The sequence below is a fragment of the Lepisma saccharinum genome, chromosome 6 (assembly GCF_977018435.1).
Source record: "Lepisma saccharinum chromosome 6, izLepSacc3.1, whole genome shotgun sequence".
In the NCBI taxonomy this organism is placed as follows: domain Eukaryota; kingdom Metazoa; phylum Arthropoda; class Insecta; order Zygentoma; family Lepismatidae; genus Lepisma; species Lepisma saccharinum.
Window position 1 is genome coordinate 64074224 of NC_139234.1, and position 72089 is coordinate 64146312.

The 72089-nt window shown below is 38.2% G+C and overlaps 1 protein-coding gene across 1 annotated transcript; it reads left to right on the top strand.

The window, feature by feature from the left end:
- Positions 1-1803: 1803 nt before the first annotated feature.
- On the top strand, positions 1804-36909 carry LOC145988824 (carbohydrate sulfotransferase 4-like). The gene is made up of 2 exons (XM_083124035.1): positions 1804-2033; positions 34877-36909. Exons 1-2 carry the CDS (start codon positions 1901-1903, stop codon positions 36070-36072), a joined length of 1329 nt encoding a protein of 442 aa, XP_082980161.1. The 5' UTR covers positions 1804-1900; the 3' UTR covers positions 36073-36909.
- The last annotated feature ends 35180 nt before the right edge of the window (positions 36910-72089 follow it).

Sequence of the window (72089 nt, forward strand, 5' to 3'; positions counted from 1 at the left end):
CACGGAGGTCGGCACAAACAGGAGGGGAAAACAGAAAAGCAAATGGTCAAGAAGAGAGGTAAGCACGATGAAGAAATACAGTGACACCCTTGACCTCCCCTTGTGAGGCCTGCATATTTATACAAACCACATTCAAGTGGATCCTACAACTTTTCAGCAGGGTCCTGTTCAACTTGCTGCTTGGCAACATATTAACCCTGTCGTCAATTTGTAGACTCGGGATAGCTGACTCGAAATTTCCATCTATCTTTGCGAGCATTAACGGCACTTCCACAATATAATTGAACCGTGAATGATAAACGTCAGCTTTCCTTATCTCCCAAGAGTTGACCTTGTGGAGCAAAGTAGCAGTCTAGCTTTGCTCTTTGGTTACTGAGGCCAGTACGTACTACAACAAAAATAGGTCGGGTGAAACCCATCCATGTGAATGCGTTTATAATAAGGAAGGAGTGGAGGTACGCTGACAAACTCGTACTCTCGAGGGGTCCGACATTTGTGACTGAGGTTGTTCATAAGTCACGTCATCCACTGTCTATTTATATTGCCTTGCCCATTTTATCCGTCCGTATTATTTCATGTATGTAGTTAGACTGCCACGCGGGAGTTCCGGGTTCGATTCCAAGGGCGAGTGATTTCAGTTAGGAATTCTTCCAGAAGGATCCCGCGTGTGGATATGCTCTGGGGTTCACACACTCTCTGATAAATAAGTACCTGAGGTCAACCCTTCGGAGTTAGCAGGTCGGAGTGAGATGATGATCACATCACCTCCACAAATGGCCGAGTTTGCGAATGTGTGGGGCTTTACTTTTTACGTATGCATTCACACTTCACGACATGTTGCAACGTACAGTATTGTAACGAATAACGAAACTAACTGTACTTCTTATTATTATTTGCTAAAAAATGCAATCAAACCGTATCCGAAGCGCCGCCTGGAAACTACATTCTTCTCATTCACATTTCGGCACGTAACCAGGGAAATGGTTCGGTGGTGTGTAGCCCCCCCTGAAGTTCTACAAATATCTGATTTAAATAGTGTACAGAGGTAATTAATTTTACTCCTTAGCAGGATTAAACATGTACAATAAGTTGTAATATACTGAGAGAATTATCTTCTGGGTTTCTACCCGCAACTTTTTCGCCTTCAGATGGAAGCTGCTGATAAGGGATGAGCCTCCTACGTCCTACGAAATAAAACTCTGGCTAAGAACGTATTCACATTATTTTTAAAACAGGCACTTTGGAATATGTGAATATGTGTGTGTGAGGGAGGGGGCAGGAGAGAGAGAGATGGTGAGAGAGTCTATGTGTGTACATGTTGTAAATATATATGTAAATTTGAAAATGTTATCTCTTATTTAACTTGTCTCTGTTAAGAGTGAATGAATAAATAAATTGAGTCACACATACAGTGACGCGCCCAGGATTTTCGTAAGGACGGAATCTGACTTTAAAGGGGGTCGGTTTATGCCTTTCTTTTTTATGTAGTTGTCAGTCCCATATTTTGACATCCTTTCACGCAATTGATGTTCGTTTTTAGAATTGCTGGACCAAAGGAGAAATACGGCCCGACCACCTCCCCCCTTCTGTACGCCACTACACCCACAAAAGCGACAAATATTTGCCCATTATGCCAAGTGAAGTAAGGTGTCTTCACAATACTTATTCCAAAACACATCATGGCCCGACTGTCTCCCGGATGCCACATCCGTTAACCAATCTTCTGTTATCATCACAGGACACGGGGTGAAGGCTGCTTGTTTACAGCAGAAATCTAGTTTCAGCCTACCACCGCGAGAGTGCGATACGTGCTGTTGCAGTGTACGAAAGAAAGCCGGCTTGGACAGTTGGTACCGGTGCTGATGTGTGAGAATACGATTCTTAAATGTAGCAGCGAAATATGCATTCGTTCACGGCTGCTGTGAGGAATGTCAACTGGCTCAAAAAGGTTCTGACTGGTTTCTTGCTAACTTCAGTTCTCTATGGACTCTATGTTGCATCCTGGGTATCGAGGGATACGGAATTGTCCAAAGGTACGTTCTTATCAATATACGTACTTAGAAGACTTATTATCTCCATAGAAATAACAAAAAATAAAATAAAGATTAGGCTGTATTCTTGAGCAGTGGAACTAGAAGAGACATACATTGTATCTCTCAATTTTTTGGCACGAGGGTTGAGTACCCACCTAAATACTTTGATCAGGATTGTATCTCTCAAATAATAAGATGCTACCGTTCAAAAGCTCTTGTTTTTAATAGCTAAACGCAAAAAGTATATTTTGTTTACATTACTTCCCCATCAAAAATAATGTAAAGCACCGTGAAATTCTTATGCTACATTGTGCTACTAACCACCTCACCAGATCTCTGCTCTTGAAAAGCTTCAAAAGGAAATGAAAACCGTTCAAAGTAAGTGCGAAACGATGGAGTGGTGCATAGAACTTTTGCAAATGTCTTTAAAACCTGTTAATTGATTGATTTGTTTTTGCTTTATTTTACTTTGCTTTTCTGCCACTTTTGGTTAATCGCGAAGATGATGAGTGATGATATGAAATTGCTGAACGGACACTTAAAAAGAACACCTATGACCAGGCTAGGATTCGAACCCAGGGTCCTTGGCGTCGTAGCGCGATGTGCAAATCACGTCGCCCCGGAGGTTGGCATAGAGAAAACTATCTTGAAATTAGCCATTAAGTTTTTAAAATTTCCAAACTTCTTTGTGAATATTGTTTTCTTTATTTGCAGTACAAGTTTATGAAAATTTTATTTTAAAATTGAGAGCTACATGACTTGTTCTAAAATGGAATATCCCATGCGTGTGTGTGTGTGTCTGTGTGCGTAGGTTGAACTTCGTACTCCTCCCCTAAATCAAAAATGTTCCCGCGCCACTGGTCTTGGAGACTATGTACTTTCGTCTTCCTTTACATAATTCAATAAATATAGGGTTTGATTCGTTATTGAGACAAGGCAGTTGAAATACACTGTTCTAGAGCATTCACATGAATAATTGTGTGGTTCGGTTTCGCTGTTGTCTAGATATTCGCAATAGCTCTGTACCTTGTAATCAAAGAGTCCGGGTTCGATACAAGGAGGAGGCACATAGTAGTTTGGATTCCACTTTAAACTGTAGGTCCAGTTCCGATTAGCCTTTCTGTGCATAAAATGGACTTAGAAACAAGCTTAAAAAAACAAAGTAAGCCTATTTCCATCACAGACATGTTAACAAGAGCGAAAGCAAGACACCCGAAAATGCAAGTGGATGTTCTAGAAGAAATTTTAAGGGATGTAATTTTCCAGAATTTGGAATATCATGGCGTTTTCTCGAAATAAGAGGAATTGTCGAAAACGGCTTGGCGGGCGAGTTCAGGGGAGCCTTAGTTTTGTTGTTATTATGTACAGAAAGTAATACAATAATTCAGTTGCGCATTTGCACTTGACGCAATTTTGTCAAGGGTGAATAATCTTGAGGAACCGGTATGAGCGCGTGTTGGATGTTCTTGTTGATAAGAATGGCTACTGTCATTACATTAAAATTGATAGGTCGCAAAGTGCAGTGCACTGCGTTAATAAAAAATACAAAAGAAAAAATATAGCTGTGTACGAGGAGTGATCAAAAAGTAATAAAGCAAACTTTTTACCCCAGATCCTAGAACATTACAGGATCTCCGCATTTGAATGCATTTTAAGTTTGAAATATTAGTGTTGAAGAAGCAAACCCATAAAATAATTTGCACTCTAATAATGGTTGAGTGGACGAAAAAGCAAATGACTTAACGGTTAACAGTAGTATCGGAATACGCCAAGGCCTGCCCTCGGGCGATTAATATTCGCAATTTAATTTGCACGTACTTAGAACTAATTTGCAGGGGTTTTAATTAATTCGCATGTACTTAGAATTTATTTGCAAGTACTTAGAATACTTTACATTTATGTATTTGTTTGTTTATAACTTTTTATGAATATATAATTATTTATTTTATGAAAAATATGTATATAGAAGGTAATTAGAGGTACTAAACGCTATGCATATGGTTTTATATTCATTACTGCAAAGTATGTAATGTATAAATCGATAATAATTAATGTTTATAGTATTGAAAATAAGAGTTTATGGTTTATGAACCGCTATGAACGGTGGTAATGGGTGTAGGTACAGGTCCAATTACAATTGGGGACGGTCCCGGTACTCGAACCCGCGATATGTAACGGTAATAAATATAGTGCACTATGTAATAATGTTATATGGCATGTAATATATTGAGCGGAGACGAACTATGTATAACGTGTGAGCTGAGTCTGATGCCAGACAGACAAGGGTGAACTCCGCGCAGGTAGAGGAGAAAGGAATTTGGGGAGTGTGCGTTCAAGGTCAAATGACGTCAGAACGTCAGAACAAAGGAAGAACCTGATTCACCAATGAGAGAACGCGTCGGTAGATTTTCAGAACCGGTTTTTCCAAGGTTAACCAGTACGCAATAACAGGGGGAAAGCTATGCAATACTGTAGGGCAGGGGAGGGATTCAACCAGACAACAAAGGATGTCTGGAATGCGCAGCAAGGGTCAAATCTCTGAAGCTATGCGTCGCTTGTAGAACTGGTTTCCGCCGCCAATTAATATTCCGCTCAGGGTTGCCCCAAGGCACAGGCCGCTTTAGCGCAGGGTTCTTTTATCAGTACTATGAAGACGGGAGAGCTATCAGGGACGGGGCCTATAGTTTTCACCATTTGCTTTTATCACGAGGTAACGAACCTAGGACCCTTTGATTATTGATTTAGGTAGTAAATGTATGTTACTGTGTGCTATTTAACTTAATTTTGAGTTTATTTTTTACCAAACTTTGACTTTATGTCAAACATTTTCACAGCTTATCCTTATTTTTACAAAATAACACTATTTATACTATTCAGGCAACATTTTGTATTAAATCTTGGACTTACAAAGACAATTTTTCAACTTTTAACTTATTATTTTACAACTTGATATTAATTTTTTACAAAAATAACACTATTTGTACTATTCAGGAAAGACTTTTAGTTACATTTTCGACACACTAAGTGTGTGTTCTCAACTTCTATCTGTTTATTAGGCTTATTATTACTCAAATAACACAATTTCAGCTGTTCAGGCAACATTTTTTATTAAATTTTGGACTCACAAAAAGACATTTTCTAAACTTTTAACTTATTATTTTACAACTTTATGTTAATTTTTACCAAAATAACACTATTTATACTATTCAGGCAACATTTTTTATTAAATTTTGGACTAACAAAGATATTTTTACAACTTTTTAACTTATTATTTTACAATTTTATACCTATTTTTAACCTAAATAACACTATTTTTACTATTCAGGAAAGATTTTTAGTTATATTTTCGACACACAAAGTGTGTGTTCTCAACTTTTATCTGTTTATTTCACAAGTTTAGGCTTATTTTTACCAAAATAACACAATTCAATCTGTTCAGGAAAGACTTTTAGTTACATTTTCGACACACTAAGTGTGTGTTCTCAACTTCTATCTGTTTATTAGGCTTATTATTACTCAAATAACACAATTTCAGCTGTTCAGGCAACATTATTTATTAAATTTTGGACTCACAAAAAGATATTTTCTAAACTTTTAACTTATTATTTTACAACTTTATGTTAATTTTTTACCAAAATAACACTATTTATACTATTCAGGCAACATTTTTTATTAAATTTTGGACTCACAAAGATATTTTTTCAACTTTTAACTAATTATTTTACAACTTTATGTTAATTTTTACCAAAATAACACTATTTATACTATTCAGGCAACATTTTTTATTAAATTTTGGACTCACAAAGATATTTTTACAACTTTTTAACTTATTATTTTAAAATTTTATACCTATTTTTACCTAAATAAGACTATTTATACTATTCAGGAAAGAGTTTTAGGTATATTTTCGACACACAAAGTGTGTGTTCTCAACTTTTATCTGTTTATTCCACAAGTTTATTCTAATATTTACTCAAATAACACGATTTGAACGTGTTTTTTATTACATTTTGGACACACACACACACACACTTACACACACACAGACACGCACACACACACACACACACACAGAGAGAGAGAGAGAGAGAGAGAGAGAGAGAGAGAGAGAGAGAGATTTTTTTCCAAGTTTACAGGATTATTCTCCACGTTTACTCAAATAACACAATTCAAATGTGTTTTGAATTAAATTTTGTACACACGAAGTGTGTTTCGTCAAGTTTTACCCTTTATTTTTCAATTTTATGCTTATTTTACCAAAGTAAAACCTCTTAGTCTATTCAAGAAAGAGTTGTCAATTATATTTTGGATGCAAAAGTATGTTTTGGCAAGTTCTACCCTTTTATTTTACAAGTTTAGGCTTATTATTACTCAAATAACAACGAAAGTTTGTTTGTTTTAGAGTTTGCTGAGTATTTTGTTACTGTTGTACTAGGTAAAAGTTTTCTAAATATACCAGATAGGGCTCTGTATATTTTTGTTTTTGCTATTTTGGAGATGATGCGATGAGATCAGCACCACTCTTCATCTGCTTTTTTATTTTATGTACCCTAATATTATTTTGAGGCTTAGTGAATTCTAGAGCCTATTTATGCAGGAGAGAGGGCTTGAAAATTTTGATCTCAGATAACCCACAACTATTTGTCAGAGTATTTTAAAGGATATTTTATACTTATTATGGGCCACTAGAATATCTAAGCTTGCTTAATTTTAATGCCTGTAACGCTGTTATTGTATTTCTAGCTAAGGCTTACTGGATAAAGTACACGAAATGTTTAACATTTCGACTATTTGCCAAATTTTTTGTGTAACGAAAATTATTGTGTGTCTATAAAGACTGAAATCCTTTTACCGAGGGGTCCACAACTGGACGCTTACCAACATTTTTTCTTTTCTTTTTTAAATATAACCATTTATCAATATATTGACAATTCACAGGACGAGACGAAGTTCACACACGACTGACTATATGAACCATAGGTCCACTTGCTAAACTTTTTTCTATGCTAGAAGAATAATTTAGCCTTATAGCCTTTTTCAAGGTATTTTTGAAGTATTACTGGTGTTTGGGTGCATCAACACTTGGGTTATTTCCATTTGGTTTATTATACGAGGCTACAATCACTAGCTGAACACTGAAATCCTCAGATTGAAACTTAAAGCTTAGGCTGTAACTAGGGACTTAGTATGTATATCGACAATTTATAGGACAACACGAACCTTACAAAGGATTGTAGGTGACGTAGAACCAGACGCCAGAGCTTTGTTAATCTGCAAGAAGCACTTACAGCTAATATTACGAGGAAATGAGGTTGATTTTTACTGTTTCACAAGAATGCTATCTTTTATACACCCAATATTTGCTTTTTCAAGTAACTACATGTGCCAGAAGCACTTACAGGCCAACTCTAACTAGACTTCGACTTATTTTATATCAGGTGCTAAATTTATAAAGAACTATGATTGTGTATATTTCTGAGGAAGTACGCAAAAGCAGATTACCCGATTAAAGTATCTGAAAAACAGATTTTTCTACGTAAGTATATTTTAATGACTGGATTATTTAACAGATCAAACAGGAAGACTGCAAAATTCGTTAAATGTAGTTCTATCGTATAGGTGGTTTCAGAGATATGAAAAGAACAAATATAAGATTTCGCTTTTTTTGCTTCTGAGGCTAATCGCGACGCTAAGGGTAAATGGGGAGGAAACGTAACGGAGGAGAAACAGTCCCAAAAGTTATGGGCTGCATGTAAGTTAATACCACAGAGATATTACAGTAGGTGTAGGTTCTACCACCAGAACATTTCTATCATAATTATACTGGTTATGCTGTACTGTTAGCTAAAGATGCTGATATTTGAGAAACTTAAAAGCTTATTTGCAAAATTTTAGATAAATAATAATCTGTTAGACTGTAAACATATTTTATATCCATTCTGCAAAAGATCCGATGACAAAATTTAAAAATTGTTATCGCCCAGACAGAGACTCGAACCCTGGACAGATAGGTTAAAAGCCTAACGCTATACCAACTAAGCTATCTGGTCACAAGGTATTCTTTTCTTGAAAAGTTAGTTATGTTAAGAAATATATTGAAACACTTGTCTGGTTCGACAGAGAAGAAGACAACATTTCCAAATTTTTACAGACTGGGTGTATTTTTCCACTATAGAGGCCTTCACTAATTCGAAACGCTAAAGTTCAGCTAGCTTCCAAAATTGAGGTAAAGATTGTGTTTGGCGAGATTAACAAGTTACAATTATATCCAGCTAAAACTCTCAGATTTACTGTACTAGCCAAGTTTTAGTAACATTTTCTTCACTTTAGTACAAATACCAAAGAAATAGGTATATTTTATTTATAATTTGACAAAATGTACTAGTATTTAATTCACAAAGTTAGGTAAAAAGCAGTATTTAAAAAAATATTGTTACTGCCTTCAAACTTTATGTTATTTAGCCACTAACAACTGGTTTACACTGTTTGGCATCCTTTAAATAGGAAAAGAAGGAATTATTTGTTTAGTTTTTTTACTACTTTATATTTATTTAAGAAAACAATTCTACAGTTTAACTTAATTTTAACAAATTGTTACTAATTTATATATCAAAGTTATGTTATTTAGAGTTTATGAAGGCGTATAAAGTTAATATTTGTACTTATCAGTTCAACTAACAATTATATTTTACACACAAAAGATAATGTTTACAGTTAAATTACTTGAATCAGAGAATAATATTTTACAGTAATTGATTCATTCAGCACTAGTCAGTGCTTTTATGCATCAGAAAGTTTTCTTAATTTTCTATTACGCATGCTATTTTGGGCTATTCTTAAAATGTATTTCTAGGGCAAACTAGTTTAATTTTCTGCTTATAATGCAAAGTTGACAGTTTTCGCACAATGCATTGTACATTTGTTATATTCTCTACTTACAATCCAAATATTATGCTTATTTAATGTATAACTAACTAACTCTCTAGCCTTCTTAAACCCGAATGTTCATGGCTGCAGCAACTCATGCCTTTCATCTGTCCCTGTCCTGAGCAAGATCTATATACTTCTTTCCTTCCCTACCAATTTCCTTTAGGTACATCTCTACATTATCCCTCCATCTTTGTTTTGGTCTTCCTATTGGTCTTTTACCATCAGGTTTCCCAACAAGAATCCTGTATACTCTTCTTTCCTCTCCCATTCGTACCACATGATCTACACACCTAAGTCTTTTTGATTTAATCATTCTAATACTATCTGGACATGAATACAAATTATGTACTTCTAAATTATGTAACCTTCTCCACTCATCTGTCTCCTCATCTGTTTTAGGCCCAAGTATTTTCCTAAGGATTTTATTTTCAAATATTCTCAATTTATGTTCCTTTTTCAATGTAAGGGACCAAGTTTATTTACTGTATTTAACTTTTATTTTTTTGTAATTAACAAAAATTAAAAGCTTATACTGTAGTTATTATATCTTTTTCTATCAGCTTATTTTGAAATTAATATTATTAGATATAGTCTTTGATTTATAACTATATTGCTTTTTTTATCAATTTATATAAGAGTACACACAGACAAACACATCTGTTCACACTTTTATGTACATAGATATGCCTTTTTTCAATATTTTAGTATGAAGATTGCACTTTAGCTATTTAAGCAAGTGTAGGAAAGGTAGGATTTCTGAGAATTTCTTGCAGGATTTTGTTGTCCAAGCATAGATGAGAACTGAGCTGGGAGACTGTTTTGAACCTTTTCATGAGAGTTTGCATGTGAACTGTATGCAAATTGAGCACTATTGACTGTGCATGCTTCTAAGTTTTGATGTCATTTTACATCAAATCTGTGAGACTGAAGAGAGTTTACCCTTTTCAAGTAGTTTTAACTGATTGTATTTGTATATGTTTTGGGGAGTTAGTAGTTTTATGTTATGAGGCAGTTTATTGTAGAATATTTTTACCTGATGGTATGATATATTGAGTGTCTGCTGTTTTACTTGTAATTATTTTTCTTTTTGTGTTGTGTATTTGACTATATTTTGTCCAAGTTCGTAGTATTTAGAATAATTGTTATTGACTTGTAGATGTAGGGAGTTATAATCCTTTGCAAGATGCCCTATACTTTAGTCTGAACATTATTCTTAGTGTTCACTTTTGAAGCCTTAGTATTCTGGTAGTATTATTAATGTAGAGGTAAATTAGGCTAAAATGTAGGCATTTTTCTGATAATTTATACTCACTTAGTTGTTTCAGCAGGTAGAAGTTGCATGATGGTTTACTGCTGATGATGTTAATTTGCTCTTCTTATGTACTACGTATGATGTAACTTACTTGAGTAATTGGAATTTTCTACTGAAAAAAGGATTGCTTGTCTATTTTATTCCTATGTTGTTAAGTTTGTCCATAAGCAAGCCATGTTTTTACTCTATTCTATGCCTTGGAAGAATCTAGATATATTGTGTTTGCAGTTTTATGTTTCTCTAAGGTTTCAGCTATGTAGTTTTTTAAACTGTGCTATGGGTGTGACTATTGTTTTCTCTTTCTGGATGCCATGTTGGTTTCTGTGTATTCCTCTTGCTGCTTGAATTTGACTTAGGTTGTTTGCTTTTTTTCTTAGATCTTTATTTGTTTAATTGTTCAGTATTTTTTATTTTTTTGAATTTTAATTACTTTAATTTTACATTAACTAACACATTTTTCTTTAACAACAAAAGAATTTACTCTAGTATAAAAACTTCTACTAACAAAAATGTACTATTATAACTTTTAATTTTAGAAAATTGTATTTTTAAAACTTTAACTTTGAAAAATTGATTTTTAATTACTTTAATTTTACATTAACTAACAAATTTTACATTAACAACAAAATAATTTGCCCTAGTATAAAAACTTCTACTAACAAAAATATACTATTATAACTTTTAATTTTAGAAAATTGTATTTTTAAAACTTTTACTTTGAAAAATTGAATTTTAACACACTTTGACTTTAACAATGTACTTTGATTTTTTTATGTAAAAGAATATTAAAAAATAAAAAAATACTGAACAATTAAACAAATAAAGATCTAAGAAAAAAAGCAAACAGCAGACACTCAATATATCATACCATCAGGTAAAAATATTCTACAATAAACTGCCTCATAACATAAAACTACTAACTCCCCAAAACATATACAAATACAATCAGTTAAAACTACTTGAAAAGGGTAAACTCTCTTCAGTCTCACAGATTTGATGTAAAATGACATCAAAACTTAGAAGCATGCACAGTCAATAGTGCTCAATTTGCATACAGTTCACATGCAAACTCTCATGAAAAGGTTCAAAACAGTCTCCCAGCTCAGTTCTCATCTATACTTGGACAACAAAATCCTGCAGGAAATTCTCAGAAATCCTACCTTTCCTACACTTGCTTAAATAGCTAAAGTGCAATCTTCATACTAAAATATTGAAAAAAGGCATATCTATGTACATAAAAGTGTGAACAGATGTGTTTGTCAGTAGTGTATATTGGCCAGTTCTACGCAATACTTAGTAGGTATGCCTTTTTTTTATCAATCGAATATAAGTTTTTGACATATTTTGACAATTTTTTGTCGATGTTTTAGCGTTTAGCGATGTTTTAGTACAAATTTTCACTATACTCATTTTTTTTCCACTCATACTTGGTAGGTATATTATGATCTTACGTGATACAACTTAACCTATCCTTTTTTTTTACGATTATTTAATTTTTTTTACGATCCTAAGTGATATAACTTAACCTATCATTTTTTTTATTTATGCACTGTTTGAACGTCATTATTTGAGGATCATATTTTGTAGGTATTTTTTTTTTATCAATCGAATATAAGTTTTTGACATATTTTGACAATTTTTTGTCGATGTTTTAGCGTTTAGCGATGTTTTAGTACAAATTTTCACTGCACTCATTTTTTCCACTCATACTTGGTAGGTATATCACGATCTTACGTGATACAACTTAACCTATCTTTTTTTTTACGATTTTTTTAAATTTTTTTTACGATCCTAAGTAATATATAACTTAACCTATCATTTTTTTATTTACGCACCGAACTAACCTACAAGGGACTCTGTTTGTTTTAATATTTTAGTATTATAAGGTTTTCACAAATTTTATATAACCTAAAATGTGTTGGATGTTGATTTTTAGTATGTGGCAATTTTTTATGAATTTTAAAACTGTTCCGTCACCCTCTCGTTCTTCACGTCGTGGACGAAGGACTTCTCTGCAATCAGGATGACGCTGCATAGAGTATCGGCAGGCAGCGCGTCGTGGAACTCGCAGACGACCTTGATGTTGGTGCGATCGTTGACCACCACCTGCCTTCTCTTAGATGTGTTGATGACGGTCATGGGTCTCCGTGCTTTGAATTCGCTGGGCGTGTAATACATGTCCACGCTTCCCTCGGTCACGCGTTTGTAAGCCGTGTAAGCTTCGTAAAGTTTGAGGTAATCGTTTTTGGTCATGTCGAGGTTGTAATTCTCGCGCGGGAACACTTCGTTCCTACCGTTCTTCAGATAAACGTTCTTGATCTTGCAGTCGTCGAATCCGCAAACAGATTTTTCCTAAGTCTTACCGTTTCCAAGATAACCCCACTTCCGGTCGCCATTTTGGATTTCCGAACATAGGTTCTATTCACATTTTACTTATATATAGGCGTACGTAATGAATTCGCAAACAAATTTTTCCTAAGTCTTACCGTTTCCAAGATAACCCCACTTCCGGTCGCCATTTTGGATTTCCGAGCATAGGTTCTATTCACATTTTACTCACGTATAGGCGTACGTAATGAATCTGCAAACAAATTTTTCGCAAGTCTTACCGTTTCCAAAATAACCTCACTTCCGGTCGCCATTTTCGATTTCCGAACATAGGTTCTATTCACATTTTACTCACGTATAGGCGTACGTAATGAATCCGCAAACAGATTTTTCGCAAGTCTTACCGTTTCCAAGATAACCCCACTTCCGGTCGCCATTTTGGATTTCCAAGCAGAGGTTCTATTCATACTTTTTCTCACGTATAGGCGTACATGATGAATCCGCAAACAGATTTTTCCTAAGTCTTACCGTTTCCAAGATAACCCCACTTCCGGTCGCCATTTTCGATTTCCGAACATAGGTTCTATTCATACTTTTTCTTACGTATAGGTGTACATGATGAATCCGCAAACAGATTTTTCCTAAGTCTTACTGTTTCCAAGATAACCTCACTTCCGGTCGCCATTTTCGATTTCCGCAAACAGATTTTTCCTAAGTCATGAATTGGAGGGTTCTATGAGAACCTATATTAATTCTCGTAAGAGAACAGAACTGTGGTCACTACAACAAATAGTCTTCTTCAACCCCTATCCAACAAACCAAAAAAAATCATCATCCTAACTAGAACCATGTAACTATCTGCCATCTGTTAGAGGTTTTGTGAACTAAGTGGTGCTTTGTTTGTGTGTAAAAAAAAAAAATTCAATGCTTTTTGCACTTGGTTATCATCACCTAACATGTTATTAATTGTTTTTTAAAATTAATTACAACTGAAAACTAATAATTAATATTATCTAAAGTTACTAATTAATATTATACAAGTAATTGATATATTTTTTTTGTTCTTGTTGCTTGTGTTGGGTAATTATAGTTGTTGCAAAATATAGCTCTCGCGTATGACAGTTTCTGAGTTTTGTTGGGTATATATAGACGAATCGAAATTTTACTTGTTATGTTAAATTGTATGTTAGGGTACATGGTAGGAGAAATCATTGTATATTAGAGCGCTCTTTTAATGATTTGCCTATAACTGCATACAGGCAGCCGTAAATTTAGCATAAAATATCCTGATCCTGTTTCTTCTAGCATGTGCGACGTTTGTTGTGGTGGGATCATTGGGGGAAATGTGATTCTCCCAATATGTCATCTGACTTACTAGCATATGCGATACGAAGAACAGGTGTGTATGTGGCTTACTAGGATTAGGCTCATGGTAATGAGGTCCTAGTAGCTGAAACGTTGTCGGGGTATTTTGCATTTTTTTTTCAAATATGAACACGTTAAAACTGAACTGTCTCGGATTTTTGAGTTTTGTATTCGCCCTGAGAAAATTCTATATAAAATCACATACCTGAAAATTATATTCACAGTAGATTCATTTTTTTTGAGTTTTGTAATTACCCCAAGAAATTCTATATAAAATAACATACCTGAAAATTGTATTTACAGTAGATTGAATTCTTGAGTTTTTGTATTCGCACACAAGAAATTCTATATAAATAACATACCTGAAAATCTATTTACAGTAGATTGAATTTTTGAGTTTTGTAATCACTCCAAGAAATTCTATATAAAATAACATACCTGAAAATTGTATCGCTATATACTAGACTTTTTGATTTCTGTGATTTTCGAAAAAAGCAATGGCATCCACCACCAGTTTCAATCGTAAAAATGATAAAACTGAATGTGTCACTTGTGGGAAGCTAATCTCAAGGAACAATTTATCGGTACACAGGGCAAGATGTAACGAAACAGGTTCGAGAATTAATCGTTCGTTACCTTCTAAGCCTTGTGCTCGATGCGGCAAAATGATCAGCATTGCAAATTTAAGTAAACACCTCAAAATTTGCAAACTATCGACCGAACAAGGAACATCGAAAAGGAAAATCGATAATTCAGAAACGGAAGCTTCCACTTCCAAGCAAATTAAATTATCTAATGAACGCAAACCAATTAGATCTGCATTTAACGACCAACTCCAGGATTTTTCAATTAAGTCAGAACCAGGTCGTGACATCCTTAGTTTCTTGGATGAAACGAAAACATCTGTACTAAATATTTTAAAAGATAAACTTGAAAACAACTCTATAAAAGTATACGTTGTTCTGTTTTCTGAATACGAGAAAGTTGATGGCACAACGAGTATTTTTTATCATCGTACAAAAAACCAGACTCTTTATTTGGCGGACGTCGAAAATTTGGACAACTTCTATTATAAAGTTTCCAACGAGCTGGTTAAGAAACATGACGATTTCGAGGCTAAAGGGTCGGGATGGTCTCTATGTGGAAGTCCACACACGTTAACTGTTTACGTGAACCAATTCTCGCCTCTTCGCGCTTCCAGCTACGTTCCTCTTCCACCGAACATTCAACACAAGAGGGCTGTGTTAAATATACAGAACAGCGATAAAAAGTGTTTCCTTTGGTGTATATTGGCTGCACTGCATCCTGTTCATTGGTCAAATCATCCAGAACAGGTTTCTAATTACAAACAATACGAGACCGACTTTCAAAGTGTAATGTCTGACATTGAATACCCGGTGACATTGTCGGATATAACAAAGTTCGAAAATCGTGCAGGAAAACGCATCGCTATTAATGTATATTCCTTCACGTCAGATAAATATCTCGTGCATCCCGTCAGGATAAGCGATATCGACGATGACGATGCTTGTGTAATAAATCTCCTTCTCATTTCCAACGAGGATGTCTATCATTACACGCTAATTCGTTCAATGTCTCGATTACTAGGAAGCCAAACAACCAAGCATGAACATTGCATCGAAGTTTGTCCGAGATGTCTAACCATGTTCGACGATCGAAAACAACTCGATTATCAAAATTACACCGGACGTCAAATTGCTATCGATAAACTTGTCGAACATAAAATTTATTGCGGCAACAACAGACCGGCTAGAATGTTGATGCCCGAAACCAACGAAGTCGAAGAATTCAAAATGCACAAGGCATTGTTGGAACATCCCGCAATCATCGTCGCAGATTTCGAGTCTTTCCTGAAACCACTCTCCTACTGCGAACCGGATCCTGAAATTTCCTCCACAACGCCGTACCAGCTTCATCAACCTAATAGTTTCGGCTATGTTGTTGTGCGACGTGATAAAATAAATGAAGCATATATATACCGCGGGCCAAATGTAATCGAACACTTCCTGGAAAAAATGGTGGAGGAGGTTGAGGTAATTGGTAGCGTACTGCTTACATCAAAACCGATGGCACCTTTAACTGAAAATGAACTTCAAAATTACAATTCCACTGAGGTGTGTCCGGTATGTGATCAAAGTTTCACTGATGAGAACAAAAAAATATTCCACCACGATCATTTCAGCGGAAACTACATAGGTGGAATTTGCAACACGTGCAATCTTAAAATCCAGAAACCTAAATTCATCCCCATATTTTTTCACAACGGAAGCGGATATGATTTTCACCACCTGGTGAGACATCTTGGCTACGATCCGAAACGTATAGGTGTCTTGGCCGAGAATGAAGAACGCTACATTAGTCTCAGCAAGCAAGTGTCGATTCCGGGAACGAAAAATACAATCGAGATGCGCTTCCTGGATTCGTATAGATTTCTCTCTGCAAGTCTGGATGCTTTAGCGAACAAACTCACCGACGATCAATTTAAAATAACTAGAGCTAGTTTTCCCAACGTAGACATAGAACTCGTTAGACGTAAAGGGGTTTATCCTTACGAATATGTTAGTGATGGTTCTAAATTTAACGACGACGCTCTTCCACTTCCAAGAGAATTTTACAGCAGACTCAGAGAGAAAGGAATCACGGACGAAGAATACCAACACGCGCAACTCATGTGGGAGAAATTAGAATGTAGGACACTCGGAGACTACCACGACGCATACTTAAAATTAGACGTGACGATACTCGCGGATGTTTTTCAAGCGTTCAGGAAAACGGCAACGAATATTTACAAATTAGATCCGGCGTATTTCTACAGTCTACCGGGATTAGCGTGGTCGGCAATGTTATTCCAGACAAAGGTCAAGCTGGAACTGATATCGGACGTTGACATGTTGCTATTTATCGAAAGAGGGATACGAGGTGGAATGGTGCAATGCGTACAGAGACATGCAAAAGCTAATAACGTACACATGAAAGAAGATTACGATTCAAATCGAGCATCGAATTACATCTTCTACGCCGACGTTAATAATCTCTACGGACATGCCATGGTTCAAAAACTTCCTTACGGGGGATTCGAATGATTAGATCCCACTTCGATAGATATTATTCATTTCGACGATAGCGAGTGTGGTTTCTTCGCAGAGGTAGATCTCCAATTCTCCGACCACCTGCACGACACGTTTTCGGATTTGCCTCCGACTCCCGAAATCAAATGTCCACCCGACTCGGTTCAAGACAAGCTTTTGTTAACATTGGACCCTAAACAGAGATACGTCGTCCACTACAAGAATCTCCGGTTTTTGATTGGGAAGGGTGTTCAGATAGTAAATGTTAGAAGAATACTAAAGTTTAAACATTCCACGTGGTTAAGACCTTACATAGAAACTAACACACAACATAGAACAGCTGCCACTTCCGATTTAGACAAGGACTTCTTTAAATTAATGAACAATACGGTGTACGGAAAGACCATGGAGAATGTTAGAAAGCACGTAGACGTGAAATTAATTTCCGATGAGAATAAATGTCGGAAGTGGATAGCCGATCCTAGATTCAAGTCGAGAAAAATTTACAACGAGAATTTGGCACTTTTCAATCTAGATATAAAATTGATGAAATTCAGAAAACCAATTTACGTTGGCGCAACGGTTCTCGACTTGTCGAAACTTTACATGTTCGAATTTCATTATGACGTCATGAAACTCTTCTACAATGATAAAATATCACTTTTGTACACGGACACAGACAGCTTCATTTACAGCATACAAACACCTAACCTCTACGAAGACATAAAAAATCCTTCCATGCTTGAGTATTTCGATACTTCTGCGTATCCTCAACCCAACAGATTTGGAATTCCATCCCTCAACAAAAAAGTCCTAGGTAAACTGAAAGATGAATGTAACGGTGATATTATTGTCGAGTTCGCGGGTTTGCGTTCGAAGATGTATGCCATGAGAACAGAGAGTAGCGTCACGAAGAAAGCAAAAGGTGTGGGCAAGAATACGGTGGAGAACAAACTCACCTTCCACGATTACATCGATTGCCTTTACTCACAATCGACGATACTAAGTATAGAACAAAGAATCCAAAGTGTAGACCACGTGATTACAACAAACAAAGTTAGGAAAGTAGCATTAGATCCGCATGACGATAAAAGATGTATTTTGTCTTGTGGAATCCACACGTTGCCTTGGGGACACTATCGTTTAGAAATTAGTAAAAATTGTAGGCAATGCAAATGAAAGAAAAAAATAAACTTAAATAACTATAACTAAAATAAAAAAAACTTTAACTGTCTCAAATTATCACATACACAATAAATAACTAGCAAGAACAATAAATCTCTTTGGTTTCCGAAAGCAAACAATGGAGACTGTACACCGCACGGCAGATCATGAATTTCTACCTTCCATGTTATCTAAACTCAACGGTCTGTTGATCAATCAATTTTCGGAACGCTGCTCTTCTTGCTGGAACAGTGACGATTTCGGATTCGCGACGATCGACATGACGAGGAAACCCAACGACGGAAAATACAGAAAAAAAATCAACGACTTTCTAAACGTTGCAACGTTGTGAGAATAAATAACCAGCATGCCTATGAATTTGTTCGGTTTCAAAAAACAGATCATTATGGAAACCATACCAGATCATGAAGTCTTACCTTCCGTGTTACCTAAACTCAACGGTCTGTTGATCATTCACCTCAACAGCATTTGGACGAAACTGAATGACGATGTGGGCAAGATGTTTTATGTTTTTAATAACAATTTACATTTCTACGAAATTCCGATCGACGGGAAACTTCAAATCACCGTGAATCCGGAAAACGCAGGCGAAATCAAAATTTCTACCGGCAAGAACATTTTTCGAATCAAGCACGACAAGATGCTTTCTAACATTACGTACGATGTGTCTGCAGGAGATTATCTTTACATGGAACTCCTCGGAGATTACGACAAACTTATTCCTCTCTTTGTAGAATTACGAATCGTTTATCCTATTATAAATAACCGTTAACCAAAAATGCCTAACGACATTTTCGGCAACACCAAGCGTGTAGACCACGCAGAAGAGATTCTCATGTTGGACATTCGAGTTAAGAAGTTGAGGACCGATTTGATTGCTTTGCAGGAGACCTTAAACAAAAGTTTAGAGTCGGAAATCGCTACGCTCCAAACGCAATGTCTCGACCCCATTCTGAAAATCGATTCCGAACTGAAGACGCTGATAAAAAATTATGTCGACGTACCTTCTTACGACAACGTTCAAAATATACAGTTGAGCGTGGATTCGCTTCAAAATGATTTGGCCAAATTACAGCAATTTCAATCGAAAAATGAAGATTTGGAAAAATTGAAACTCGAAATCGAAGAACGAACTTCCGCAATAGAAAAGAATTTCTCTGAACTTCAAACCGTTGTGAACGATATAGACGCAGAACGCTTACATGTCGTCGTTTCCAAATTACAAGAAGAATTCACCAGCACGTTGGAAGAAATTAAATCCAAGTTGCAGACTTTGGAAGATACAATGACGAACCTACCATCGTCGGACGAACTGCAGGTCATCGGTAAAAGCGTCGCGAACATAAAAATTCAATTGGAGACCTATCAAGATTTCGAACACATTCAAACCACCATCGCTACGCTTCAGGCGTCCTTGGAATTGATCAACGAAGAAATTAAAAATATTCACGCTGAAGCAAGAGCGTTGACGAGCATTCAAGACACGTTGAGCACGGTTCAGCCGAAGATCGAATATTTAGAAAATTTGAACGTCGAAACGAATCTCGCTCATTTTCATCACGTACTCGACAACATACAGGGTGACTTGGAATCGTTACGGACGAGCGTGCCTTCGAGCGAAGATTTGGAAAAATTGAAAACGGCGGTGACGGCACTATCCGTTTCGAACGACGTCAAAAGTTCATTGAGCGATCTCGAGAGTAGGGTGGCCAATCTCCCCACCTCCAAAGAATTGCACGCTTTGAAAAGAAACATATCTCGAATGCTGAAACGACTAGAAACGGAAACGGCGAACGTGGAACAGATTCGAGACGAAATTAGTTCGCTGGTGTCGACGCTGCCCACTTCGCAGAGCGTCGCCGACCTTCACACGCAGTTTACAGAGATGCGAAGGATCGTGAACGATCTTACCGAGAAGAGCTCGAAATTGAATCAAGTCGAGAACCTTCAGAACATTGTCGTCAACATCAGAGATCAAGTTGGAGTGCTGGAATCCACGCAGGAATCGACGCTGGCCTCTTTCGGTGCCAAGTTGCAAGAACTCAACGAAAACTACAAGCAGTTGAACGTGGAAGTGAAAATCAAACCGTCGTTTTCTGCCGTAACGGATGCCATAATCGAGCATTTGCTGCCCATCGAAAATAAACTCGGACAAGTTCACAGTAATCTGCTCGGCGTCGACACTAAATTCGCTAAACTGCATTCTCTGCAAGCCATCGAAATCAACAGCGTACCCAATCAACAGAGAATCTCCACGTTCGTCGAAGGTAACAAACTGTACATGTTGCATCCTTATCATCCGTACTACAAGTTTCTCCTCGATGGCACGATTCAGATAAACGAATTTTCGTACTGGTCTCACGGTAGAAAAGCTAGCGTTCCCACCATGACTTTGATATCGAATCGTGGTGTCCAGAAAGCAGGAAACATTCCTCTGGCACGTTGGAACGAAACGCGCAACATATATGAAATACACGAAGACGAAGATCTTACCGTTTTCGACGTGAGTGCCGGCGATAAGCTGATCATTCAAAACACGAGCGAAGTGCCACCCTCTTTGAATCCCATCACGCTTGTGCTTCTCTTGAAACGTAATCTCTAAAAAAAAAATGTCTAGGCAAGCCATCGTCGAAGAATTGCATAAACCTGCACGCCGCAACTACGAACGTTTGGCTGTGGTAACCAAGGGCATCGATGACCTCTGGCAAAGTGACCTCGTCGAGATGAGTAGCGGCAAGTTAAAAAACATATATAAATTGAACAAGGGCAACAAGTACCTTCTCACCGTCATAGACACGTTTTCGAAATTCGCATGGGCTCTACCTTTGAAAGCCAAAACGGGAACATGCGTCACGGAAGCATTCAAATTAATTTTTCGCGAAAGCGGTGGCAGACGACCACGGTTTCTGCAAACGGACAACGGTAAAGAATTTTATAACGCTGTATTCCAAAAATTTATTCAAAAACATGACGTTCGACATTATTCGACCTTCAGTCACATCAAAGCCAGCATCGTGGAAAGATTCAATCGAACCTTGAAAACACACATGTGGAAACGATTCACGCTTCGGGGAAATTACAAATGGGTCGACATCCTGCCGGAACTCGTCGACACCTATAATGATACAGTACACAGAACGATAGGCATGAAGCCAGTTGACGTTACCAAGTCTGACGAGCAGCGTTTAATTTCTACAGTTTACTGTCCAAAGTACACACCCACGACAAAAAAAGCTAAATACAAAATTGGAGACCAGGTGAGGATCAGCAAATTCAAACGCACCTTCGAGAAGGGATTCACAAAAAATTGGAGCACGGAACTCTTTACGGTGGTTCGAGTTTTACCCGGAAACCGACACACGTATATAATAAAAGATAGTAGCGGCGAGATTTTGAAAGGAAGATTTTACGAAGAGGAACTCTCTAAAACGAAACACCCCGACACGTACCTCATCGAGAAAGTATTGCGTAGGAAAGGTGACAAACTGTTTGTCAAATGGCTGGGACTTCCGGAAAAGAGTTGGATCGACGCGGACGAAGTGATCTTGTGAGTACGTGGAATGTGGTGAAGCGTCTACCGGATCCGGAAAGTCAAACGAAGAAAAAGAACGGCAAGTTGCTTCCCGACAGCATCCTCTGTCTGATCGTAGGTCCTTCGGGGTGTGGGAAAACAACACTGCTCGTGGACAATTTTCTCCTCGCACCGAATTGGTTAGATTGGAAGAACAGGCACCTGTACGTGTTCTCGAAAAGTTTGGAGCAATCCAAATACCAGCAACTGATGAAACTGTACGATGGTCTGGACATTGCAACGTTCGCCTCGGAAATAAAACCACTCGACGATTGTCGTGAAAATTCAGTTGTTGTGTTCGACGACGCCATCCTGGAAAATCAAAATGAAATTCGCAACTTTTTCACGCAAGGTCGTCACAAAGGAATGGATTGCTTCTACCTAGCTCAAACGTTTTCCAAAATTCCAAAACAGTTAGTACGCGACAACGCTAATTTCATATGTTTGTTTCGTCAAGATCACACCAACCTCAAGCACGCGTACGATGACTACGTAGGCGGAGACATGAACTACAATCAATTTTCGGAACGCTGCTGCTCTACTTGCTGGAACGGTGACGATTTCGGATTCGCGACGATCGACATGACGAGGAAACCCAACGATGGAAAATACAGAAACAAAATCAACGACTTTCTAAACGTTGCAACGTTGAGAGAAACGACGTGTATAAATAACGTCATGACGAAACGAAAAATCGAAGACGAAAATCTCAAGTTGCGAAAATACCTCGCGAAACGCTTCAAAGGTTGGAAATCCGAGAATCGCGGATTCTACGAAGAGAAGAAACGTCAGGATCAACCCGTGATCGATGCCATCAGCGGTCTAGGTAAAGAAATTAAAAGTGTCACGGAACAAAATAAAAATTTGATCAACGAACTCGTACCGCTCGCAGCTAAAAGTTACGCCGTACCCACGCCCATTTCGAGCATTCCTTCGACACCGTTCGAACTGAAGGATGCACCGGCACGACGTCGAGCCATAGGCAGCACGTCTTCGGATAAAATCGAGTTGGGACCTTTGGCACGAGACTACCTGAGTACGGGGAAATTCGACAAGGATGAAGTGTTCGGATTGTATCCCAGCATGGAAACCAGCGAAGGCGGCGGTGTGGTGTGGAAGATTGGGAAATCGAAGGTGACCTTCGAAGGCAATGACATTAAAGTCAATTTAGGCGAGAAGGATAGTTGGACCAGGTATCCGGGTACGGTGGGACTGTGGGAACTCGTTGCCAAAAAGCAGCCGAAAGATTACACCGACGAAGATTACCAAAGTTACAAGGAAATTCTGATCATGACGGATGCCTTGTACCAGAACAACGACGCCTCGCAGAATAGGGTGAAATCGAGCAGCTGCGAGAAGTACAGGAATCTCATCAAACCGATTTGGAACCAGGTCAAAACAGGCAGCGGCGTCAAACGCTACAACACGTTACCCAAAGAATTCGTTTGGGTGGACGACGTTAGGAAACTCGTGGACCGATTGTTGGTGATAGCCGGCGAAGAGAATGCAGGCAATCGTAATTTCTACAACGAGAAGGTTGGCATCGTGGACATGATCAGCACGAAACTTTCCAACTTCATCGTGAACGACGACAAGGGCATAGGTTACCTGATCAAAATCATCAACACGCTGCCTCCGAAATTTTGGAACGTGGCCGAAGGAAAGGGACTCGTGAACGACATCATCAACAAGTACCTTTCGAGATGCATTTACCTGGCTACCAGTACTGCGGACCGGGTACCAAACTCGAGAAAAGATTGGAGAGAGGAGACAAGGGTGTGAATCCGTTGGACGCGGCATGCAAAGATCACGACATCGCCTACAACACCACGCAGACGGATCTGGACGCACGTCACGAAGCAGACAGAAAGTTAGAACATGCAGCTTTCGAAAGGTTCGTGAGCAGAGACGCATCGCTGGGTGAACGGGTCGCCGCACTGGGTACCACCATCGCCATGAACACAAAACAAAAATTGGGGTGGGGTATATAAATAACATACCGTAAAAAAACTACACAAGAAAAAATCTCAGAATATATATATAAATAACATACCGTGAAAATAACACATAGAGCATCAACATGAAGCCCAAGGGTGTCGTGTACCAGATACCATACTCCAATCTTAAAAATCTAGGTGCCCTCGATGGGTTACTCACCAAGAAACAACGCGAGAAGAAACGTTCTTGCTTGTCGAAAGGACATGGAATGAAATTGCTGCTCAGCACACCTCAATTGAAAAGATTGCAGCGTTCGCGGAAACAGCAAAAGATCGGAGGTTTCATATTCAGCATCCCGGCCATCCTGGCAGCATTGGGGGCCGTTGGGAGTTTGGCCGGCGGAAGTGCCGCCATCGCGAAAACCGTCATCGACTCGAAGAAGAACAAAGCGGAATTGGAAGAACAGAAACGTCACAACCTGGCCATGGAGAAGAAAGGAGGGAAGGGCGTGATGAAGAAGTTTAAAAAAAAGAAACAGAAGCACTCACCAACCGAGACATTGAATCTCTGATCGGACCGTTACAAATCAAACACTTCAGAGGAGTTTTCATGTCCGACTCGTTACCTTCAAGCGTTAAAAGAAGAGAATGCGGAGTAGTCAATTTGGACGGTCAAGAAAATCCAGGCACGCATTGGATATGTTACCACAAAAACGACAATGATAAAGCATTCGTTTTCGATTCTTTCGGAGGTGTTCCACCTACAAATTTAATTCATTATCTGAAAACGAACAAAACCTCTATATACTACAACGACGAACGCATTCAAAATTTCGGAGACGTGAACTGCGGTCATCTCTGCCTCTCCGTGCTCGCGTTTCTCTCTAAAATAAATAACCCTACGATCGAGGATTTCCAGAAAGCATTGTGGAACCTCAAACAGCATCACTAGGATGGGCGTGTTCCATCTCACGAGCGAATCATCGATCTTAAAACTCACGCTGCACGACGACATCGTCTATCCTAAATCCGTGGCTCTGCGTGCATTCTACAGCATGTACCTCATACCTAACGTCACGCAGCACAACAACAAAATTAGCGTCGGAAGCGAACACATCGTCGTCACGCCAGGACAATACAATCTTTCCACTTTGCAAGCTCAATTACCCAAAGGCACATACCTTTCTCAAAATTCGGTCACGCACAGAGTGGAAATCCTATCCGCGACGGAGACCGTGGACCTGGGCACCATGGGAGAACTTTTAGGTTTCGAGAACGACACCAAACTCGAAGCTGGCATCAAGCACGTAGCAACCAACATTCCTAAATTCTTGGCCATAGAGACTCTGAACGTACACTGTAACGTGGCCGAAGGTATGATCACGAAATCTTCGGACGGATTGTTAGGAAGTCACAAGCAGACGGGAATCATAGCCACTTTCAAACCAAGTTCCGAGTTCATGGAACCGATCATCTACACACCCTCTTCGCCGATCTATTTTCCAGTATGTTGCAACCGCATAGACGACATAGAGTTGGTGGTGACGAACGAGAAAGGAGACGTGGTGGATTTCGCAGGTGCCACTACGACGGCCATCGTGGAGATCAACATATAATAAATAACCATACATGTAAAATGGAGCAAATCGAAAGTTACGAATTGCAATCTTTCCCTCCCAACCGTCGCACGTTCGCCAATCTGAACGAAGCGAACAGGGAGATCGAATACGACGTGGACGTAGGCGATGGGTTCGTTCATCCTCACAGAGCGGACCTCTACCTTCAATTCGACGTGGTGAAGAGGGAAAGCGGAGACGCGTTTCCTGCAGCAGCAAACTTGATACTCGTGGACAACTTCGTGCCTCACCTGTTTTCGCAGGTGGAGGTGAGGAAACACAACACCGTCATCGACAGAATAGATTATCCAGGCATCACGTCGACGGCGGTGGGAACGTTGAAATTATCCAAAACGGGCGCAGCGTACTACCAGGCCGGGGGATTCGAAGCCGGGACCAAAATATCGACGAGAAGTCACACGGTGCTCTTTCCCATGCGTCTGCTGCCTGGTTTCTTCTCGGACTACAAGGAGATCATGTGGAAGGGGGGACTGAGGATCACGTTTCGAAGAGCGGCCAACGACAACGACGCACTGATGCGATACGCTACTTTGGGTCCGGACGGCACCACGCCGATAGCCAACACTTTACCCGAAGCAGCAAAGTGCGTCATCCGGAGCATGGAATTGAGAATGCCTGTGGTGGAATACGAAACAAACTACGCCCTCAAGTACAAAGCGGAGATCTTGAAAAGTCCGCAGGTGCCGATTCACTTTCACGGTTACCAGTGCGTACAGAAAATGGCGTCGGGAAGTCACATGGAATTCGACGTGACGACGCAGTTCAACAACATACAGTTCGACATGCCAGATTTCGTCGTAGTGCTTTTTCAGACCGGACGCGATAACGATCAGGAAAAAAATTCCGGCCAGTTCGACGACTGCAAAATCAAAAACGTTTATCTGAAGAACGGTAGGAACGAAGTGTTCCCGCGCGAGAATTACAACCTCGACATGACCAAAAACGATTACCTCAAACTTTACGAAGCTTACACGGCTTACAAACGCGTGACCGAGGGAAGCGTGGACATGTATTACACGCCCAGCGAATTCAAAGCACGGAGACCCATGACCGTCATCAACACATCTAAGAGAAGGCAGGTGGTGGTCAACGATCGCACCAACATCAAGGTCGTCTGCGAGTTCCACGACGCGCTGCCTGCCGATACTCTATGCAGCGTCATCCTGATTGCAGAGAAGTCAGTCGTCCACGACGTGAAGAACGAGAGGGTGACGGAACAGTTTTAAAATTCATAAAAAATTGCCACATACTAAAAATCAACATCCAACACATTTTAGGTTATATAAAATTTGTGAAAACCTTATAATACTAAAATATTAAAACAAACAGAGTCCCTTGTAGGTTAGTTCGGTGCGTAAATAAAAAAATGATAGGTTAAGTTATATCACTTAGGATCGTAAAAAAAATTAAAAAAATCGTAAAAAAAAAAGATAGGTTAAGTTGTATCACGTAAGATCGTGATATACCTACCAAGTATGAGTGGAAAAAATGAGTGCAGTGAAAATTTGTACTAAAACATCGCTAAACGCTAAAACATCGACAAAAAATTGTCAAAATATGTCAAAAACTTATATTCGATTGATAAAAAAAAAAATACCTACAAAATATGATCCTCAAATAATGACGTTCAAACAGTGCATAAATAAAAAAAATGATAGGTTAAGTTATATCACTTAGGATCGTAAAAAAAATTAAATAATCGTAAAAAAAAAAGGATAGGTTAAGTTGTATCACGTAAGATCATAATATACCTACCAAGTATGAGTGGAAAAAAAATGAGTATAGTAAAAATTTGTACTAAAACATCGCTAAACGCTAAAACATCGACAAAAAATTGTCAAAATATGTCAAAAACTTATATTCGATTGATAAAAAAAAGGCATACCTACTAAGTATTGCGTAGAACCGGCCAATATACACTACTTTTGTCTGTGTGTACTCTTATATAAATTGATAAAAAAAGCAATATAGTTATAAATCAAAGACTATATCTAATAATATTAATTTCAAAATAAGCTGATAGAAAAAGATATAATAACTACAGTATAAGCTTTTAATTTTTGTTAATTACAAAAAAATAAAAGTTAAATACAGTAAATAAACTTGGTCCCTTACATTGAAAAAGGAACATAAATTGAGAATATTTGAAAATAAAATCCTTAGGAAAATACTTGGGCCTAAAACAGATGAGGAGACAGATGAGTGGAGAAGGTTACATAATTTAGAAGTACATAATTTGTATTCATGTCCAGATAGTATTAGAATGATTAAATCAAAAAGACTTAGGTGTGTAGATCATGTGGTACGAATGGGAGAGGAAAGAAGAGTATACAGGATTCTTGTTGGGAAACCTGATGGTAAAAGACCAATAGGAAGACCAAAACAAAGATGGAGGGATAATGTAGAGATGTACCTAAAGGAAATTGGTAGGGAAGGAAAGAAGTATATAGATCTTGCTCAGGACAGGGACAGATGAAAGGCATGAGTTGCTGCAGCCATGAACATTCGGGTTTAAGAAGGCTAGAGAGTTAGTTAGTTATACATTAAATAAGCATAATATTTGGATTGTAAGTAGAGAATATAACAAATGTACAATGCATTGTGCGAAAACTGTCAACTTTGCATTATAAGCAGAAAATTAAACTAGTTTGCCCTAGAAATACATTTTAAGAATAGCCCAAAATAGCATGCGTAATAGAAAATTAAGAAAACTTTCTGATGCATAAAAGCACTGACTAGTGCTGAATGAATCAATTACTGTAAAATATTATTCTCTGATTCAAGTAATTTAACTGTAAACATTATCTTTTGTGTGTAAAATATAATTGTTAGTTGAACTGATAAGTACAAATATTAACTTTATACGCCTTCATAAACTCTAAATAACATAACTTTGATATATAAATTAGTAACAATTTGTTAAAATTAAGTTAAACTGTAGAATTGTTTTCTTAAATAAATATAAAGTAGTAAAAAAACTAAACAAATAATTCCTTCTTTTCCTATTTAAAGGATGCCAAACAGTGTAAACCAGTTGTTAGTGGCTAAATAACATAAAGTTTGAAGGCAGTAACAATATTTTTTTAAATACTGCTTTTTACCTAACTTTGTGAATTAAATACTAGTACATTTTGTCAAATTATAAATAAAATATACCTATTTCTTTGGTATTTGTACTAAAGTGAAGAAAATGTTACTAAAACTTGGCTAGTACAGTAAATCTGAGAGTTTTAGCTGGATATAATTGTAACTTGTTAATCTCGCCAAACACAATCTTTACCTCAATTTTGGAAGCTAGCTGAACTTTAGCGTTTCGAATTAGTGAAGGCCTCTATAGTGGAAAAATACACCCAGTCTGTAAAAATTTGGAAATGTTGTCTTCTTCTCTGTCGAACCAGACCAAGAGTGTTCTCAAGTGTTTCAATATATTTCTTAACATAACTAACTTTTCAAGAAAAGAATACCTTGTGACCAGATAGCTTAGTTGGTATAGCGTTAGGCTTTTAACCTATCTGTCCAGGGTTCGAGTCTCTGTCTGGGCGATAACAATTTTTAAATTTTGTCATCGGATCTTTTGCAGAATGGATATAAAATATGTTTACAGTCTAACAGATTATTATTTATCTAAAATTTTGCAAATAAGCTTTTAAGTTTCTCAAATATCAGCATCTTTAGCTAACAGTACAGCATAACCAGTATAATTATGATAGAAATGTTCTGGTGGTAGAACCTACACCTACTGTAATATCTCTGTGGTATTAACTTACATGCAGCCCATAACTTTTGGGACTGTTTCTCCTCCGTTACGTTTCCTCCCCATTTACCCTTAGCGTCGCGATTAGCCTCAGAAGCAAAAAAAGCGAAATCTTATATTTGTTCTTTTCATATCTCTGAAACCACCTATACGATAGAACTACATTTAACGAATTTTGCAGTCTTCCTGTTTGATCTGTTAAATAATCCAGTCATTAAAATATACTTACATAGAAAAATCTGTTTTTCAGATACTTTAATCGGGTAATCTGCTTTTGCGTACTTCCTCAGAAATATACACAATCATAGTTCTTTATAAATTTAGCACCTGATATAAAATAAGTCGAAGTCTAGTTAGAGTTGGCCTGTAAGTGCTTCTGGCACATGTAGTTACTTGAAAAAGCAAATATTGGGTGTATAAAAGATAGCATTCTTGTGAAACAGTAAAAATCAACCTCATTTCCTCGTAATATTAGCTGTAAGTGCTTCTTGCAGATTAACAAAGCTCTGGCGTCTGGTCCTACGTCACCTACAATCCTTTGTAAGGTTCGTGTTGTCCTATAAATTGTCGATATACATACTAAGTCCCTAGTTACAGCCTAAGCTTTAAGTTTCAATCTGAGGATTTCAGTGTTCAGCTAGTGATTGTAGCCTCGTATAATAAACCAAATGGAAATAACCCAAGTGTTGATGCACCCAAACACCAGTAATACTTCAAAAATACCTTGAAAAAGGCTATAAGGCTAAATTATTCTTCTAGCATAGAAAAAAGTTTAGCAAGTGGACCTATGGTTCATATAGTCAGTCGTGTGTGAACTTCGTCTTGTCCTGTGAATTGTCAATATATTGATAAATGGTTATATTTAAAAAAGAAAAGAAAAAATGTTGGTAAGCGTCCAGTTGTGGACCCCTCGGTAAAAGGATTTCAGTCTTTATAGACACACAATAATTTTCGTTACACAAAAAATTTGGCAAATAGTCGAAATGTTAAACATTTCGTGTACTTTATCCAGTAAGCCTTAGCTAGAAATACAATAACAGCGTTACAGGCATTAAAATTAAGCAAGCTTAGATATTCTAGTGGCCCATAATAAGTATAAAATATCCTTTAAAATACTCTGACAAATAGTTGTGGGTTATCTGAGATCAAAATTTTCAAGCCCTCTCTCCTGCATAAATAGGCTCTAGAATTCACTAAGCCTCAAAATAATATTAGGGTACATAAAATAAAAAAGCAGATGAAGAGTGGTGCTGATCTCATCGCATCATCTCCAAAATAGCAAAAACAAAAATATACAGAGCCCTATCTGGTATATTTAGAAAACTTTTACCTAGTACAACAGTAACAAAATACTCAGCAAACTCTAAAACAAACAAACTTTCGTTGTTATTTGAGTAATAATAAGCCTAAACTTGTAAAATAAAAGGGTAGAACTTGCCAAAACATACTTTTGCATCCAAAATATAATTGACAACTCTTTCTTGAATAGACTAAGAGGTTTTACTTTGGTAAAATAAGCATAAAATTGAAAAATAAAGGGTAAAACTTGACGAAACACACTTCGTGTGTACAAAATTTAATTCAAAACACATTTGAATTGTGTTATTTGAGTAAACGTGGAGAATAATCCTGTAAACTTGGAAAAAAATCTCTCTCTCTCTCTCTCTCTCTCTCTCTCTCTCTGTGTGTGTGTGTGTGTGTGTGTGTGTGTCTGTGTGTGTGTAAGTGTGTGTGTGTGTGTGTCCAAAATGTAATAAAAAACACGTTCAAATCGTGTTATTTGAGTAAATATTAGAATAAACTTGTGAAATAAACAGATAAAAGTTGAGAACACACACTTTGTGTGTCGAAAATATACCTAAAACTCTTTCCTGAATAGTATAAATAGTCTTATTTAGGTAAAAATAGGTATAAAATTTTAAAATAATAAGTTAAAAAGTTGTAAAAATATCTTTGTGAGTCCAAAATTTAATAAAAAATGTTGCCTGAATAGTATAAATAGTGTTATTTTGGTAAAAATTAACATAAAGTTGTAAAATAATTAGTTAAAAGTTGAAAAAATATCTTTGTGAGTCCAAAATTTAATAAAAAATGTTGCCTGAATAGTATAAATAGTGTTATTTTGGTAAAAAATTAACATAAAGTTGTAAAATAATAAGTTAAAAGTTTAGAAAATGTCTTTTTGTGAGTCCAAAATTTAATAAAAAATGTTGCCTGAACAGCTGAAATTGTGTTATTTGAGTAATAATAAGCCTAATAAACAGATAGAAGTTGAGAACACACACTTAGTGTGTCGAAAATGTAACTAAAAGTCTTTCCTGAATAGTACAAATAGTGTTATTTTTGTAAAAAATTAATATCAAGTTGTAAAATAATAAGTTAAAAGTTGAAAAATTGTCTTTGTAAGTCCAAGATTTAATACAAAATGTTGCCTGAATAGTATAAATAGTGTTATTTTGTAAAAATAAGGATAAGCTGTGAAAATGTTTGACATAAAGTCAAAGTTTGGTAAAAAATAAACTCAAAATTAAGTTAAATAGCACACAGTAACATACATTTACTACCTAAATCAATAATCAAAGGGTCCTAGGTTCGTTACCCCGTGATAAAAGCAAATGGTGAAAACTATAGGCCCCGTCCCTGATAGCTCTCCCTTCTTCATAGTACAGATAAAAAAAACCTGCGCTAAAGCGGCCTGTGCCTTGGGGCAACCCTGAGCGGAATATTAATTGGCGGCGGAAACCAGTTCTACAAGCGACGCATAGCTTCAGAGATTTGACCCTTGCTGCGCATTCCAGACATCCCTTGTTGTCTGGTTGAATCCCTCCCCTGCCCTACAGTATTGCATATCTTTCCCCTGTTATTGCGTACTGGTTAACCTTGGAAAAACCGGTTCTGAAAATCTACCGACGCGTTCTCTCATTGGTGAATCAGGTTCTTCCTTTGTTCTGACGTTCTGACGTCATTTGACCTTGAACGCACACTCCCCAAATTCCTTTCTCCTCTACCTGCGCGGAGTTCACCCTTGTCTGTCTGGCATCAGACTCAGCTCACACGTTATACATAGTTCGTCTCCGCTCAATATATTACATGCCATATAACATTATTACATAGTGCACTATATTTATTACCGTTACATATCGCGGGTTCGAGTACCGGGACCGTCCCCAATCGTAATTGGACCTGTACCTACACCCATTACCACCGTTCATAGCGGTTCATAAACCATAAACTCTTATTTTCAATACTATAAACATTAATTATTATCGATTTATACATTACATACTTTGCAGTAATGAATATAAAACCATATGCATAGCGTTTAGTACCTCTAATTACCTTCTATATACATATTTTTCATAAAATAAATAATTATATATTCATAAAAAGTTATAAACAAACAAATACATAAATGTAAAGTATTCTAAGTATTTGCAAATAAATTCTAAGTACATGCGAATTAATTAAAACCCCTGCAAATTAGTTCTAAGTACGTGCAAATTAAATTGCGAATATTAATCGCCCGAGGGCAGGCCTTGGCGTATTCCGATACTACTGTTAACTATGCCATTAGAAACAAGGAATACTCGTAAATAAATAAATGTCTGTTTTCAAGGGGACTGGGTTGACGGACCGGTGAAACACAAACAGCTTGCCTTCATTATTTTCGGAATAAACACAAATATATTATTGGAAGATTGGGAATCTGGTGTGAAGGGTCCAGATACTCGATCCTTTCAGACAAATCTATAGCATAGGAACTATCTCTTATATCCCAACTGTGATTAAGGGTATATAAACAAGTCGTGTGTCTGTTGAGGCATCGGCATTCGAACTGAAGGAGCCTGTCTCTGTGGCTGGGTGGTTAGCACAGCGCGCTACGTCGCCAGGGGTCCCGGCTTCGAAACGCGGCTTGAGAATGGGTGTCTTTTGTAAGCGTCACTTCATCAATTATATCATATCATCACTCCTCCACATCTCGCGATTAGCCAAAAGTGGCAGAAAAGCGAAGTAAAATAAACCAAATCAATCAATCAATCAATTGACATCAAGGTTGGTTGATTTGGTGTTCTAAGTACACTTTATGCACAGTAAGACTAATCGGGACTGGACCTACAGTTTAAAGTGGGATCCGAACCACTATGTGCCTCCACCGTGTATCGAACCCGGGACCCCTTGATTACAAGTCGACGACGCTACCACTGCGCCATTGGGGAAATTGACATCATGGAAAGTGGGTGACGGGGTCAGGGGATTTCTCAGTCTATATATTCCTATCAGGCTCTAAATTTCTAGCCTCCCCGATGGCACAGTGGTAGCGTCGTCGCCTTGTAATCAAGGGGTCCCGGGTTCGATACACGGTGGAGGCACATAGTGGTTCGGATCCCACTTTAAATTGTAGGTCCAGTCCCGATTAGTCTTACTGTGCATAAAGTGTACTTAAAACACCAAATCAATCAATCAATCAATCTAAATTCGTAATCGTTCATGCACAGGGAAATAAAACTTTCTCCCTTCTGAGAATATATGTACTACCATATTTTTTCTATTCCTCAATAGTTTTCAGCAATGATATTGTATACGAAAATGTATTTTTAGTTGAAAATGGTCAGCGCCTCTTAACTATACCTTAAATAATACACTTTGTTGATAATGCTACAGTAATGACACAATATTTATATTTGGGCTTCCGATGGCGTAGTGATAGCGTCGTCGCCTTGTAATCAAGTGGTCCCGGGTTCGATACCCGGTGGAGGCACGTAGTGATTCGGATCCCACTTGAAACTGTAGGTCCAATCTCGATTAGCCTTACTGTGCCCAAAGTTGACTTAAAACACCATCTCAATCTATCAATCAAAAGATTTGTATTTATACTTTTATTAGATAGGACTTTTAATGGTCAACCAAGTCCCCTGTCCTCAGTTCGAATAGCATCCGCGCCATCCGCATTCATTCAAGGCGATGACCTTGACAACCAATCAGTTCTTTGAGTTGGCCATGAACGTGTGATAAAAACAACCCTTTTTAGGTTCAAGGAGTTTACAAGTCACGCCAAAACGATTGAACTTACAGAAAGGTACTTAAAGACCTCACTGCCTCTTATCGATTGTCACTTATCTGACATTCGGGTTAGGCACAAATAACTTCTCGTCGTTTCCAGTCACACAGTCTAGTTCTTTGAAACCGTCTAGGTTTTCGTGTTCCATGCTTAAAACTAGTTTCAATGCATAACTTGAATTTGAATTTTATTATTCCATAAAACCACAAGCATTGTTCTTTGTGTTAACACTTGAAATATCTTTGTAAAAATAGTTATCACATTTGTCTGCAAAGTGCTCCCAAAATGCATTCTTAACTCTTCACTTATAAATTCATTTCCCAGAAGGTCGTATTTGAGTGTGGAAAAAAAGATAGTCGCTAAGGGCAGGGTCTGAGATGTGGGGTGTTTGTTTGATCTCCTGGAAACTATACTCCTTCATGGCAAATTTTGCAACGGCGAATATGTGTAGTCTAGTGTATTATCGTAAAAACCGCAAACGCGTAATATTATGCAACCAGTCTGACTAAATTGCGAATGTACATGAGGTGAGCGGATGAAATAGCAATATTTTTTCACGTATATGTAGCAATGTAGATCGATTGAATAGTCCTGAGAATGATTTATCTAAATAAACATGACTAAATATAAATTAACTTTGATTTCAGCTTTCTGATTATTCTTTATCTTCTTCCAGGGACAAAGCACTCTGTGGATCCTACAGTCAAGATAAATGAAGAATTGCGTGGAATCTTAACTACAGTGACCACTACAACTATCCCACTTAGACTTAACGTTACGTTAAGTACAGAAGGCTCAGTGGAACTGTTGCCAATGCTTCAGGATAAAAGATTTGCACCAGGTGGAGAAATGCACAAGAAAGTTCTGGAAAAGATGCATCAAGACTTGGAGATCGAGCAGGAAGAGCTGAAATTCTCGAGCTTCGAACGACCAACCCTCCCGAAACGGAAGTTGATCTTGCTGATAACGACTTGGAGGAGTGGTTCGACGTTCATCAGTGAGATCCTAGCCTCACACCCAGGTATGTTCTACCACTACGAGCCTCTCATCTATCTCTCGGATGAAGAAACTCTGCTGGATTCCTTCCCCGATCAAGCCATGGAGGTTGTGAGCAATCTTCTCAAGTGTCACTATTCGCCTTTGGATAGGTACCTCAACGCTGCCAGGAAGATCTCTGAAGTTATGAAGAGGAATCAGAGGCTCTGGTACTACTGCGACACTATGTGGAACTCGGAACTCTGCTACGACCCCTTCTTCCTCACCAAAGCGTGCTCCATCTTCCCATATCAGTTGATGAAGTTGGTAAGAGTGAAGTTAGAGCATGTAGAACAACTCTGGGATGACCCCGAGCTCGCTGATAAGTTAAGCGTGGTGTTGCTAGTCAGGGACCCTCGCGGGATAATGAATTCCAGAATCAAAATGCAGTGGTGCACGAGTGACGTTTGCAAATCATCGGAATACCTGTGCTCCATTTTGGAGGACAATAACGCCAAAGCTGAAGTTCTTTCGGAGCAGTATCCTGGGAAGTTTACCGTGGTGCGATACGAGGATTTGGCCAGGGATCCTTACAATATGACTCGGAAGCTCTTCCATAATCTTGGCCTCTTGTACACGCCACGAACTCAACACTACCTGGACAAGCATACGCAAAAGAACGTGGACCAGGCTTGGACAACTTACAGAGTGTCAAACACGAGGGTGGAATTGTGGAAGAAAGACTTGACTTTCGAACAAATAAGTGACATTCAGCGTAAGTGCTACCGCGTCTTAGACTATTATGGATACCGAACATACCGAAACGAGAGCGAATTAAGTTTAGATTCTGTGCTTGAGTTCAACTTCACGCGTCTGAGTGAATATGAGAATAGGTGAATGATACAACTTGTGCTCGAAACATCGAATTGCTGAACAAGCTTGATAAACATAGCTTAAACTGAATGATGCCAGCAACCTCACCATCCCTTCTCACTGCTATATTCAAGCAGTGGTGGATCCAGGAAAGATGCTTGGGAGGGGAGAAATTTATTCTGGTAGAACACTTATTTGGGAACTTCCGTGGTCTAATTGTTATTGTATCACGGTGAAATGACATGCTGATACTGTTCCTACACCTGTTTTCACTCCCTCCTTCTATTTTCTCTCTACTATACCTCTGTCATTCTCTTTCTTCCCTCAGCTCCATTTTACTTTATTTTCATTTTCTTCTTATTTTCTTTCCTCCTCTCTAAAAGAATTGAAGAGCACATGCATAAGACTTTGGTTGTCAGCCATTTCACACATTATTATACCCATGTCTAGGGTGGGAGCACCCCCTCCCGTGAATCCAGCTAACCATTGACAACGTGATGCTTTCATCTAGTCAGGAATCTCAAAATCTACTTGTAATATGCATAAAGACAATTGAAGAAGGGTTTGATGTAAAAAAAACGGATACCCGATAATCTCTAGAACAGATTACTAAAGTTGTACATGAGAAAGCCATTTCTGTAATAACTGAAATCAGCCAGAAAATCAATCATTTATATGTTTGTTTTAACCATTTGCCACACATACCAAGTAACTTCATTATCAGAATTATCAGAAGTGGTACATTTAAGCTGCAACCTATCTCGTTAGAATCTCTGTTTAAAATGTATAACAATACAATGCATATTGATTATCTGGTTACATGTAAGCGTATTCACAAGCAATAAACACGAACTAAAATTACATCACAGTTATAAACTTGTATTTCTTGCATGCGTATGCATCGATTTGAATATTTTAGTTCGCTTTTCTGCCACTTTTGGCTAATCGTGAAGATGAGGATGAGTGATGATATCTGCCAAAAGTGGCGAAAAGCAAGATGAAAATAACCCCAATCAATCAATTGAAAGTCTTCTACATGAAATGCAACAACAAGAACAGCAAAAGGTCAAAATCGAAGAAAATCGATATATAGAACTATTGAAGTCACGAAATTGTTTCTTGTGAAAAATTTGAGTGCTCATCCAAGTGGGATTCCGAATGTGAAGAAGACTTGTTACGAAGACAAGCCCCCTCCCCTCCACCCACCCAAAATCTAAAAATAGAGTGGAGGCGGCAAATTGTCCACAGCTATTTTCGTTCCTTTCTTCCAACTTTCTACGTTGTGTTAAGAAATGGAATTATGCTAATCTTGGAGTAGATGTTGTCCTTTGCTTATCGACGTTTATATTTCATTTCTTGAACTCACGCTGTGATTGACTGATTGAGTTGGTTTATTTTTCATCGCTTTTTTGCCATTTTTGGCTAATCGCGAGGATGAGGATAATGAGATTGAGGAAGGGACACTCACAGAAAACACCCACGTCCAGGTCGGATTTCGAATCCGGGACTCCTGCATCGTAGCGCGCAGTACTAACCACTCCGCCACGGAGGTCGGCGAACTCACACTGTGGAAAACAAATCAATGAACATAGTGATGGATAATTTGCCCACCATTATCTTTGCGAGCGAGTAGAACACAAAAACCGGAAATCGGATAAACGAGAGAGAGAGTTGCTCTTGCACTGTTTATTCATAAGAAAATGGAACCGGTATAAGATTATGTCACAACTATCTAAGTTATGAACATGATAAAGTGTATCGGAAAGTCAAAAAAAAAAAAAAAAAATATTATTTTACGTACTCTCTGTTAAAACCATGTAACGGGACAAGTAGAGGACTCAGTAAAGCGGTAATATTCAACTTACATGGTATCATTCTGCATATTTTTACATTTACATACTTTTCGCTTTGAAATTTTGATTACAAGTATTTTTTTGCGTATGCTATGTCCATAGATAAATGCCAAATAATAATAATATTTTAGAATGAGTTATACCTCATTTCTCATTTTTTTTAACCTAAACAAATCACACCAGTTTTGTTTGTTACTGAAACACCATTTATTTTTTAGAAAAATATAAAAACGCTATTTTAACACGTGCTCTATACACAACACAATTTTCTGAAATAACAGTGATTTTAGGTACATGCTCAGCAAATACACTTACACCATAATACATAGCTGAAGTAATTTTAGGTCAATTTTGTTTTACATATCTGGAGTAACAACTGAAATATGATCACAAACCGAACCCAAAAACATAATGTTACGCTATGGAAGAACACTCAAATCCATGTTTAATTAGCAATTTGCTGCTGCCTACACTTTAACATAAAGAAAATGGCGATCAAAAGTAAGACAGTTTTCAATTAAACAATAAATAGACTTTTCAATTAATAAGAACAACGAGCAATGTTATAAAGAATACAATAAAACAAGTGACAGCCCTAAGAGAATCTAACAATGGATGATATTCAGGGAACAACCTTTCCCACAATTCATTGCGCGATATTTTGGGCAAGCAGGTCAGATCCTGCGTTGAAAAACATGGGTATGGTCTTTGCTGAAGTGATCAAGGGATGGTTATCGTGATCATATTGAAGAACGTGTAGTGTACTCTTTACCTTTCCCGAAGCCCTACCAATACCGTGAAAAGTGTGTAAAGTGGTTAAATCTAAATTTTCTCGCTGTAGAAAGGCCTCTCATACGCAATGTGTTTGACCGATTTCTTCCCAGAGTACACTGCGCGATGACAAGTTGAATATCATCCATTATAAATATATTGCTTTTAATTCAGTATTGTTTTCAAATGTCGAATCCTGGATAGTTTTTGAATTCCCCGTCAATCGCGCCTGTCGTACTGTTGGTTGGACAGGAGCGAACCATGATATTATGTAAGGTTTGAAAGAACATCTCACGTTATTGCTTCATTTCGCAATCTTACTTCTGATCTCCAACTGTGTGGTAATGATACTCTATCCTAAGTTGCTAGCTAAGGTTCCATATGTTTTAGCGGATTTGCGTTTGAGTCAGTCTATTTATATTGAGCGATACACTTGCTGCACGTTTGACAATATGAGAGAGACAACTTTGCCAAATTGTAAGAAGAAATTTTAACATTCACTTCATGATCTTTTCCAGTTTTTAACCAAATTCTTCAATCGGAAATTTAATTAGAATCTTCGTCTTTCCACATGCATTTAGCAATAATGTGCCCAGAAAGCAAATCTGCTCTAGGATTTGAATGGTGAGAGACATTTGACTTACGAGCCCATAATTTTGACAACTGCAGTTCTGCAATTGCGAGCTTGCATTCTTTTTACAAGCTTGTTCAATTTTTAGAAATATAAGGGTTGCCCAAATGAAAGTGAGACTCTTGGTTTTTTTTTCTGTAATGTTTTATTGGTTGGAATATTTGAACATACAGGAAGTAAAAGCGATCCATGGGTGACATATCATCTACAGATAGTCACCCAGTGGCAAAGCGTGGTGTCGCTGGAAGGGTAGGCACAGACGTGTGAGTTCGTGTTGTTATGGGTATGACTTTTTTTAAATAAAAAAATATAACCTTTAAAGTTATTTTTGAAAATGTAACAACATATTCTTGCATCTATCAACGAACCTGAATAGTAACTCTTCATGTGTGCTAACTCGTAAATCGTATTTCTTGATTTAATTGTAAATTGATGCTTTAGATGTCATTCGAGTGGCAGTCCTCAATGTTCTGATGCCTCTTCTTTCTTTCTATGCCCGGTAATAGACTTTTTGCTTGATTTTGTAACATTTCAGAGTAATATAAGTCATTATTCCGCTCTCTCCCTTCACGCTCACAACAATGAAAGCCGGCCCCCGTGGTGGAGTGGTTAACACATCGCACTACGACGTTAGGGGTCCTGGGTTCGAATCTCGGCCTGCGCATGGGTATTTCTGGTCAATTTCATCATATCAATATTCTTCCCCGTCTTCGCAAATTAGCCAAAAGTGGCACAAAAAGCGAAGTAAAAAAAATCAATCAAAGAACAATAAAAAAATAAATGAGCGAAAAGAAAATAACAAGATAAAATATAACAAAAAAACAACAACGCAACAGGAGTAAATCGAGAAACTAACGAAAATGCAGAACACTGGAATAGAAACATTTTTTTCGCCCTCGGAACAAGTTGTCTTTGCCATTCTACCCTCACCTTCCCCTTCCCCTCGTTGGATATACCGCGCTGGACAAGAAACAGATGTGAATCGTGAAGCCCAGATTGTACCGTGTGTCCAGCGTTGCCAACCTCCCAATCAGGAAAAGTATGATGATTAAACTCTTAAATTTTGCTAAATGCAACTAAATTGTGCTCGGATGACTTACGTCTTAAGTTCATTTTATGCAGTTGTGATGGGGCAATTGTGATGTGAACATGCGTTGTTGATTAGTTAAACAATATTTGTAATTTCCTCCATTAAATTAATCAAATTTTTCACATCAGACAGACACTTGAAAAAAACTGGGAATATAATCAAAATGTCCATCAGCTATTCATTGATTTCAAAAAAGCATATGATTCAGTCAAAAGAGATAAATTATATAATATATTAGAAGAGTTTGGAATACCTAAGAAGCTTGTTAGTATGATAAAAATATGCACCAGTGAAACAGAAAGTAAAATTCGTGTGGGTATTAATATGTCTGACAAATTTACAATTCATGATGGGTTAAAACAAGGAGATGCATTATCTCCATTGCTCTTTAATTTTGCCTTAGAATATGCTGTTAGGAAGGTAAAAGAAACTAACGAAGGACTAAAATTAAATGGTGTAACTCAGTTGTTAGCATATGCAGATGATGTAGACTTACTGGGGGATGATGTGAATACAATTAAGAATAATGCTGAAATATTTTTCAAAACTGCTAAAGAGATAGGTTTGGAAGTTAACAAAGACAAAACTAAATATATGCTTACAGGCCGAAACCAAGTGTTAGGTAATAATCAAAATCTAATTATTGATAACAACTCGTTTGAACCAGTTTCCAAATTCAAATACTTAGGAGTAATATTAACAAATGAAAATTATATTAAAGAGGAAATAAAAAGTAGGCTTAATTCAGGAAATGCATGTTACTTCTCTCTTCATAAACTTTTGTCTTCTCGTTTAATATCTAAGAAACTAAAAGTTAAAATATACAAAACAGTAATTTTGCCTGTAGTATTATATGGATGTGAAACTTGGTCCCTTACATTGAAAGAGGAACATAAATTGAGAGTATTTGAAAATAAGATCCTTAGGAAAATCTTTGGACCTAAAAGGGATGAGGAGACAGGTGAGTGGAGAAGGTTACATAATATAGAACTACATAATTTGTATTCATGTCCAGATATTATTAGAATAATTAAATCAAGAAGACTTAGGTGGGCAGGCCATGTGGCACGAATGAAAGAGGAAAGAGGAGTTTACAGGATTCTTGTTGGGAAACCTGATGGTAAGAAACCTGTAGGAAGGCCAAGACGAAGATGGAGGGACAACGTTGAGATGGACCTAAGGGAAATCGGTAGGGATGGAAAAGAGTATATAGATCTTGCTCAAGATAGGGAAAGATGGAAGGCCTGTGTTGCTGCAGCCATGAACCTTCGGGTTTAAGAAGGCTAGAGAGTTAGTTAGTTAGTTAAATTACTTACAATGGCTTAACCAATATAATTGGTTCAATATAACGCTTGAAAAAGTTTGAGAAAATTTGACGACTACAAAAGGCGGCAGCTTGTTTTATCTGTGACCCCAACTTTCTAGCGATTTCCTTCAATAAAATGTTCCTCGTAAGCTAAGTAAGGAAAGATAAAGAAAAGATGAAAAGAAGACGGTGGACTAGATGTAGCTGCATGGCATGCTACATTTTGTTTGAAACAAATAAGATTTGCGATAATATTTAAATTTATTTGTCAAAATATATTCGTCTGAATTCATTTTATCTGTCTCCCAGGGGTGCATGTTTATAGATGATGCTATATTTTACCATTATTACAAACACAGGGTGCTAGGTGCCAATGAAGTTCAAATTGTACTACGTTTAGCAAAATTATGCTAGGGTTGGCATCACTGCGTGAGGCCGGACTCACTGTGTCCATTTCGGGCGAACGCGCCCCTGAAATTATGCTTTCCCTCATGAATCACATAGAATGTTATGGGACCAGCTGAGGCCCTCGGAGAAGTGGCTCAACATGCGACGATATAGTCTCTGGCAGGGATGGACATTTGTGGAAAGTATCGTAAGGCCTAGAATTTCAGTTTTCTTGTATTAAGCGTCGTTTAATGAAATTATAAGTAATAAAATAATCCGTAATAGCCAATTATATTAGGGTAGGCCCGGCCTCCGGGCCTCTTATGACGCTTCGCCACTGTAGTCACCTTGTCTGTTCTAGCAAGTGTCCCAGCGCGTCATAATGGTATGGATACCCTGAGCGAAGATCGTCCGTGGTTGACTGCTGAACCAATCTACACTTTTTTCTTCGACGAGAAGGGCCCATTGCATTTGCTGGACGCAAGTGGGACTGTCAACGCAACCACATACTGCACTACCCTAAACAAAATTAAATCGGCCCTCAAGAGTAAGCGACCTGGCATGTTGTCAAATAGGGTTCTTCTGTTGCACGACAACGTACGCCCTCATGTTGTTTAGGGTAGTGCAGTATGTGGTTGCGTTGACAGTCCCACCTGCGTCCAGCTAAAAGCAATAGGCCCCTTCTCGTCGAAGAAAAAGGTGAAGATTGGTTCCGTTCTTCGCTCAGGGTATCCATGCCCTCATGACTCGCTTGGACACTTGCTTGAACAGACAAGGTGACTGACTATGTGTAGAGGATATGTCAATCATGGATCACTTTTACTTCCTGTATGTTCATATATTCCAAACAATAAATCATTACAGAAAAAAACCAAGAGCCTCACTTTCTTTTGGGCAACCCTTATACATAAATATCGCGAGTGCTCACATTTAAAAATTCCAACATGAGAGAACTTAAGAATATATCCAGAAGAATCTTACACAGCAAAGTTACGTAAAAACTGATAAAAAATTAAGTTAGCAAGATGATCACATTGGATACACTGTACAGTCGACAGTAAAGGTAATAGTGGACAAATTGTACATCACTATTTTCAACCTTTTGTATTTTCATATTCTTTGTTGTTGTTTTTTTTTTTAAGTAAAGGAATTTCCTGAGCTGATGCAGTGTTACTCTGTGTTTAGTTAGTGCTTCTTTAAATTATTATCGATCTTCGTACTCGTATTACATAAAGCAAAGTGAAAGACAATGCTAGTTGAAATTTGCCTATGTCACTTGCTGTACGAGCTGAAGTGGATCAGGGCGATATCAGTGGCGTGCCAAAAGATGGGTTGGTGGGAGTGGTGTCCAGTATTCCTAAAAGAAGAACGTTAAAGGTAGGAAAATATAGAAAAATGAGGACTGACTACTAAAACTGTATGTAACGCCTTCCTTTCGAAAATCCTGGCCGCCCCACTGGGTAATATAAAGTAATAAGGAAAAGTGAAATTGGATTTCAAATTTGAATAAGCTGGTAGCTCCTTGCGGACATATGGACATATTACGTGAGGATTCTGTTGCGATAGGTAAGTGGGATAGTACCGAGAACGAGAATGAGACAAGGCAAGACTGTGCCAAGTCTTGTCTCATCTTTCCGTTATTAGGTTTCTAAGAAGGTACTCATGGTAAGTTCGATGCTTTGAGATAATAATAAAGAGAACATGAAAATACATTTCATAGAAAAAAATAAACATCATACAAGAAGAATTGCGAGTAAAATTTGCAAGCTTGTCCTCTCATCCACTGCATTCGCATTATCAATGCTAATTCTGATAAATAAATACGTTCGTAAAAAAATTCACTTTTTGTTATAAGTCCACTTTAGACACAGACAGGCTAATCGGGGCTGGGCCTATGGTTTAAAGTAGGATCCCAAACACTAAGAGCTTCGACCGGGCAACGAACCCGTGACCCCTTGATTACAAGGCAACAACGTTACCACTACCTACGCCATTGGGAAGTCGGAAAATGATCCCCAATTGCATTTAGATATACGTACTTTAAGGACATATACTATAACACTAATATTCCATGCACCAGTACCCGAGTACCCCATGTTGGTTTCCAGCATGATAATCTTTATATCTTCACTCACTAAAATAGAAACATAATCTTTATTTATTCTAAACATGTTGAATGCATAGACTCTTAAATTAATTAATATTATATGTGCTACGAAGTAATATGGAATGGTGTTACGGTATTTCACGGCTATCCTCTAATCATATACATACAACAAATTTATATTTCTTTACCCTAATTACTTCTAAACATTAACAAAACTAACTATCTTACTTTCACTCGTGTCCACACTATAACCACTAATAAACATATTTGAAAAAAATATAAATAACTTTTCCAGCATGTTTCATCATCAATGAAAAATGCTAAAAGTCTAATTATATTAATTATATCAATTATAAGGTAGGTGAGCCAAAGGTGGCCATAGTTAAGCTTCTAGGACAATTTACAAATCTCCAATGAGAGATAAATTTATGAAATTTTAAGGAATGACTCTTATAACTAATTAACAACAAGTATCATATAAATATTTTGTAAAATTACTTGTAACTTTTTCTTTAAAAAAGGAATTACAAAACCGTTACACATGTTCCCAAGGTGGTCCATGGGTACCAAAGGTAGCCCGCTGCTTATAGTTCCGTAGAAAATGTTGCTCGTGCTGAAGAAAACATATTCATTCATGTTTATTCATTTCTATTATAATTTATTAGGGAAATTGTTAGTCTCAAACTTTTGATTGGTGACATGCATAACGACGCATAACCGACCTCCTTGGCGGAGTGGTTAGCACAGCCCTTGTGATTCCAATGGTCTCAGGTTCGAACCCTTCATAGGTGTTCTTTCTGAGTGTATCTTCATCAATTTCATCATATCACTCATCTCCATCTTAACGATTACCCAAAAGTAAAATTCTTCAACTTCTCTTCGGAGTGATATACACTCAGTCAATCAATGAAAAATGCACACTCCATTGACATGACCGCCAACCGAACAAAAATTACATCAAAAGTGCACATACTTATTGACCGACCCTCGTACGTAGAATGATTTCCCCAAGCTTCCATCTCTTGACATTTTGGATTTGAGATGTCCTAACATTGGGGAAAATTCCTGGAAAAGTTATTTTCTGTAGTATTTAATTCCGGGTTGGAGCAAAAGTTTAGCTAATTCCATCCTACTAATTGTCTTCGAAATAAATAAAAGAAACACTTCCGCTAAAAAAATTATCACTGAAGTATTTATCATATAAACCCAACATATTAATAACATTTAGTGATTCATGAAAGTAATCTTGAATAATAAAACGTATTTTAATGTGAAAAAAGTGTAAATTCCAGAGGCAAGTGTAACCTTTTTCCAAGGTGGCCCGCCACTGGCCATCTTAGGAACTCGCCTCTGGACTACGTTTTTCGACAAAAATAGGTATTGTATTGTTCCTTTGACACAAAAAACATTTTTACAATGTAAATATGTGATCAAAAAGATAATTAAACGAGCTTTCATAATATGTATAAAATGTTAATATTCGTTAAATTCAAGGACGTACACACACACATTTCTTACTTACCATAAAATAATAAAGACAGGGTCATTCCATGTCAAATCATCCACAATTTTTTAAAAAATGTCACCCACCATCCCCGATTTTGATGAAATTTGGTATGCTTATAGAACTTATGATGCTGATTACAAAAATGGCAACTTTTTTTAAATTGGTCAAGGGGATCAGAAGTTACGCACTTTTTAAGATCTCAGTGTACGCCACATGCGGCTCTACTTTGAATGACACCCATTAGGTTATAAACGATCGTATCTTCCCTCGGGTTTGCCGTAGAAACTTCAACTTTGATTTCTTTTGTTCAGAATAGTATAAGATTTCATTTAAATAACGTTTCAGATGAATGCATCAATAAACATGTATTTTTATATATAGTTTTATGTATTTTTTTAGAAAAATAAATTACTAACTTCAAGAGCAAATTTCATGCAATGCCCCCCCTTCAATTTCCCCCCAATTTTATATGTAGGTAGCTCAGAGGGTGTACTAATGTCTGATGGAAAAATTGGGATGGGCGGTTCAGAGACAGGGTGATAAAAAAATAATTTGCATAAAATGACATTAAAAGTAAATCTTATTAAAAATGATTATGTATTTAGCACAAAGCCTGAAGTACAATATGTTTCAAGCTACAATATTCAAAATTTATGTTCACTATGTGTGAATGTAAGCATAGGGTTAACCTGGTAGGGGCAAAGGGAAGCACTTGCCCCCTCCCAAATTTATAGATTAATTAAAATTTACAAGTTAAATATATTTTGTGATCCTCCTGGCACTTGAGGAAGAAATGAATAAAGAGTAATAATTGTGATTTTTCAAATGTATTTATCAAATAATCCTGGACATTATTTTTATGCGATGGAAAACTTCATGATTATCTCAACCCAAAGATAGTTTCCAAGTTACACCCATTAATATAGTACCTAAAAATTGTACTCTATGCATTGCCAAAATTTAATGTACTATAAATTGTGCCGTTCACATTTTAGATGGATATTTTGACGATTTCAAACACACTAATGTATTTGACTTAATACTAAGTAAATATGTCATTTCATTTGTGTTGTTGATGTCCACTGGATACAGCATACTTTTTGGCCAGTAGTAGGAAGTTGATGGACCAAGTGGATGCAAGAATTTAATAGCTGCATCAACATTTTCATGTCGACTTTTGAAGCAATACTACAAACAAGTTTGAGTCACGCACACACATGCTACTACTGTACATTACAGTTGGAATTTGGAATGCCACTTCTTCACAAAAGTAAAACCATACAGTTATACAAAACATATTACATCAGCACTTACTATTTTTGCTCTGACTGTTAAACAACTAGTGTTTCGAAGTAACTAGTTACAAAGTTACAAGTAACAGTTACTTTTTACTTAGAAATTCTAACTGCAACTAGCTACTTTTAAAAGTAGTAGTAACGTTAACAACGGTAACAGAGTTATTTTTTGCAGTAGGGAAATAGCAAAATTGGACAATTCTGTTCCAGACTATAAAAATAAAATATGTACCTTCTCCGGATGCTACGTGAAAGGATTTTCTTGGAATTGCTGGCAAGGAAGCTATGCTTTGTTGCATGCTAAATTTAGAACATCCACGCTTTACTGTAATTCATTTCTAATTGTATGTGAAAACTCCATTGTTTTTGGTAGACTGCTGTGTTCGTTTGGAATGTGGTTGTCCAGCTAGGAAAATGTCCTTGTCGAGGGAGTGGATCTTTGGATCTTGTTGAACTTGGAATGGAGGAGAGAGAAATAGGTGGAAGGGGAATCAATCAATGACACCATATTCAAAATACTGTGGTCAGCATACAAATGATTTTTTTTAAATTATAATCGTTCAAGCAAAGCTGACTGTGTTTTCCATAATTTATTAGCAGTAATAATGTAAATATATGAATACATATTATGTACTAGAAACATAATTAAAACACGGAAGTCTTCATGGTCATTGATTGTGTGTAACGTTTACACAAATCAATGATCATTAACAGTATTTTACTGTTACAGTAACTGTAAAAGAAACTCAGTTACTTTCAAGTACCAGTAACAATAACTGAGTAACTTTTTAAATGAGTGACTGTAACTCAGTTACTTGTAAAAAGTAACTTACGGAACCTGTAAGTTCAAAATACTGCATACTTCCTGGTACTGTTGTAGTACTTTGCAATCGCTGACACATTGTACTGTGGGTTGTTGTCATTTCGCCTTAGATCATTACTAAGAAATTTATGACTTGAATACTATTTCTCCGGAATTGGTACATAATTGCCGTACTTGTTGCTTTATACTATAGAAGTATTTTTACTGTTCCACCCATCCCGTCACAAGGATATTTCTGTGGTATGTGGCGAAAACGCTCCATTTGAAAAAACTTCAATCAGCACAAATGTCTAGTATTAATGCTTACTTCATATTACGTATCCCTATGAAGAGTAGCCAAAAAAGAACTTCCATATTGAGATAAAATGCACAAAAAGAATGTTCTCGAAGATAAATTTGCTAAACTTGGGAATGTTAATAATGATTATATATATAATTATATAATATATATAATTTTAAAAAAATTGAAGACAGTTGAAACTAACTTAGATACAGTGGAACCTCGATTTTACGTTATCCAGGAGATCAAGCTGAAAAACTAAATACGCGGGAAAATGTAAGATCTTGGAGAATTTCTAAACAATTTGCTATGTTGGGACCACCAAGATTGAATGCAAAATTATGGAAAATGTAAAATCGAGGAACTTAAATTGTGGTTCAACTGTAATTATTACTTGCAAATTTAAAATTAATCTATAAATTTGGGAGGGGACAAGTGTTTCAATTTGCCCCTACCAGGTTAACCCTATGCTTACATTCACACATAGTGAACATAAATTTTGAATATTGTAGCTTGAAACATATTGTACTTCAGGCTTTGTGCTAAATACATAATCATTTTTAATAAGATTTACTTTTAATGTCATTTTATGCAAATTATTTTTTTATCACCCTGTCTCTGAACCGCCCATCCCAATTTTTCCATCAGACATTAGTACACCCTCTGAGCTACCTACATATAAAATTGGGGGGAAATTGAAGGGGGGGCATTGCATGAAATTTGCTCTTGAAGTTAGTAATTTATTTTTCTAAAAAAATACATAAAACTATATATAAAAATACATGTTTATTGATGCATTCATCTGAAACGTTATTTAAATGAAATCTTATACTATTCTGAACAAAATAAAACAAACTTGAAGTTTCTACGGGAAACCCGAGGGAAGATACGATCGTTTATAACCTAATGGGTGTCATTCAAAGTAGAGCCGCATGTGGCGTACACTGAGATCTTAAAAAGTGCGTAACTTCTGAACCCCTTGACCAATTTAAAAAAAGTTGTCATATTTGTAATCAGCATCAAAAGTTCTATAAGCATACCGAATTTCATCAAAATCGGGGATGGTGGGTGACATGGCCTGGATGATTTGACGTGGAATGACCCGACAACTAATCTGCTCGATCCCTGACACAATCTGCCTAGTGTACCAGAAGGGGACTGGGTACATTGATGTAGTTTCATTTGTTAACCTTTGGCTCACCTACCTTATTGTTTGTGTAACCAACATCGATGTACATTTAATGATCATTTGTAAATAATAATAAAGAAATAAAGAGGAAAAGAAATACGGGGGAACTGAAATTCAACAGATATGAGTCCTGGTGAAATTTCAGGTACCAGGACAACAAGCGCATACTTCTTAATGTTTGCGGGTCGAGGTTCGCAGGGCCGGCGGAAAGGGGGGGGGGCGCCCAGAGCGGCAAAATTTGAAGAGAAGAAAATAAATAAGCCTATTGAAAACTTGAAAATTGTAATATTACATTATATTATAATATAACTTGGAAGTTATAAAATTATATTATATAACTTGGAAGTTATAATATTATATTATAGCTATAACTTGGAAGTTATAATATTATATTATATAGCTTGGAAGTTATAATATTATATTATATAACTTGGAAGTTAATACATGCCAATGAACTATTTTGAAGGAACATATCAGTAGTCTCACTTTAAAACCACTGAGTGCCACAAGATGGGAAAGCAGATTCGATGCCTTAACTCCGTTGATATATCAAGTGGGAGAGGTCTATGATGAGCTCCTTCAAATAATTGACGACAATAAAAATGTCCGAATGGTTGCACGTGAGGCTCAGTGTATTGCAAACCAGTTGTGTGGCTTTACATTCCTTTGCTCAGTAGTTATCTGGTATGACTTTTTACTCCACGTAATGTAATGAGCAAATGTCTTCAAAACAATAATCTACGATGTGTTAGATGATTTCTTGCAAACAGCACTTTGAAAAAGCAGGAGTGATGAAGATTTTCAAAGTTTCTTAGACGCCACTTGGCAGCCTGGTACGGCCTTCGTCTCTCCAGTCGTGGAGGCGTCTGGGGGCGGCGACCCATGAGTCTCGGTTGATAAGAAGGAATTGGTTTCGAATTTATATATATATATATATATATATATATATATATATATAATAATAATAATCCTTAGCGCGACAGCCCATGAAGGGCCTTGGCTTACCTACCGACTGCCGGTCTCCCTCCCACACTTTCCTTCGTCACCTCTAAGCGTGGAGATCTTCAACCAGTATTGGAATAGTCGGGAGGTCGGCCCGACGTATCCCCAGCCGTTATAGTAGGTCGTCTCGACCGGATTACGCTCACTCACTCGGAGCTCCCTAATTTCCTCACGATGGTCGGTTGCCACCGGCCCTATACGTAGGCCGAATAAATTCCGACCAGAGCCGGATTCGAACCTACGCCGTCCCGCAGCGAACGATCTCAAGACGAGTGAACGCCTTAACCCGCTTTTTTTTTTTTTTTTTTTTTTTATTTTACTATTCTGTTTACATCTATGGATAGTTTTCTTTCATGTTTTGATACAATTACATTACATCAAGATATTTACCAAAATATTGTGACAATCTGACATTTTGTTTTTTTGATTGTTTCCATCTAGATCTTTTAAGATACATTGTATATAGGGTAATATTTGGTTCAAACTTTTTGCTGTATATATAGTATATTGTATGTGCTATTAGCCACACAATGGCATTTTGTTTCTTCACAGGGAAATGTTTGAAGTCTGGTAATATACATATTTTTGCTTGAAAGCATTGTGGCGATATACGACATATTTTGGCAAGGCACATAATGAGAAAGGCCCAAATTTCTGAGATTCCTTTACATGTAGTGAGGCGATGTTCATTTGTATCCACCTCTCCACATTGTTTACACTCATTTGTTGGTAATCGTTTTATTTCATTTAATCGAACATTTGTTGGAACTAGATCATGCACCAGGGTATACCACAAACTTCGTATGTCCGTGTCAAGGAACGGCTTGTGGAGATTTTGCCATACATTTGACCAAATAACATTAGGAAATTTTTTCTCTATTCGACTCTGCTGCAAGCTAATGTGTCGTTGAAAATGTTCATACAAATATTTTGACAAAGTATTCTCCTTCAAATCCATGGGAAACTCCACATAACTCCATTCTTGTACAAATATTCGTACATACATAGAATTCTTTGTTAGTCGAGACAAGTTGGGTGGATTTTGTGGTGGAAACGTATCGGTAAATATACGCAACCACATTGATGTAATCGACCCTTCAGTTAAGTACAATTTATAATTTCTAGCTAAAAATAGCGACTTACATTTATTTTCAATATTCCATAGTTCTAAACCACCTGTCATTTGTGTTTGACACATGATCGGGAAAGGTACCCGAAAAAAATGTCCATACCACATGAACCATCCCACAGCAGACTTTATTTGTCGGAGATATTGCTGTGTGATTGGCAACACTTGCGCGACATAATTTATTTTGCTAAAAATAAAAGTGTGTAGGAACCAAACACGCTGAATTAAGTTGAGTTGTCTTCCTCTCATTTGATAGCACTGTAACCTGATTTCGCTTACTATTTTCGTCCAATTTAGATCCAACATTCTGGATTCGTTACTATGATAAGTGATGCCTAATATTTTAAGTTCGTTCACATATTGTATCCCTATGTCCGGATTTTCTTGTTTCCAGTTGCCAACAGGTAAAGCCTTTGATTTTGTCATGTTTACTTCCGCTCCGCTGGCAGAACAATACAAACACATTGCATTTAGTATATTTTGGAGCTGGTTCGTTGTTGTTACACAAGCTGATAAATCGTCTGCGAATGTAAACACTTGCGTTTCAAGGAAAGCACTCGCTGCCGGCGGGGCTCGGCACTGAATATATCGTAGTAGCGGGTCCAAGGTCAAAGCGAAGAGAAGCATACTCAAGGGGCACCCCTGGCGAATGGATCTCGTCACGTGTATTGCAGGAGTCACGAATCCATTGATAAGAAGACGGGAAGTTGCCTTTCTATAGAAACTTTGCAAAACAGATATAAAGTCTTCACTGAAGCGATAAGCTCGAAGTACTTCAAACAAATATTGGTGAATTACAAGGTCAAAAGCTTTTGTAAAGTCAAAGGATAGTATACAAGCTGATGTTTGTTGCATTTCATAATAAGACATGATATCACGTATACCCGCCACCGTTGAAAATATATTTTGAGTTTTACTGACACATGTTTGCCGTTCACTGAGTAAGGAAGATAATATAGGTTTCAGTCTATTAGCCAAAATTTTTGCCATAATCTTATAATCACAGTTTAACAAAGTAATGGGCCTAAAGTCAGTAACTGCACTCGGCCGCGTTTTTTTGGCAATCAGTACAATTATACCTTCATTTTGAAGCACGCATTTGTTTCGAAATGCATCTTGTATTATCATGACCAATTCATGTTTTATAATATCAAAAAACCGTATATAAAATTGATAGCCTATGCCATCATTCCCAGGAGTGCGCTTAACGTTACAAGTACGCAGTGCCTCATACACCTCCTCGACGGTGACGTCACTATCTAACAAAGTTCTGTCTTCATCCGTTAAAATTTTATTTACCGATGTGAGCAATTGTTGTACAGCCAATTGATCTACTTCTTTACCAGTATACAAATTATTATAATACTTGTAAAACGCTTGTGATATACCTTGTTGGGTTCTAAGTGTATCTTCGCCGGAATCGACAATATTATTTATCAATAGAGCTCTCTTTTGTTTTTGTGTTTGTACATAGTGAAATAGAGAGGTTCGTTCATCTTGCAAAGATGACGCATGCGTAGCTCTTATCTTTATACCCTCCAAGTGATGCCGTTGCAACGTAAGGATTTGTGCTTTGTATTTTTGTATCTGTGGATAATGTTCGGTGACATCAGGTCGCATACATAACTCATGTAAACATTTGTAATAGAAGTTCAACATTAAGTTCCGGTCACGTGCACTCTCTTTCCCTAGCCATTGAAAATAGGATTTAATTCGAGGTTTTACGTATTTTACCCACCACGTATTGTAATCAGTATAGTGTTTTTGTTGCCGGCACCAATACTTCCATTTTTCTTCAAACATATCATTCACATTAGGTTGTTGAAGTAGGGCAGAGTTCATTTTCCAATAGGACGGACCCCAAACTAATTTAGATTCTTGTAGATTAATACTCATTCTGATTGCTATATGATCTGAAAAAGGTACCGGCAAAGCATCTATTGTCGTCACATATTTTATATTATGACCAAGTGTATAGAATCTGTCCAATCGCGAACCTGCTTTGTTATTGAAATAGGTAAACACTACATCCTTTCGTTTTTCGGTCCAGATGTCCTTCAGCTGTAAGTCGTTGATTAAGGTCGTTAATGCTAAACTATTTTGAAACTTGCCTACACAATCACACGATCGCAGCACCTGATTAAAATCACCACCTAGGATTATACACGAATCATTATTTGGGAGTAAGTATACCAGCTCATTTTGGTAAAATTGTTCCCTTTTCCATCTGTTTTGCTGTCCGGAGGGGGCGTAGATATTAACAAAAGTATAACGTTGACTTTGAAAGCTGATTCCCCTCCCATCAACTAATTTCTTGACATTTTTTATTTCTATCCCACTTCTGATTAAAATTGCCGTCCCTCTCCCGCTTGTTCCCAAATTTACAATCGCCTCGTACCCATATATGAAGTTAAATTCCACAAAACATACTTCTTGCAAATATAGAATGTCAATCGAATGTATTCGGACAAAGTCCGCAAGCACTTTGCATTTTACTGGCGTCAGGATCCCATTGATATTAAGGGTACAAAGACGCGTGCTGTAATTCATGCACAAAAAGATATTATATAAAACTGTATATAAGGATACCACGTAGATGTACATTTTTGGTGCTCAATTTGACGAAAGTAAGTATTTGTCCTAAGTGGTTTTCGGAATGACAATAATCGATCTTGTGCATGACACAATTTGCACTATTTTTTCTACCTGTTCTTATATCTATATTCATGTTGTAACTCACTAACATGTAATATGGAACCTTATGCTGTACACACTGGGAAAGTAACAAATTTTTGTCTCGCACTACACCCGGAAATCATGCTCATCTCAAAAGATAAACAAACATTTCTCCTTACACTAACTATAACACTACCACACGCATCATTAATTTTCATGAGTAATTATTTTTTCACTAGCACTAACACTAGCACCTAGATTAGTAACACTTTGGGACCGGGTAATTCGCACTGGGGAGGGAGAGAGGGGGCGTTGGTCATCAATCTTCTTGGTCGGTGGGTTGATTTCCGCATCCCTTTGAGAACTTTTCTTGCGCTTCTGCTTTGTCAACTGCTTCTGCTGTCCTTCCATGGATAGCTTCCTTCTGGTAGCATCCTTCAACGGGGCCCTTGGAACAGCAACAGGCTTCACATGACTTGGGACTTCATCTGGAGTCAGCTGGATATCAGAATTGTCATGCACATTCATCTGGTCTTCACACTTGATTTGGTGGACACCCTCTGGTAGATCTTCATGTAGTTCCATTTGTACAGTTTCTTCCCGTTCTACTTCATCAGCCCATAACAGTGAATTTTGCATGGTTTCGTCCGTCGCTTTTTTCCCCGAAAATGTTACCACTGCAGGATCGTCTTTCGGTGCGTTCTCAGTTGACGCTGTTGGTACATCACCCTCTGTCTTCTGACTCAATGTCGTTCTGGTGGGTATTGGCAACACTGTGGGTCGAGAGTCCAATTGTGTTTCTTTGACAGTGAGTTGCGTTGGTGGTCGATTTACACGTTGTGCATAAGTGCTAGGTTCCTGGTTATTCATAGATGTGCCCGCTTGGGCTGCGGTTGAACTTGCTACGGTAGGAGTAGTGCGTCGTCGTCTTTGGGGACACATGGCTGCTGCGTGTGTCAATTCGTCACAGATCTTGCAAGACGGCTGCTGCCCATAATATGTGACCCAATATCTCGCACCTTGGATCGTGACGTAAGACGGTATTGACTGCTTCAATACCATCCTCAACACTTTTATGCCCGTGCGGGTACGATAGATATGTTCCTGCGAGTAAGTCTCGTCGTCTATAGACTCTATTTCTCCATATTTTATGAGTACCGCAGCTAATGCCTCATCCGTAACTTCCATCGGGATGACATGTAGTCGCACCATTGTTGTTATTCTGTCCGCCCATTCCAGTCGTACATCATGATCACCATCCTCATCACGAAACGCCAACATTCGTCCACACTTCCGTATTATTTGCTCACCTAACAGGTGTGATACCAGTTTTATGTATACACACTTACGAAAATGGTCAATTTCAATGCTTAGAACCTGGTCTTCGGTGAGAGCCAGCGTTTCACTAATCCAACGGTGTAAATTCACTGACGTGGGTCTCTTTTGAGCACTCGAAAAGGACAATTTTAACGTGTTAACACGACGTGTTTCCATTATACAACAGTCCGAATTACTTCTATTTGACTCGTAAACTAATATTCCTTTCTACTCACCAGGACACGGCCTCGTTCGAACCAAGCTGCAAGCACCACGCGAAACGATGTTTCTCGTACGGCTGCTTCCGCGAGACTCGCTCGACTACGGAGTTTCCCTATTCATCATGAAATCAAACAGTTTGCACTGAAACAGGCACGAGTTTTTGACAGCGCTAAACAATGTTGCAACTCAGTAACAGACACACGCAATGGAAAACAGCTGGCTGATTGATGTATACTCTCTTCGCGCGGTTTGATAATTCGGCTACTGCGCCACAAGGACCGTGTATTTTGGCCAAGATGCACTAAGAAAAGGCAATGTCAGGCATGTTTAAAACACCCGTCTCGCTTTCAGTTGTCCTCCTTACCTTCCCCCTTTTCTTCCCCTGTCGTGCTCGGGTCAGAATCTGAGAAAAAATATGCAAACGAAATTTCCCCTTTTTTTAAATAAAAAAAATCCTCAATTTGCAATGATGTATGGGTTGCCTCGACTCTGTCACACGATCTCTAATGGAATGGGTTTGCAACACTACATTTGCTTGCATACCGATCGCTGCGTTCTAACTAACTAACTAACTCTCTAGCCTTCTTAAACCCGAAGGTTCATGGCTGCAGCAACACAGGCCTTCCATGTTTCCCTATTTTGAGCAAGTTCTATATACTCTTTTCCATCCCTACCGATTTCCCTTAGGTCCATCTCAACGTTGTCCCTCCATCTTCGTCTTGGCCTTCCTACAGGTCTCTTACCATCAGGTTTCCCAACAAGAATCCTGTAAACTCCTCGTTCCTCTCCCATTCGTGTCACATGGCCTGCCCACCTAAGTCTTCTTGATTTAATTATTCTAATAATATCTGGACATGAATACAAATTATGTAGTTCTAAATTATGTAACCTTCTCCACTCACCTGTCTCCTCATCCCTTTTAGGTCCAAATATTTTCCTAAGGATCTTATTTTCAAATACTCTCAATTTATGTTCCTCTTTCAATGTAAGGGACCAAGTTTCACATGCATATAATACTACAGGCAAAATTACTGTTTTGTATATTTTAACTTTCAGTTTCTTAGATATTAAACGAGAAGACAAAAGTTTATGAAGAGAGAAGTAACATGCATTTCCTGAATTAAGCCTACTTTTTATTTCCTCTTTAATATAATTTTCATTTGTTAATATTACTCCTAAGTATTTGAATTTGGAAACTGGTTCAAACGAGTTGTTATCAATAATTAGATTTTGATTATTAACTAACACTTGGTTTCGGCCTGTAAGCATATATTTAGTTTTCTCTTTGTTAACTTCCAAACCTATCTCTTTAGCAGTTTTGAAAAATATTTTAGCATTATTCTTAATTGTATTCACATCATCCCCCAGTAAGTCTACATCATCTGCATATGCTAACAACTGAGTCACACCATTCAATTTTAGTCCTTCTTTAGTTTCTTTTACCTTCCTAACAGCATATTCTAAGGCAAAATTAAAGAGCAATGGAGATAATGCATCTCCTTGTTTTAACCCATCATGAATTGTAAATTTGTCAGACATATTAATACCCACACGAATTTTACTTTCTGTTTCACTGGTGCATACTTTTATCATACTAACAAGCTTCTTAGGTATTCCAAACTCAACTAATATATTATATAGTTTATCTCTTTTGACTGAATCATATGCTTTTTTGAAATCAATGAATAGCTGATGGACATTTTGATTATATTCCCACTTTTTTTCAAGTGTCTGTCTGATGTGAAAAATTTGATCTGTAGTTGATCTGTTACGTTTAAATCCACATTGATAATCACCTATAATTTCATTAGCATATGGGGTTAGTCTTGTTAAAAGAATGTTAGATAATATTTTATATGTTGTTGAGAGTAGAGAAATTCCACGGTAATTATTGCAGTTCATTTTATCACCTTTTTTAAACACAGGAACAATTATGGATTCTTTCCACTGTTGAGGGATTTCTTCTTTATTCCATATTAAACAGATTAATTTATGAATTTGATACATTAATGAATTTCTACCATATTTAATTAACTCAGCTGGTATTAAATCAATGCCAGGTGCTTTGTTATTCTTTAGCCTTTTAATAGCATCTTTAACTTCAGTCAAGTTGGGTTCTGGAACTAAAGGTTCTGCTGTGTGTACTTCATTCACTTCTGATTTATCTCCTACATGGACATTTAAAAGGTCATTAAAGTAGTTCTTCCATCTATTTAGAATATCACTTGGGTCAGCTAGAAAATCACCGTCTTTATCTTTTATCAAGTTTACTTTAGGTTGCCACCCCTTTCTAAATTCATTTACACCTTTATATAAATCTCTGATATTTTTATTTTTGCTGTTTGTTTCAATTTCGTTAATTTTGGTTTTCAAGTAATCTCTTTTTTTACTTCTAAACGTGCGGTTAACTTCTCGCTTTATTCTATTATAATTGTTTAGATTTGTATCATCAGAGTTATTTAACCACCTAAGTCTAGCCTGATTTCTTATTTCTATTAGATTATGACATTCATTATCAAACCATGGCTTACTTTTTCTCGGTTTATGGTATCCTATACTTTCTTTAGCTGCTGATTCTATTGCATTACGTATGTGCTCCCAATTCTTATTTACGTCTGTTTCATTTATATTTTCATCATCATTTAAATCCTGCAAAACATCAAATCTATTTGACAGTTTAATTTGGTAATCTTTCTTAATTCTTTCATCAGTAAACTTTCCTGTATCAAATTTTAGAACTTTTAGATTTTGTTGCTTATGATTTATCACTGAGAGTCTTTCTCTTAATTTAGCAATTACTAAATAATGGTCACTAGCACAGTCAGCACCTCTATGTGTACGAACGTCAATTATACTAGTATGCCTTCTCTTATCAATGAGAATATGATCTATCTGATTGTGAGTTTTACCATCTGGAGAAGACCAGGTATATTTATGGATATCTTTATGTTTAAAAGTGGTACTTTTCACAATTAAATTCTTTGAGGTTGCAAAAGTAATCAATCTTATACCATTATCATTACTTAATTCATGAAGACTTTCTTTACCAATCGTGGGTTTAAATGTCTCTTCTTTGCCAATTTGTGCATTACAGTCACCTAACAGAATTTTCATATCATACTGAGAAAATTTATCAAAGACCTGTTCTAACTCTGCATAAAAATCATCTTTAGTATTATCATCTTTATCGCTGCGTTCACAGCTTTTAAATGATGCAACCTCCCCTCACACAGCGCTCAAGCCAAAAGACCCAATCAGCGTCCTCTACGCGACTGCTTCGACAGCGTCATAGGGAGCGAAACTAACATTGCGTTCAAGCTCCAAACGCGGCTCGGTCGACGCGGGTTGATATCACTGATCGCAGGCTTCTCCACCATCTCTCTTGGTGAAGCGGCGTGCGAACACTTGATGTTTCGAAGGAGATAGAGTTCAATGAATGAGTATAATAATACTGATTTGCATTACAGATTTATTTGGATGTGCACTTGCGAATGTGCGAATAGGCAAAAGCCGCTACTGATTTAGGGGATGTGGGGGTAGGGCCACACACATTCTCGATCGCGGCCATATTGGAGGTGATGTGATCAGTACCACTCTCCGCCCGCCTTTACTCGCAGGGTTGCCCCCAGGTACCCATTAATTTGAGGCTGGGTGAACCTCAGAGCCGATGTATGTGGGGACAGCGCAGGAAAGAATTCAGACCTTAGATCACCCACGCCGGAGATCCCGGAATATTACGTAATTATTTTAAAAATCCAATCATATATCACAGACCTACAACGGTAAACATATGAAGTCAAGCCTACATTTCTTTCCAAATACTTGTAACATTTAAGATACGTTTAAGAGAGAGAGAGTGTGTGTTTTCATAAAGTATAATAATAATATAAAATTAGTGTCGCATTGTTTAAAGTTTAACTGTGATCGAGCGAGATATCCTTTTCTGCTTAATAGTATTGAAATAGCGTAACTAGTCTCATTATTTATTTTATTGTTTGATTTTCAATTTCCCGTTGCTGCATAATGACCGGGGGGGGGGGGGCGTTCGAAAGGGAACGGCATGTGTCGCCAGCTCCCAGGGAGGCTAAATGACTAGCGGCCCTGAGAGGTTGGGCTACCCAATTTTTACCTTACATTTCCTTTAAGAAATTCCATGCACCATGTCAAGTACGTATTTGGGTTAACTAAAATAAAATTCAAATCCAAGTAATTACTTTCTTTCTTCCTTTCAAGGTTAACTTGGTCTAGATAAGTGAAAGAAGGAAACCATAAAAGTAATGCTTGAAACTCATGCTTCACGTACGTCCTTGATAACAAAGTCATGCTTCACCAGTAATGCACGTCCTTGATAACAAGTGGGTACAAGCACGGGTCCTCTTATCATTTCTGTGTAGCTCTCTAACCAGTATTTCAGACAGTGACACAAAATGCTTCTTTGGAAAATGCCACAAGGATACGCAAATGTGATAACACGGGTTTTCCCAGATTTTTTATTATTAGTACTATTATTTTATGAAGGATGATGGAATAGCCTTGATTTTTGTTCGGAAGGGGTCTGAAAGTTTATAAATATGGAATGTCTGGGCAGAACCTGACTTAAGGAGGTTTGGGGGCAGGGCTGGCCCTAGGCGGGTGCGTGACTTGGGACATACAATGTACGCGGGGCTTAAACCAAAATTTTTCATAGGTCTGAAAAAATCAGTTTCTTGTTAGTCTGAAGTACAGGTATCCTATATGAGCACAATTTAAACATTATTACAATTATATATTTCATGTTAATATCGAAGAGCATTAAGCACAACAAATTGAAGGTTAAAACCACGCTAATAACAGTTGCTAAATTAGTGTTTCTTTTCATTCCCGACGTGACAATTGTGCGACGTTCATTATATTTAATTACAAAACTGGGAGTGATCAATGTCTATCAAAGCGGCAACTTGCAATCATATGCAATAATATTTTACATATTAATTCCTTTTTTTATTATTATTACTTTCATTGAATTTTAACACTGTAGTGAATTTACACTGTTTCATACAAAATGCAATTTTCACTTCTTGATTTAATTCTATAATAAAACGAATAGTGCATATTATTATTTTTTCTTAACTTGAACACATTCTTTATGTAGTACTTTGTTTAAATTAAATATGATTTCAGTAGCTAGTAATTCTGGTATTGAATATTCCTAAACGTGTCAAAACAATCCATGAAGTCAAGAAAAATCGTATTACTGTCGGATTACTCGAGTTTGGACTGCAATTAAAAATTAACCAGCAATTAAGACCTACATACATAAAAACGGGTTACATCAAAATTTAGTTCAAGTGAAGACCCTGTTGCAAGAACTATGCAGCTCCAAATTATAAAAGTTTTCAGGAGACACGAAAAACTGAATAAAAGAATGAAATGTCGAAGAACACGTGCAATAGCTAGAAGCAACAGCAGGCCCGTAGCCAGGCAGTGGCCAGGGGGGGCACAGCCAACCCCCCCACCCCCGACAGGGTCGCCAGCCCCCTTGACATCAGGTAAAACTATTTTGTATTTTAATTTGTTTGAGGTGAAGAGTGAAAATTTAGACAGAATATATTATTTTGTTCACAACTTCGTTCGTTCATCTTGTTTATGAGCAGAAGTCTAAGCAGCAGCAAGTGTTTAGAAGATTCTCTAGACTTTAGAAAGTTCTTTCATAGGGAGCCTTCTTTATCTGTACCTTCTCTGCCCCTGTTGCAGCCTCTCGTTTAACAGAAATCTGTGACTTTGATGTCATTATCCACATTCCTTCCGCATCTGTGTCAAATGTCAACAAATCCCAAGTTTTATTGCTTTGACCGGGGGTGGAAAGTACGGTAGGCACAATGATTGAAGTGAATATTGTATATCTTAACATGTATGATATAAATATCACTATCATCAAAAATAGAATGGAGTGTGTGCCAGTAGCCGGCATTAGAACTTCAAGAGATGTTTTAGAAGATGTAGAAAAAAAAAACCTGTAGTATTTGTATGATATTTCTAAATTTTATATTTTAAAATAACTTAATGACCCCGACACACATAATTTATCATCATTTAATACTATTAAACTTTTGAAAAATGGACTTGGTTTACAAAGCCCCCTGATAACCCGTGACCCCCCCCCTGGAGGTCAGTTCTAGTTATGGGCCTGAGCAACAGTAACATACATATTGAAGTGTGCGGTCTCGATAGCAACTGCTGCACGCCGCCGAGTGGGCAAACACTGAACTATAGCCACTGCAAGAACCAGACTGCTCCAGGAGCTGTCTGCGATGATGCGCCGGCAGAAACACGACAGACAATTCCTTTTCCATTCCTACTACCCAACAAATCTGTGGAGCTGCCTGATTCTTGCACCAGCAGATAGAGCATTTTATTCATGATAGATTACAGCAAAAAAACAATTTTGACCAAAAAGTGGAACTGTCTGGTTCTTGCACCGGAGTCTTCAATTCTTCGTTAACCCATGCTAACAATTTTTTTTCCGAGTATGTATGCCTTCTATTTACGTGTTATCGTCGTGAGAACAAAAAAGTGCCTTTTCTTTAGTTTTGCAAACGATCGTTCTCTTTGAAATTCTATAAATCAAAAAACGTGTTGTCCGATTGTGATGAAATTTTAGTACGGCGGAGGCAGAAAGGTTTTAAACATAATTCTTAATTTTAAGATTTTTAAAATTTAAAAAGAAAAAAACGTTATTATCAATTTTGCGAAACAACTTTCTCTTAGCATTGGGTAGTCAGTCCTAAAAATACAATATTGGTCTTGTTTTGAAGATCTTTGCATCTGTTTTCAAAATCCATTATCATTGTCAATGGACATTTCCACTCAATTTTTTTTACAACAATTTTAAAAACTACACCCTGGAAAAATGACCCCTGCAAGTGCTCGCGTTTCTGTGCGTCCAGTTTAAGGCAGAAACGAGACTTCCACTCCTTAGGGAGAGCTCGTTTGTCGTCTGCTTCGAGCGTCCAGTTCCGGATGGGTAGCCCACGGTGAGCGAACACGTGCAGCAGTTTTACAAATCTGTACCGATTTAAATAATGGAAGAAGGAGCGATAGGAGAAAGGAAAGCTATGCTTTGTAATGATCATTCTTCTATGAAATATCCCTGCTGCTCACGTGCAAAATAAATGAAAGGGTTCAGCTGCGTGTGTGTTCTCAGGCAATGCGAAAAATATTGCTTATAAAATTGGTTGCTGACACGACACTCAAAAATATTTTTTAAACTTATATTTATCGATATTTACCGTAACCTATGTAGTGCAAAATATAAATTTTCACATTCTTAACTTTATTTATAAAGCCTATTTAACTTTCTTTTCCATAAAGCAATTTCAGTTTGTGTTCCATTTCTGTTGCGCAAATTATGATTAAACATTTTTGTGCAGATAAGAGAAAACACACTGAGAAGATTACATTAGTTGCACAGTACATATCCGTACTTAGTTTATGTATAATTATTACAAGGAAATAATGTGTATAACCATGGGCGTATTTAAGGGGGATTCAACGAGTCCAACCCCTCTCTTTGTTGGTTCACTAAAATTACCAGTTTCCTTGTTCTATCCGCTTGTTCATAAAAAATCCTTCGGACTTCTTTCATTCTCTTAAATTAGAGACGTATAGGACGGGATACGGATGGGAAGGAAATTTCGTAATTCCACACGCCAGATGGGACTGATAGTTTCGGAATTTCTGCGATAAGAAACTGCATTGAGACTATCAAATCAGTTATTTTGTCCCCCTCGAATCATATTAAAGAAATTTGGTTCTTAAAAACGTAGTGACAGAAGATGAACAGAAAAGTATCAATACTTCGTGACTACAAACACACAACTTTGTCGGGTCCAACATCCCCTCCCCCCATGCTCCCCAACAAGCTTCCGGCCAGCAGTGTCCTGGATTTTCACTTACGAAATAAAGCAACAATAATCATACCAAAAGTTGATCCATAACTCCCCTAGTGTTGCCTACGAGACGAGACTTTGGCCCGTCTCGTCTCGTGAAATGCTGTCTCGTCTCGAAAATATTCGTTTGTCTCGGGACACATGCACAATCTCGTCTCGTCTCGAATTTTTAAATGCCTGTCCCGTCTCGTCCCGTGGGCAACACTACCCTCCCCCCCGTGAACTATATATACGCCCATGTGTATAACAATATCCCATACTGAAATGGTACGATATAATTATTTTGAATTTTGTACTGCGAAAAAAGCCGCCTCATCTCGTGATACTTAGATTGTGCAGTTGGTGGTAGTGTGTGTGTGGGGGGGGGATGTACTCCTGCACCCCGACTTCGAATACAGCTTGTAGTTATTCATCTTCATTGTAGCGATTAGCCAAAAGTGGGAAGAAATGTAATGTTAGAGATGATAATTAATAAATAAATTATAATAAATTAACCATGCGTTCTCATCGTTGCGGTTAAACAAAGTGAACTGAAAAGCGACGTAAGTAGTGTAAACTTATTGTTTCTAAGTAACACTTTGTAGGTATCCTCTTTTTTTATCAAATGAATATCACTTTTTGACATATTTTGACAATTTTTTGTCAATGTTTTAGCGTTTAGCGATGTTTTAGTACAATTTTCAATGCACCACTTTTTTTTCCCACCTCACACTTGTAGGTATATCACGATCTTACGTGATATAACTTAACCTATTCATTTTTTTTTTGCTAAACTACACGAGAGCCTCTACGTGCTTTGACCTATTTAGAGTAGGTGGAACCCAACGTTCTGGCACGCCCTTTGACCTATTTTTTATTTTACGACGTTTTACGGACTAAACTAACCTACAATGAGAGAAAAATGGACAGAAGAAGCTCTGGCATCACTTTTTAAGCTATTTTTTACCTCCTGCAAATCTTGCTCTTATGCTACCTCGCCCTTTGACCTACTACTTTTTATTTTACGACGTTTTACGGACTAAACTAACCTACAATGAGAGAAAAATGGACAGAAGAAGCTCTGGCATCACTTTTTAAGCTATTTCTTACCTCCTGCAAATTTTGCTCTTATGCTAACTCGTCCTTTGACCTACTTTTGAAATGACTTACCTATAAGTCTGCTGTCTCCTCTTACTGTAAGGTCCCCTCAGTGTAATCTACTACGACCTTGCTCTCAGCGTAATCTGCCACGATGTTTTTTTAAAACTCATGTGTGATCTTCTACAATGTGTGCCCCCCCCTGCTACGACCTAAATGAGACCTCTCTCCTACAATGTTTTGGCCCCTCCTCCTGCTACGATGTTTTTCTCCTCATGATGCAAAAAAAAATGATATTGTAGCGACTGTGCTGTGTGAAGGGCATGTTCAGTGAACAATAGGAGAGTGGGAGAGTACAAGCAAGCGCCCCCTCAATTTTTATTTTAAGAAATTCGATTTGTGATCCTAAAAAAACTCTGCAACCTATTGGAGTGCTTTGGGCGTTTTTTTAGATTAAAAATTTTGTAATGGGGGTTGTAGAAAAAACCATTCTTGCTTGTTGGCGATATTTTTAAAACTGCTCCGTGACCCTCTCGTTTTTCACGTCGTACGCGAAAGACTTCTCTGCGACCAGGATGACGCTGCACACGGTGTCCTCGGGCAGCGCGTCGTGGAACTCGCAGACGACCTTGATGTTGGTGCGATCATTGACCACGACCTGCTTCCGCTTCGTCGTGTTGATGACGGACATGGGTCTGTGGGTTTTGAATTCGCTGGGCGTGTAGTACATGTCCACGTTTCCCTCGGTCACGCGCTTGTAAGCAGAGTACGCTTCGTAAAGTTTTAGGTAATCATCTTTGGTCATGTCGAGGTTGTAATTCTCGCGCGGGAACACTTCGTTCCTGCCATTCTTGAGATAAACGTTCTTGATCTTGCAGTCGTCGAATTTACTGGAATCTTTTTCCTGATTCTTGTCCCTCCCGGTCTGAAAGAGCACTACGACGAAATCTGGCATGTCGAACTGTATGTTGTTGAACTGAGTCGTCACGTCGAATTCCATGTGACTTCCCGACGCTAATTTTTGCACGCACTGGTAACCGTGAAAGTGAATCGGCACCTGTGGAATTTTCAAGATCTCCGCTTTGTACTTGAGGGCGTAATTCGTTTCGTATTCCACCACCGGCATTCTCAACTCCATGCTCCGGATGACGCACTTGGCTGCTTCGGGTAATGTGTTGGGCAGCGGCGTGGTGCCGTCCGGACCCAAAGTAGCGTATCGCATCAGTGCGTCGTTGTCGTTGGCCGCTCTTCGAAATGTGATCCTCAGTCCTCCCTTCCACATGATCTCCTTGTAGTCCGAGAAGAATCCCGGAAGCAGACGCATGGGAAAGAGCACCGTGTGACTTCTCGTCGATATTTTCGTCCCCGCTTCGAATCCCCCCGCCTGATAGTATGCTGCGTCCGTTTTGGATAATTTCAATGTTCCCACTGCCGTCGACGTGATGCCTGGATAATCGATTCTGTCGACGACGGTGTTGTGTTTCCTCACCTCCACCTGCGAGAACAGGTGAGGCACGAAGTTGTCCACGAGTATCAAATTTGCTGCTGCGGGGAACGCGTCTCCGCTTTCCTTTTTTACCACGTCGAATTGAAGGTAAAGGTCCGCTCTGTGAGGATGAACGAACCCGTCGCCTACGTCCACGTCGTATTCGATTTGCCTGTTCGCTTCGTTCAAATTTGCGAACGTGCGACGGTTGGGAGGGAAAGATTGCAATTCGTAACTTTCGATTTGCTCCATGATGTGTATGGTTATACGTCGATCTCCAGGACGGCCGTCGTCGTGGCACCTGCAAAATCCACCACGTCTCCTTTCTCGTTCGTCACCACCAACTCTATGTCGTCTATGCGGTTGCGACATACTGGAAAATAGATAGGCGATCCCAAGTCTTACCGTTTCCAAGATAACCCTGTTTCCGGTCGCCATTTTCGATTTCCGAGCATAGGTTCTATTCATATTTTTTCTCACGTATAGGTGTACATGATGAATCCGCAAACAGATTTTTCCCAAGTCTTACCGTTTCCAAGATAACCCCACTTCCGGTCGCCATTTTCGATTTCCGAACATAGGTTCTATTCATACTTTTACTCACGTATAGGTGTGCGTGATGAATCCGCAAACAGATTTTTCCCAAGTCTTACCGTTTCCAAGATAACCCCACTTCCGGTAGCCATTTTCTATTTCCGAGCATAGGTTCTATTCATACTTTTTCTCACGTATAGGCGTACGTGATGAATCCGCAAACAGATTTTTTGCTAAGTCATGAATGGGAGGGTTCTATGACAACCTATATTAATTCTCGTAAGAGAACAGAACGTGTCCTACGGGGCAAGTTAAGGGGCATGTGCATGGCCAAAGGGGAAGTTCCTTTGCGCGCTCAAGCATGATTTAATTTTATTATATTTTCAGATTGACCACAAAACAAGGTGTTGACAGGCAGTGTATATATATTGTAAGAAGATGTTTCATTATCAACCTCCACTTCTTGCAGTACATCCTGGACACAGCGTTGAAGGTTAACAAAGGACCTTTGGTCAGTATATTTTTTTTCTTTCTTAAAACTGTTCGGTTACTCGCTCGTTCCTGACATCATACACAAAAGTTTTCTCCGCGATGAGGATGACGCTACACAGAGTGTCGGCAGGCAAGGCATCGTGGAACTCGCACACAATCTTGATGTTGGTGCGATCGTTAACAACCACCTGCTTTCTCTTAGATGTGTTGATGACGAACATGGGTCTCCGAGCTATGAACTCGTTTGGATTGTAGTACACGTCCACGTTACCGGAAGTCACTCGTTTGTAAGCTGTGTACGCCTCGTACAGTTTCAGGTAGTCCTCTTCTGCGATGTTTAGGTTGTAGTTCTCACGTGGGAAAACTTCGTTCCTGCCATTTTTGAGGTAAATGTTCTTAATCTTGCAGTTGTCGAACTGGCTTGAATCTTTCTCCTGATTGTTACCCCTTCCTGTCTGGAAGAGTACGGCTGCAAACTCGGGCATGTCGTACCGAATGTTGTTGAATTGCGTGGTTACGTCAAATTCGAAATGATTGCCGGAAGCAGGTTTTTGCACACTGGTAGCCGTAAAATTGAATGGACACTTGAGGATTCTTCAGGATGTCGGCTTTGTACTTGAGAGCGTAGTTTGATTCGTATTGTACCACTGGCACGCGCAGCTCCATGGACCTTACAAGACACTTGGCAGCGTCGGGTAGTGTGTTGGGAAGCAAGGTAGTCCCGTCCGGGCCCAAAGTGCTGTAGCGCATCAGTGCGTCGTTGTCGTTGGCAGCTCTGCGAAAAGTGACGCGCAAACCACCCTTCCACATGATCTCCTTGTAGTCCGAGAAGAAACCGGGCAGCAGACGCATGGGAAACAGTACTGTGTGACTTTGAGTTTTGATTTTTGTACCTGCTTCGAATCCCCCTGCCTGGTAGTATGCTGCATCGGTCTTGGAGAGTTTCAGTGTTCCCACGGCAGTCGAGGTAATCCCGGGGTAGTCAACCCTATCGATGACGGTGCCGTGCTTTCTAACTTCCACCTGCGAGAATAAGTACTGCACAAAATTATCTACGAGCCTTAGGTTTGCGTTGGCAAGAAATGCTTCGCCGTTGTCTCTCTTCACTACATCAAACTTGATATACAAATCAGCTCTGTGAGGGTGAATGAATCCATCCCCGACGTCCACATCGTATTCTATCTCTCGATTCGCTTCGTTAAGGTTGGCAAACGTGCGACGGTTGGGAGGGAAGGACTGCAACTCGTAACTTTCGATTTGCTCCATGATGGTTATTTATTATATGTTAATCTCCACGACGGCAGTGGTCGCGGCTCCTGCAAAATCAACCACCTCCCCTCTTCTCGTTTGTCACTGCCAATTCTATGTTGTCTATGCGATTACGAGATACAGGAAAGTATATCGGTGGGGAGGGTGTGTGTAGATAATTGGCTCCATGAACTCAGAGTTTGGTTTGAACGTAGCGATAATACCTGTCTGCTTGTGACTCCCTGGGATGCCGTCCGAGGATTTGGTGATCATACCTTGATCATTTTTTACAGAGCAGTTCGGGTAGGTTGTTATTTATAGACCCCACCCCAATTTTTTTGTTTTGTGTTCATGGCGATGGTCGTTCCTAATGCGGCGACCCGTTCACCCATCGAGGCGTCTCTGCTGACGAGTCTCCCGAAAGCTGCGTGCTCTAACTTTCTGTCAGCATCATGACGTACATCGAGATCGGTATTAGTATTGTAGGCAATATCGTGATCCTTGCATGCAGCATCCAGGGGATTCACACCCTTGTCGCCTCCCTCCAGTCGCTGATTAAGTTTGGTACCCGGACCGCAGTACTGGTAACCTGGCAAGTGCATCTCGAAGGGTAGCTTGTTGATGATGTCGTTCACGATTTCTAAATTTCTAAAATTTTCTAAACGTTGCAACGTTACAAGAAACGTCAAAACGGACGCAGCATACTATCAGGCGGGGGGATTCGAAGCGGGGACGAAAATATCGACGAGAAGTCACACGGTGCTCTTTCCCATGCGTCTGCTTCCGGGATTCTTCTCGGACTACAAGGAGATCATGTGGAAGGGAGGACTGAGGATCACATTTCGAAGAGCGGCCAACGACAACGACGCACTGATGCGATACGCTACTTTGGGTCCGGACGGCACCACGCCGCTGCCCAACACATTACCCGAAGCAGCCAAGTGCGTCATCCGGAGCATGGAGTTGAGAATGCCGGTGGTGGAATACGAAACGAATTACGCCCTCAAGTACAAAGCGGAGATCTTGAAAATTCCACAGGTGCCGATTCACTTTCACGGTTACCAGTGCGTGCAAAAATTAGCGTCGGGAAGTCACATGGAATTCGACGTGACGACTCAGTTCAACAACATACAGTTCGACATGCCAGATTTCGTCGTAGTGCTCTTTCAGACCGGGAGGGACAAGAATCAGGAAAAAAGATTCCAGTAAATTCGACGACTGCAAGATCAAGAACGTTTATCTCAAGAATGGCAGGAACGAAGTGTTCCCGCGCGAGAATTACAACCTCGACATGACCAAAGATGATTACCTAAAACTTTACGAAGCGTACTCTGCTTACAAGCGCGTGACCGAGGGAAACGTGGACATGTACTACACGCCCAGCGAATTCAAAACCCACAGACCCATGTCCGTCATCAACACGACGAAGCGGAAGCAGGTCGTGGTCAATGATCGCACCAACATCAAGGTCGTCTGCGAGTTCCACGACGCGCTGCCCGAGGACACCGTGTGCAGCGTCATCCTGGTCGCAGAGAAGTCTTTCGCGAACGACGTGAAAAACGAGAGGGTCACGGAGCAGTTTTAAAAATATCGCCAACAAGCAAGAATGGTTTTTTCTACAACCCCCATTACAAAATTTTTAATCTAAAAAAACGCCCAAAGCACTCCAATAGGTTGCAGAGTTTTTTTAGGATCACAAATCGAATTTCTTAAAATAAAAATTGAGGGGGCGCTTGCTTGTACTCTCCCACTCTCCTATTGTTCACTGAACATGCCCTTCACACAGCACAGTCGCTACAATATCATGTTTTTTTTTGCATCATGTGGAGAAAAACATCGTAGCAGGAGGAGGGGGCCAAAACATTGTAGGAGAGAGGTCTCATTTAGGTCGTAGCAGGGGGGGGGGGGGCACACATTGTAGAAGATCACACATGAGTTTTAAAAAACATCGTGGCAGATTACGCTGAGAGCAAGGTCGTAGTAGATTACACTGAGGGGACCTTACAGTAAGAGGAGACAGCAGACTTATAGGTAAGTCATTTCAAAAGTAGGTCAAAGGACGAGTTAGCATAAGAGCAAAATTTGCAGGAGGTAAGAAATAGCTTAAAAAGTGATGCCAGAGCTTCTTCTGTCCATTTTTCTCTCATTGTAGGTTAGTTTAGTCCGTAAAACGTCGTAAAATAAAAAGTAGTAGGTCAAAGGGCGAGGTAGCATAAGAACAAGATTTGCAGGAGGTAAAAAATAGCTTAAAAAGTGATGCCAGAGCTTCTTCTGTCCATTTTTCTCTCATTGTAGGTTAGTTTAGTCCGTAAAACGTCGTAAAATAAAAAGTAGGTCAAAGGGCGTGCCAGAACGTTGGGTTCCACCTACTCTAAATAGGTCAAAGCACGTAGAGGCTCTCGTGTAGTTTAGCAAAAAAAAATGAATAGGTTAAGTTATATCACGTAACATCGTGATATACCTACAAGTGTGAGGTGGGAAAAAAAAGTGGTGCATTGAAAATTGTACTAAAACATCGCTAAACGCTAAAACATTGACAAAAAATTGTCAAAATATGTCAAAAAGTGATATTCAATTGATAAAAAAAGAGGATACCTACAAAGTGTTACTTAGAAACAATAAGTTTACACTACTGACGTAAAAGTAGGCTAAATACAAAAATTTGCAATATATATATTAACTGAAGAAAACTGTCATTTACTGCAGGAAATTGAAAAACTCACCGTACCTTTTTATACCGTATCACCTCTTATATTGCAGAAATTGGCGGGTAAACCAGTGTGTTCTAAAAGTATTATCTTAAAATTTGTGAAGAAAATATTATGAAGAAAATAACTGTAATTCCAGAAAAGGCATTCTTATAATATTAAGTTCTTGCCAGTCAGAACTAACCTATGTATTCGCAATGAACAAGGCTGTTCACGTGTTCAGCCATTGACTGTTACAAGGTTTGCTTTGTCACCCTAATGGGAAAACTCTCTACCGAGTGGCTGAATTATAGTAAATACTACTATACTGCTAGGGCATAATTCATCTCCAAGAAATGGAGCACAGATTTTTGCACTGGATGTTGTAAGATACTTGTTTTACACAGTAACAAGTGAATTTTCTGTCGCTTCCGCGGCTCAAGCTAAGTTGACGGGACCAGCAGAAGCCCCGCCTGCACGCATTTTTAAGTGATGACGTCAGAGGACCTCCTGTCTGTGGAGAGGACGTTTTCAAATCCGTGACGTAGTAGGTGAATTTCAGCGGTGTTTGAAGGCGTGTTTCTCGAGAACCGAAATAAATATCGCCGAGATATTTTGCACATCTCATGTTTGTGCCATTATCTGTAAAATGAATGGATTTAAAACGTTTTTCATGTCAAAGTGGAAATGTCCATTCACATTGCGAAACCGATTGTATACAGATTTTATATCAACGTAAAGACGTACGTTGAACGTGGCAACACCGCACACAGCGATGTCCGTTGAATCATGGAAATTGCGGGCTGTCAATGGGTGCGGTGTTGCCACGTTCCACGTACATCTTTACTCAGTTGAATAAAAATCTGTATAAAATCGGTTTCGCAATGGGAATTGACAATGATAATGGATTTTGAAAACAGATGCAAAGATCTTCAAAGCAAAACCAATACCAGGACCACCCAATGCTAAAAAAAAAAAATAATTTGCAAAGCTAATTATAACTG

What these genes read in the sequence shown, in the direction of transcription:
- LOC145988824 (XM_083124035.1), top strand. Translation starts at nt 1,901, where the DNA reads ATGCATTCGTTCACGGCTGCTGTGAGGAATGTCAACTGGCTCAAAAAG. An exon ending in GGATACGGAATTGTCCAAAG is followed by an intron (nt 2,034 to 34,876) that starts GTACGTTCTTAT and finishes ATCTTCTTCCAG; the next exon opens with GGACAAAGCACTCTGTGGAT.